The sequence below is a fragment of the Bos mutus genome, chromosome 15 (assembly GCF_027580195.1).
Source record: "Bos mutus isolate GX-2022 chromosome 15, NWIPB_WYAK_1.1, whole genome shotgun sequence".
Classification (NCBI taxonomy): domain Eukaryota; kingdom Metazoa; phylum Chordata; class Mammalia; order Artiodactyla; family Bovidae; genus Bos; species Bos mutus.
The window spans coordinates 28,337,063-28,395,113 of record NC_091631.1 but is presented as its reverse complement, the minus strand read 5'-3'; the positions used below and the strand labels follow the sequence as shown (position 1 = coordinate 28,395,113).

The 58,051-nt window shown below is 43.5% G+C and overlaps 2 protein-coding genes across 10 annotated transcripts; both read right to left on the bottom strand.

Moving 5' to 3' along the window:
- Window positions 1–430: 430 nt before the first annotated feature.
- On the bottom strand, window positions 431–14,011 carry KCNE3 (potassium voltage-gated channel subfamily E regulatory subunit 3). Of its 9 annotated transcripts, none has more exons than XM_070383726.1 (5): window positions 13,833–13,866; window positions 12,288–12,382; window positions 5,011–5,228; window positions 4,751–4,883; window positions 431–3,734 (listed from the first exon to the last, which is right to left on the bottom strand). In XM_070383726.1, the coding sequence occupies exon 5, from the start codon at window positions 3,695–3,697 to the stop codon at window positions 3,398–3,400; it is 300 nt and encodes a 99-aa protein (XP_070239827.1). In that variant the 5' UTR covers window positions 3,698–3,734; window positions 4,751–4,883; window positions 5,011–5,228; window positions 12,288–12,382; window positions 13,833–13,866; the 3' UTR covers window positions 431–3,397. The 9 variants fall into 9 exon arrangements, with proteins under 9 accessions (XP_070239827.1, XP_070239828.1, XP_070239831.1 ...); XM_070383727.1 differs by having other exon boundaries at window positions 12,288–12,379; window positions 13,833–13,849; XM_070383730.1 differs by lacking the exon at window positions 13,833–13,866 and adding an exon at window positions 8,533–8,588 and having other exon boundaries at window positions 12,288–12,372.
- An 18,111-nt stretch (window positions 14,012–32,122) lies between these two features.
- Window positions 32,123–34,063, bottom strand: LIPT2 (lipoyl(octanoyl) transferase 2). Its single transcript, XM_070383725.1, has 2 exons — window positions 33,600–34,063; window positions 32,123–33,073 (listed from the first exon to the last, which is right to left on the bottom strand). Exons 1-2 carry the CDS (start codon window positions 34,045–34,047, stop codon window positions 32,844–32,846), a joined length of 678 nt encoding a protein of 225 aa, XP_070239826.1. The 5' UTR covers window positions 34,048–34,063; the 3' UTR covers window positions 32,123–32,843.
- Window positions 34,064–58,051: the final 23,988 nt, after the last annotated feature.

Sequence of the window (58,051 nt, the reverse complement as noted above, 5' to 3'; positions counted from 1 at the left end):
TTCTTCACCACTGTGCCGCCTGGGAAGACCCACAAAGGGTTATTATAAAAGTTTTAACAGCTAAATGCGTTAACGTCCTTAAAATGTTTAGGCCACAGTCGGTATCCTAAGTTCTCTTAAGTATTAGGGCAGGGATTTCTTTGATCTTCGTTTCCTTATGTATTTCAAATGTGCCTAGATGAGTCGATGGCACATAGTAGCCACTATGTGATTATCAAAGTTTTGCTTTGAAGGCTCGAGGTGATGTGCTGGGATCTGGCCAGCAGGGGGCAGAACCAGTGCAGCCAAAAAGAGCACGTGGGCTGAAGGAGGTAGTGGGATAGCTAGTGAGCTAGAGCTGAGGGGAGGGCCGGGGAGTACCTACATCATAAAATATTAGAATGTTTAAATTATACCTCAAAATTCTAGATTTCTATTTAGTCCAACCGTGGGTGTGCACAATGAAGTTTATTGAGCCCTGACTTTGTAAATCCGTACAATTAAGTAGTTCTAGGCCCCAAGATCCCTGGAATTGCCCTAGTGTCTATAGCTCCTCTTTTGAACTGGTGACTACCTCATATTCCTCTCAGTAAATCCTCCATTGTGCGTATGCTAATGCACATTGGATTTCTGTAACTCGCATTCAATTTGTATTACTGTATTAAGCCCTGTGAGTTATAAGGACTGTGTGAAGGGGCATGTGTGTGTGCTCAGTTGTGTCCAACTCTTTGTGACCTGATGGACTCAGCCTGCCAAGCTCCTCTGTCCACAGGATTTTCCAGGCAAGAGTATCAGAGTGGGTTGCCATTTCCTTCTCCAGGGGTGTGAAGGGGAGTTTCCCCCATCGATGGGGACACTGAACTCCCAGTGCAGCCACTCTGGGCTGCTTCCTGCTCCATCCAACATCCATCTGACCGTGCTCTCTTCAGGGGGGGTGGTCTCACCACATTTCTGCCTCCAAGCTTCCTTGTTTCGTTCCCTTCATTCACTCTGTCTACTGAGATCTGTCCTGTTTCAAAGCCCAGTTCAAATCCTACCTTTCTGTGGCTCCTCTACATCTACTCAATCTCATCTCCCCAAATCCTGATAGCATCCATCACTTGACATTCATTCTCATACTTCATGGGATTCTGTATGTTATTTGGGTGTTTGGACTGGGTGGTCGCCAAAGTCCCATCCAGTTGTAGACTTCCAAGTCTGTTGTACACTCTTACATTACATCTTCTTAATCAGGTCTCCACCTTCTCCCTCAAGAAGATATGAGGAGAAGCTTGAGCACATGAATTTGCACGGAATCAACATAACTAACTGCTCAAGGGAGCGAAGGTGTACTGTGATCCTCCATTCAAGGAACACACAGGCATTTATTTTTTCAAAGTGGAAGTAGCTCCCTCCCCCACACCTGACCTTATCATATAAGAAACATACTTATGGTCAAATAAATCAAATATTACATAAAATTTTAAAGTAGAAGGGGAAAGTCACCCATAATCCTCCTCTTCAGTGTAAGTGCTATCAAAATATTCTTTCAAAGTGTTTGCTGTACGCAAATATGTGTTTTGACAGGGCTTTCTGGAGACCCCATGGAGATCCCTTAAAAACAGAAATGAAACAGAAGAGTGGAAGGTTCCAGTCTGGGATTTGTAGCTTGCCACATTTGATGTATTCAGCTGAACCACGTGAAACTACTGATATTCACTGTTTTTTAATCTACAAGCACAGCAGTTTTATATGATTCAAATCAATGTACATGAAACCTAGAATGTCAGATCTGATCAAGCACTTAGAGACTTTCAACTATTTCAATTTTCCTTCTATTTCACGGTTCTGAAGAAGGACAAGAGTCAGAAAAGTGTCTAGCCAGATCACACACCACACTGGTAGTAGAATCAGGGCTGGTTCTCTTTCCACTGAATCAAGTACCTGCTTCTTTTAATAGGATATCTTCTAGGTGTAATAATAATTTTCTGGAAGCAAGATTTCAACTTGGTATCAGAAAATTTCTCAGAGAATTCAATCAAAATGTTAGAAGCTGCCTTAGAGGTAGTGAAGTCCCCAGGACTGGCGATGGGACTGGGAAGGACAGAGGGACATGGCTGGAAGGGTACAGGAACCATGAGGCTTGACATTTAGGGTTCTGTACTCACATGGCTCCTTATTAAGGTCTTAGGAGGGGACCTAACAATGTATTAATATGCTGATATGTTTTTGGAATATTTGCAAAAATAAGATATTTGAAAATTACTCTTCCTAAGGAGGACTCCCTAGAATTATGTAAATTTCAGGCCTAGATCCACTCTTAGGTAGCACAGAGTTTTGCAAAGCACTAGGCAAAGAGACCAAAGATCCTGGGTTCCAGTCATGGCACCACTCTGGCCCAAATGGGCAGAAGAGCATTTGCTCTGCTTCCCTCACAGGGGAGTAACATCACAAATGTTGAATGGGCTGAAAAACATAAAATGTGAACAACTATGAAAAAGCAGCATAACTTAGATTTCCTATCTGTGATATGGTCATCACCATAACACATCAAAAAACTGTGTCCTCAGGGTATATTCAAAAGCAGAGACATTATCTTGCCAACAAAGGTCTGTCTAGTCAAGGCTATGGTTTTTCCAGTAGTCATGTATGGATTGGAGAGTTGGACTGTGAAGAAAGCTGATCGCCGAAGAATTGATGCTTCTGAACTGTGGTGTTGGAGAAGACTCTTGAGAGTCCCCTGGACTTCAAGGAGATCCAACCAGTCCATCCTAAAGGAGATCAGTCCTGGGTGTTCTTTGGAAGGAATGATGCTAAAGCTGAAACGCCAGTACTTTGGCCACCTCATGCAAAGAGTTGACTCATTGGAAAAGACTCTGATGGCTGGGAGGGATTGGGGGCAGGAGGAGAAGGGGACGACAGAGGATGAGATGGCTGGATGGCATCACTGACTCGATGGACCTGAGTTTGAGTGAACTCCGGGAGTTGGTGATGGACAGGGAGGCCTGGAGTGCTGCAATTCATGGGGTCACAAAGAGTCAGACACGACTGAGCGACTGAACTGAACTGAACAGGGTATTTTCCTATCTCATTTCTCCTTGCTATGACTTCCTGTTCTCCTTCCTTGAACCCCTAGACCCCAACACTCTGGCCACTAGGCCACTCATTTTTTATCATATGTTGCTGTGTGTATGTATTTGTTCATAGGGCTCCCACAGGCTAGAAAGTCTATCTTCGCTGGAAAAAAATCCTTATCCACAAGGCCCAGGTCCACCAGATCTTCTCTTCCCACCCTGACAATGACCTCCCTTAGCACTGTTTCTTGTTAATCTTACAGATGAGGACACACAGGCTGGATATGGCCCATAGCTGAGTTCTGGAGGCCCCAGAAGATAATCCTTGGGTATCTTGATCTTCTGCCATCCCCGGCCTCTTAGCATCAGAGCATAGACACACGGTTCTTGATGTACACATGATAGGGGTCACTGCGCTTGTCCACTTTGCGGGAGCGGGTGTATCCGAGGATGAGACTGCCCACAGTGGCAGCAAAGAGGAACATGACGAAGAGGATGTACATGTAGGAGTTATCATTGCGGCCAGGCAGGCTGGCCCGCTTCTCCTCAGTCAGGTTGTCTGGCCCTGGCCGGCAGAGCAAGTTGCTGTGAAGAGTGGCATTTAAAGCCTTTAGCACAGCGTGCAGGCTCTCATGCCAGGTCTCAGCCCCACTGGTGGTCTCCATAGCAACAGGGAAGGTGGGGGAAGAATTGGAGGATGTTCTGGCAGTGACAGAAAAGAGAGAAGATGGTTTCTGTTACTTAAAGCTTGAATGACCCTTCCATTTCTTCAGACCCCAGCTAAAATCCCAGCCTCACAGTTTATTCTAACTACTTGTTTACCTATCTTCTCCACTAGACCGCAAGCCCGAGGAAGTTAGGGACTATGTCTGTTTTGGTTTTTGTTGTTTTAAAAAATATTATTTATTTGATTCTGCTGGGCCTTCATTGTGGCGCGTGGGATCTTTAGTTGTGGCATGTGAACTCATGCTTGCAGCTTGTGGGATCTAGTTCCCTAGACTGAACCCACACCCCTTGCATTGGGAGCATGGACTCTTAGCCACTGGACCACCAGGGAGTCCCACTCTGTCTGTTTTATTCACTGCTATATATGAGCACTCATGACGGCACTCAGTAGGTGCTCAATAAATGCCTGTGGAAGGAAGTCTTCCTTGAGCACTATAACCATGCTGATCTATCCTTTTTTGGGACTCTATAAATCACTGAGCTTTAGGCTAGAAGGACCTTAGGAATTATTTAACACTATAATTCTTTCCATTTTACACACAGGGAATCTGAGGCCCAGAGAAACCAGGTGGCTCATCCGTGATCACAGAGAATATTGGAGGTAGACCCGAGACAGAGCCCTGCTCTTTGATGACTAGCGCAGAGCTCCTGCAGCCTCCATGCGAGCTCTGGGCAGGACCATGTAGCACAGTAAGAAGATACGCCTCAGAACTCTACCACAGCTCAGTTCTTTTTTATGCTTCACAGACACACACATGTAGAAGATGTTTGGGGATGGCTTAGATTTCCCTCTGCCTCGAGAAGCAGACACTGGGTCTTTTGACTGCTAAAGCATCCTAGGTCCCACTCTAGGTATTCATAGCTATTGAGGGGAAATTCTGTTGGAAAACAGGTGGCTGGGGAAGCAGGGAGGGGCTGAAACCATTGCAGGCACTGGGCCTGGGGGGAGTGGAGTGAAAGGAGCACTCAGTCTGGTTTGGGGTTTTACCTACCTCAGAGAAAAAAGACACTGGCCACTTCCACTACTCTGCCTTCCAAAACAACATCACTGTGTGTGTACGTGGCTCAGATATCCTTAGTCTACAGCTTAGAAAAACCGCCAAAGACAGCCTTGCATCCTAGTCTCTGAAAAAACACATGTCATTCCTTTTAAACAAAGCTCCACACTCACTTCCTTCAGGAAGCCTTTGTGCACTCCCACCATAATCCACAAGCTTTATCATCACAGTCTTCCCTTTGCCCCAGCACTTACATGTGAGGCAATGTGAGGCTGTCCTCTTGTTACTGATAAGGGTTATCAGCAGCCACATGCTCCTGGTCAGCAAGGCTATGCTCCTTCCCACGGTGAGAGGACTACCTTAGCTCTCCTTCCCTTGGTGGTCTTCAGTAAAAATGTCCACTTTGGATTTTTCACGGGCCAAGCCCTCAGTGTTCACTGAACTGGTTCCAACTCTTTTATCTAAGGTAGTGCTGTCAACCAATCAAAGTTAACACACTTGACTATTAACCATAAGGTCTTTTCCCCAGAAAAGTTGACAGTTAGTTATGTTCATAATAAATATTCATGAATAATGCTATGAATGTAGATGTTGGGGGGAAGAATCTAAGTAATACAGCAATAACCCAGGAGTGGCTCACATTTTGTGCAAGGCGTTTGGGGCCCTCTGCCATTTAGAACTTGGACAACCTTGTCTGGATGGAGGAGGGGAAGAGTTAAGATCCAGGAAGCATAGGTTCTCATGTACTATCCCACTTATCAGGCAAGAAATTTGTGCCTTTGCCTTTCCTCATATGAGCTAATGGAAAGCAGGAGCAGCACAATGAAACAAATGGCTCAATGAATCATCTGGCCAGTCATCACTAATGGGGCTCACTCTTGGGAGGCTCATCCTGGGAGTTCCAGGAGGCCAGTCCCTACACTTAGGGCACATCGCCAGTTCTTAATGCAGGAGACAACCTAGGAGGTACTGGGGCTTAAAGGAAGAAGGGATGAATTCTGATCGGTGCTCGGAAAGTGTTCACAGCAATGGAAGAATTTGACCTGGACCTTGAAGAATATTTTGGAAGTAGAGGAGGCAAGGGGAGGAAACAGATGGACAGAGGCATGATAACAAGAAAGCATGTTTTGAAGAATGGAAAGTAGCAAAAAGAGTGTAATATGCCTGGAAGGATAAGATGTGGGATGGAGATGCTGGTCCAAACCAGATCAGGGAGGGCCTTGAGTACCAGACTGCAGAGTTGGAACTTTATCATGTAGGTGGAGAAGAACCACAGAATGACATTTTAAAGGTGGGGTTAAATGATCAGATCTGTACTTGGAAAGGACTCTCTGGCTGCCATGCGGAGTACAGAGTGAAAGGGGCAAGAATGGAGGCAGGGAGCCACGTGACAAGTGAAATAGTCTAGGTTTAAGATGCTGAGACCTGAGCTGAGCTGGAGGGGATGACAAGGTCGGGGCAGGGACAGATGGAGGATGTGAGGGGCACTTGAGGGAGGGGATGGCTAGTGTAATGGTTGCAGGAAGAAGGGGCCTCAGTTAGTTTTATAGGCAGACAACAGACAGATAGCATAAATGCTAGAAGAACTCACTTTGAGTAAAATAAGTTTCTTGCCCTGTTTGTGCTTCAGTTTCCTCATCTATCAAAAAAGATTATCACCAGGAATTGTGGTTCAATGGGTAGAGTTTCCGTTTTGCAAGATGAAAAAGATGTAGAGGTCTGTTGTATAACAATGAACACTACTGAGATGTGCTATTAAAAATGGTTGAGATGATAACATTTACATTGCTTTTTTTTTAACCTCATTAAAAATTTCGTTAATTAGAAAGAAGAAGATTATTATCTCTGCTCTGCCCCCTCTTCAGGCTTGCTGGAGCATATACATTTATTATGGTGAAGAGGATTTTTAAAACACATTTTAATTAAAAAAAAGACCATGGCTTTCATTAAAATGAAAATCTACTTGTTGTTTTTGTGCAGTAAATACATATACACAATGAAAAAACGGAAGCAGTGTGCACAGTGAAAACGCAGTCTCTCTATTCCCAGTGGCCCAGGTTTCCTTCCCAGGGCAGATACTGTCACCACTTCTCTTGGATATCCTTGTGAGGGGGTTTGAACTGACAGGGCAGGTGGAGGGCCACCTCCCCCGGGAAGGCTCACGAACAGCAGGCAAATTCACTGGCTCCTCCTCAGCTCCAGGAATCTCCCCGTGGGTGCCCCAAGGCTCCTTAGCTCTGCAGCCTCTTCAGGATGTCCCTGGACACATCTGAGGTCTAAGCATGTGTTAGGGGAAACACACTGACTGGAACCACCCACCCTGGCCAGGCACCATAGTAACTATTTGCATGAGTTGTTTTAGGATAGGCGATCCTGGTAATGAACACGGAACTAATAAGCCTCCACCAAAAGGAAGAGTTCGGGAAAGATCAAAAGGAGACACCACATGTCCGACCACCTCCCAGAATCCTTCTCTCTGGTATCCACCTTGGCTGAACAAGGCATGCACCACCAGGAAGGACTCTGAGTCAGAATGATTGGCTAAAGACAACCCGGAAACTAATCCCATCACCATAAAACGTGAGACTGCAAGCCACGTGACAGAGCTGTTCCGGGTTCCTTTACCCTTCTGCTCTCCACCCGGTGCCCTTTCCCAATAAAATCTCTTGCTTTGTCAGCAGATGTATCTCCTCGGACAATTCATTTCCGAGTGTTAGACAAGAGTCCAGTTTCAGGCCCTGGAAGGGGTCTGCTTTCCTGCAACACATGGACTTTGGAAGCTGGGAAGGTCCAGATCTGGGGGGGTGGGGCTGGGGGACAGAAAAGGAAGGAACTAGACACACGGGAAAAAAACCCCCCAGAACCAGGGTGGATCGCCTAAGGCCAAGCCCCAAGAATTGTGCAATAACTTTACTGTGGGTAATCACTCCCTCCCACTTTCCCTCCCCTTCCTGCAGCAGCGGGATCAGGCCAGCCTAGGGTTGTAGTTAAGGGAACTGTGCCATGGCCAAGGGACCCTTGATTGCTGATCCCCAACACCAGGTTCACAATGTCTCAACTGGGTGACTGAGAAACCTCAGTTCAACACATGAGCTGCTGCTCAGGGATCAGCTAACAGTGCAGTCTAAAACATCCCCTTTTGGGACTTCCCTGGTCCAGTGTTTAAGAATCCACCCTGCAATGCAAGGGATGTGGGTTCAATCCCTGGTTGGGGAACTAAGATCCCACATGCCTCAGAGCAACTAAGCCCACTTGATGTGACAACTGAGCCTGTGTGCCACAACTAGAGAGTCCATGTGCCGCAATGAAAGAGCCTCCATGACACAAAAGAGATCCCTAGTGCCACAACGAAGACCTGATGCAGTCTAATAAATAAATGAAGTTAAAACATTCCCTTTCCCTGAGTACTGACATCTCATTAGGAGTCTCTAAAAGGCTGAAAGGATGTGAGACCCAAGGAAATGAGGTGAGTAGCAGAATGGCAGCCAAAATTGGGTTGCTGTTTTACACAGGAAAAAACCATGTTACCAATCCACCTATTTGGATAGACTGGGTATAAACACAGGCATGACATCAACACTGTAGCATAGCTTTGTTGCAAAAATTAAAGGAGAAAATGAGGGAGTGCATGGCTCTAGACACTCCACAGATGTGGTGGTGGTTTTATTTGTGCAGAGCAGAGGCTGGCAGGGCCCTCAGAGTCCATCTAGTCTAACCTCCCTCATTTTACAGTGAAAGAAATGAAAACCAAAGAGCTGTCTTGGTTCAGCTGTTACCTGTGTGACTTTGGGTATGTGACTTCCCTTTTCTGGGCCCCAGCTCCTGTGTGTATCTGTAAAATGAAGGGGTTTTACTGTGTGATCCTGTAAGGTCCTGATCAGCTCTAACATCCCATGAAGATACCATAAAACCACACTGTGATATTTGGGAGACTGGGTAGGCTGGTGGGAGAGGATGTGGGGGGCTGTCTAGAGTCCCACAGATGACAAGATAGAGAAGACTGCAGACTTTTTCCTCCAAGGTTAAGATTCTTCAGAGTCTCAGGACTGTTACACTTAATATTCCAGCCCAGATAAACTGAAAGCCAAACTTGTTTATTTTTCCTCTTTATAGCTCACCTGCCAGTGAGATCTAGCCTGGGAGAGACAGGCTCTGTGTTAGAAAGTGGGGTTAGGGGGAAAGGATGGAGGACAGGGTGGGCTCTGAGGTGGGGTTCAATGAGGAAAGTAAAGGTTCACAAAACCATTCATTCCTCAGACATTCTTCCAGCTCCTCTCTGGACAAATTGGTTGGATATTTGTGGTTCTGACGAAGGGCGCAAAAGAGACACAGATGCATGTCTTTAGAAGCTGGGTTGAGGTGGGAGGGAGGGCCTGTGTACAAGGGCATCCTGTGGCTTCAGGAGAGGCAGAGAGCTCTTAAAGGGACAGCTTGGTTCTCTATGACCTGCCTCCGGCTCCCAAGGCAGGGATTGGTGATTGGCAACATGGGGAATTTTGTTCCTCTTTCTGAGCTCCTTGACTTCCCTCTTCAAGATAATAACTGATTATGAAGCTGTTCGGGTTGGGGAGACAGAGCTCCTGCCCTGAAAGTCCTTGACTTGAAACAGGAGATAATCAAGAAGGAAGATGAACAGTGACTGAAAAGAGATTTTAAAGACCATTTAGAATCTAGATTCTCAGTCAGTCCTTCCATTTTGTAGCTGAGAAAACTAAAGGTCAGACAGGGGAAGTGGCTTGCCCAAATTGACATGGTTAGTAAATGGCAGAGCTCAGATGAGAACCCACGTCTTTGGGGTGCTGTTTAGGTGCTCTTTCCGCTACAAATGGCAATGTCTTCTGGCAGCTGAGCTGTTACTTCCCACCAAACACAGGCTCCTCGTGTCCTGGGGCGTCATCTCCTGTAGGCCCACCGCTACTGCTTTTTCCTGCACTCCGGACTCTCACAAACCTTTTCTTTTTGGCCATACCACCTGGCATGTGGGATCTTGGTGACCCTACCAGGGATAGAACCTGCACCCCCTGCTTTAAAGCATGGAGTCTTAACCACTGGACCACAAGAGAAGTCCCTCTCACCAGTCGTAACTGAGGATCCAATAAAGGCAGAAGTTGGTGACTTTGGGAGGAGTTAACCTTCCCTGGTGGCTCAGATGGTAAAGAATCTGTCTGCAATGGAAGAGACCAAGGTTCGATCCCTGGGTCGGAAAGATCCCCTGGAGAAGGGAATAACCATCCACTCCAGTATTCTTGCCTGGAGAATTCCATGGACAGAGGAGCCTGGCGGGCTACAGTCCATGGGGTCACAAAGAGTCAGGCACGACTGAGTGACTAACACTTAACCTTTCTTTACAGTCTTGTCTCCCATGGTCCTTTCTGCTCCAGATGTACTTCTGCTCCCCCATACAAACCAAGTGCACCCTCTTCCTCCACACCCTGGTGCTACTCTTTCCTGCACATTAACAGATTCACCCAAAGTGTTCTTGACTTCAGTTTGCCTGACCTGTTTCTTGGGAGTGGCGGCATAAAGCTGGGACCTGAAGGATAAACTGGGTATCTTAGCGAGGTTTTCTTTCAGGTTTCTCTGGGGAAAAGTAAACTCCACTTTTGGTTCTTTTGGTTTCCCTACTGCTCTGTTCCAGCTATTCTTCAGGAAAGAGTGTCTGAAGTGCTTGGAAGTGTGGTAGAAAGGCACGGGAAAGGGGACACATAAAGCAGGTAGGGAATCCAAAGATAACTCCTGGGACTGCAGATTTTGCCTCTGGCCCACCTGGTGGTCTTATCACCACCATGGGCTGGTGTGAAAGGAAGCGTAACATATAGTTAGAAGGAGACAAAGAAATAGAATCTGAGCTGGAAGAGATCTTAATAATCATGTCATTGGTGTACCCCCTCATTCAACCAGGGGGAAAAACCATACACTTCCTCCCCACCCGCTCCACCCCCCAACCCCCACCCCAACACTGAGAGGAAGTCACTTGCTCAAGGTCTCACAGCCTAGGAACTGGGACCAAAAACAGTTATCTCCGTATCTTTTCACTATAAGTTCTCTGTTCTCTATAAGATAGTCTAACCTCTGCTGATTATCATTCAAGCTCCTTTAGATATGACCCTGCCTCCAGCCTCATCTCACCACAGCTCTCACCATTGCCCATGCCCCATGATACTGAGCTACAGGCCATTCTCCAAACAGTCCTTGCATTTTGCCCCCTCTTGCTTTTGCTCACACTGTTTGCTAAGGCAGAAATGCCCATCCTCTTTTTATCTGCCTGGCAAACTCCCACACATCCTTCAAGACCCAGCTCCAATGTCACCTTGGTAGACCCTCTCCTGAGACATCTTCTCCACTCTAGCCAGTTAAGTCTCTTCCTCTTGTCTGTTCCTGAAGGGCTTTGCATAAAATCTTATTAGAGCACTATATTATACTGGTATTGGGTGTGTATATCTATATAAATATAAATAGATATAGATATATATACTAAACTGTGAGCTGGGAGGGGTGAGGGGAGGCACCTGTGCCTCATACGTTTCTTTATAGTAGGCACTCAAGAACAGATGGATAAATACCTCTTCTTACTAGACTAGTCCCTCCTGCACACACAAATACGCATTCATGAAAGCACTTACAAAGCAACTTCAAAGGCAGGCTGAAATAGATTCCTTTTGGTCGTGGGAAGGGGAAGCTCAAAAAAAAAGACACCATCTTGGTCAGGTGGGGAAGTGAGGTCAGGGAGGAGGCATTCTAAGCCGCCTTTGGAAGCACAGATTTCCCTGCACCTGAACCCCATTCAATCCAAAGGGCAAACATTCTTGGCCTGGAACACCAGCAGCGGCTTTGGAAGCCTCTTCCCTGTGTACCTACCCAGGGTGTGGCTACACACCCACCTGCTGCACACACACAGTCCAAGTCCCAGTCTCCCAGCCTCTAATCTTGCCTTTCAAGTGGCCTTTCATGGTTCCAATCTCGGCTGTCTGCTTGGCTGTGTGACCTTGAGCACTGCATTTATTTCCTCTGAATCTCATCTATGAGATGGGGATAATTACCCACCCCCCAACTTGCCTCACTTGGCAATTTGGAGAGAGACTATGGAGGGAAAGTGTTTTAGAAATTGCAGGGACTTCCCTGGTGGTCCAGTGGCTAAGACTTTCAATGCACTTTGTTCAATGCAAGTGTTTTTTCAAAACACTTTCAATGCAGATAGCCCCAGATGGATACCTGATAGGGGAACTAGATCCCACATGTCAAAACTAAGAGTTCCCACTTGCTGCGACTAAGACCTGGTACAGTCAAATAAATAAATATTTAAAAAACAAAGAAAAAAAGAAATTGCAACATATCATATAAACATTAGAGAGAATTACTGGGCAGCTGGTCACTTTGTTTCCTTTTCTGTTTCCCTATCTACCTCCCCCAACCCTGCCCCCCAGTTTTACCAATAACAGCCAACTCTGTCTCCTCTCCCCTCCCTTCCTTCTCTTACCCTCAGAGGAAGCCAGGAGGTTCTTTATTATTCTTGATTATCAGATACACTTACCTCTTTCAGAAATAAAGAGTATCTTTCTTGTTTCTCATCCTTTCTGATCAGCCCTGTAGTCTCTCTCCATTTAGGGGTACTATCCTGTAGTCCTGCTGGTGATAGAGAACACAGTGGAATTGGAGTCAAGAGACCTGTCCTGTTTTGTAGGTGTGTCTAGTCATGTGTCTTGGTTAAGTCATTTTTTCACTCTGGACCTCATTCTCCCCATCAGTAAGATGGGCTTTGTTGTCTCGCTACCCTCTTAGTAGGAATTTGGAGCATTCACCTATTCAGTTTATAAGTAGAAATGTGCTTTGCAAAGTGGGGAGTGAGAAAGGAATGAAGAAGGTTGTTTGCTATCATCTCAAGGAATCAAGAAAATCTGAAGGCAGTTTCCTTGCCTCCAGTATGGCTCTCCCCGACTTAGAGCCAACAACTGGTTGGATACCAGAAGATAAGGAGCAGTTAACACATCTACAATGCTCTCTTGTGGCTGAAGGGGCTTCCCTGGTGACTCAGTAGTAAAGAGTCTGCCTGGCACTGCAGGAGACACAGGTTCAATACCTGGTTAGGGAAGATTCCCCTGGAGAAGGATATGGGGTATTCTTCACTCCAGTATTCTTGCCTGGAAAATCCCACAGACAGAGGAGCCTGGCAGACTCCGGTCTATGAGGTTGCAAAAGAGTTGGACACGACTTAGTGACTGAACAACAACAACTTGTTGAAGTGGAGTCAGCCCTGAGCTAGGAGTGAGGAGACTTGAGTTCTACTTCTGTCTGTGACCCTGGGCAAGCCATCTCCTCTCTGGACCTCAGTTTCCCCATAGGCAAACTGTTGATAAGTGGGGAGAGGGGATAGGAGGAGATACTGCTCCATGAGCCCTCACAAAAGGGTCTGAACTCCTGTGCTTTCTACAGCAGAGACTCCCGGCTCCAGCCCCTCTTCCCCACAGGCCATGCGGAGTACATGGGCAGCACGACTGGGAGGCCAATCTTACAGGTGGTGACCCAAGAGGAGAAGGCACAGAGCCTAGAGCAGCAGGTAGGTGGGCGATTGGCACAGCTTTACACACCTGTAAACTAGAATGCAAGTCTCCTGACCCCAGCCTAGACCTATGTTACTAGAGCTAGAATATGGCTAAGGGGGCCCCAAAGCTTTTCCCGGGACTTGGGCGCCTAGGACGAGAGACACAACGAAGTGGCAAACTGGCAAGTCCACTCGCAGAGCAAGCGGCTCCCGCCCGGCGAGAAGACGCGCGTGTGCGGTCGCGGCAGAGCCGCAGGTGTTCCCTCGCACATCTGTGGATGTAGAAGGAGCTTTGGTGCCGCCCTCCCGGGGCCAGTGAGTGCCGATCCCAAATCCCAGATTTCCGGGCAAGGCGTGCCAGGGGCCCAGCCTCGCCACGTGCGCCCCGGGATCCCTGTGGCTGGGTTCCTGGAGAGGAGGGGTCTGTACCCGAGCCGCCCCCAAGGTCGGGTCGCCGGCCTCCAGGGAGGCGGTCGGATCGCTCATTTCAATCCACGGCTCCGGCTCGGCCTTCCGGACCCCGCGAGTGCGTCTTACCTGCCCATCTGTAAGGCCACAGGAGCGCAGTCTGTTTGTTGGACTCTTCGCCCTGGGCTCGCGGGTGCCCCTCACGGCGCCCCAAGGCTCTCCGCCAGCCCCACTGCTCGCAGTCCGCGCCCAGCACTGCCTGCGCCCCCTCTGCTTCGCGCTCCGACCAGCGCTCTGCTGTCCTTTCCCTTCCCCCGGGCGTCCCCACCCCCTGCCCCGCCCGGCCCCTAACCCACCCACTTCTCCTCCCCGAGCTGGCTTTGGGCACCTCCGCCCAGCTGCTTGGCCCCACAGCTCTATGGGTTCCGACCCTTCCGTCCCCTGCAGCGCCTGCTTCCTGGACCAGAGACCGACTGTTTTCTTGCTTCACGTCAGCTTGCCGGGTCTGAGGAGGCAGAGAGCCGGGTGCTGGTGGAATCCGACTCCGTGATTGTGTGGTGGTGGACAAGTCACTGCTCCTCACTGAGCCGCGGCTTCCTCGCAGTAAAATGGGTACAATTCTTGCATGCATTCTTCACAGGGCGATAGTTAGGATCAGAGATCTTAGAATGCAAAATACTAAACCCAGATGGTCACTGGAGAATCATCTGATTCTAACACAAACCCTGTTTTCCAGACAGGATACAGTTTAAGGGGCCCAGTTTGGGAAAGGGGACTGCCCCAGGCTCACCAAGGAAGTCGCTGGCGGAGCTCAGACTCAAAATCCACTAGGCCATTCTCTCCCCTTAACCAGTGTCTCCTCCAAGTCTCAGCAGTCCCTCACATACGCAGACAACTGGTGTCCAGACACATCTCACTGCTCCCTATCCCACAGACCGTGTGCTTTCCGGCCATCAGGCCCTCACTCAAGCTGTTGCTTCCTTACTGCAGACACTGCAGGTTCCAAAGAAAAGAAGCTGCCAGGGACAATTGGGAAATGAGGGCCAGGAGGCCACGGCAATGGAGTGGACGGTGGCAGGGAGTAGACTCTCAGGGACTCTGTGGAGAGTCTGTATCAGAGACCTCTTTGCCAGCCTATGGCCTTGGGATAGTTATAACAAACTGAGGTCAGCTCTGACTCCTGTGCAAAGAAAACTGTCCTAGGACATCTGAGGCATATACCCTCAATCACAGAACCTCAGATTCTATCTAAGAAGTGCTATCATTCAAAAAAGGCCTATCCCATGGAGGGAATGTTGTACAAAACTGTACAAAATCTTCATCAAAACACCGTACTTCTGTGTGACTTCTGTAGTTTCATATTTTGACCCAGCTACTTCTTTTTCTCAGTCTGTATATATCATCTCTCAGAGAAATCCCTTAGCAGGCAGTCTCAGATTTCAGTCTACTTAAGAATCACCTCAGCCCTTATTTTAAGTGAAGTAGACTTTTGGGTTCCACTTGAGAGTTTCTGATTCAGGAGTTCTGGAATAGAGCCCAGAAATTAGTTTTTTGTTTTTTTTTAAAGAAAGCTTCCGGAAAGATTGTGATGCAAGTGGTTCTTGAGACCAGCCTTGAGGAAACAAGCCCTGCCTCAGTAAGCCTTCCTTCCCACATCCTGCCAAGGCCTTGCATCTAATCTATAGGACTATTTGTTACAGTTATCAAAAGTAACTATTTGTCTACCTCATCTGCTAGGTTGTGAGTTCTTTGAAAATAGGGACTGTTTCTTGTCCTAATAAAATTTTGGAATCACAGCCTTAGAATCATACCATGTTAGAGTTCTAGAATCATTTAGTAATAGAACCTAAGTTGAAAGGACTCTCAGAGTTATCTAGTCAAATCTCTTACCCAAGAATTCCCCAAAAATATTCATTGGCAGGACTGATGCTGAAGCTGAATCTCTAATACTTTGGCCCCCTGATTGGAAAAGACCCTGACACTGGGAAAGATTGAAGGCAGGAGGAGGAGGAGGGGATGACAGAGGATGAGATGGTTGGATGGCATCACTGAATCAATGGACATGAGTTTGAGCAAGCTCTGGGAGTTGGTGATGGACAGGGAAGCCTGGCGTGCTGCAGTCGATGGGGTTGTAAAGAGTCGGACATGACTGAATGACTGAACTGAACTGAAGAATTCCCTACATTTCTTTGTATCTTTGTGTATGTGTTAAGTTGTGTTGTGTGTATATGTATGTATGTAATAGAGATTTTTATTGCTTGTTAATTATGTCACTTCATACAATTTTAAGTAAACAAACTTAGAAAATGTACTGGGAGTGTTAAATAGATGATGGCACTATTGATAAGAATGCTCAACTGTTTTACATAAGGTAGTAAAGAGGCACCACTGCCACCATCACCACCCTGCTGAAATTTGTACATTTCATGTAAAAAAAATGAGTAAAAATAGTAGATTTGCATTTCACTAGCATTATTCTTTGTAATCTATGACCCATGATAAGCCTGAACAGTTTCAGAATCTTCAAAGCCAAACAAACCATTTTCTTCCACTAGCAAATGTATTAGTTTCAATTTCTTTAAAAAGAAAAAAAAAACAAAAACAGCAAACAAATCAAAATATCCCAATGGTCCTGAATTTTAATGTTTCTATCATACTAATTCAAGAAATGTGACTCAGTTTTCAAACATGAGGCTGAACTTCTTTATTGTAATTATACTTCATAATTCAAACAATTTAACTGACGCCAACATTAGCCCAGTAAAATTCATGGACATAGCTCAACTGCTCTTTTGCTAAGGAAACTTTTTAATAAGTTAACTATTCTTTAAAAACTCAGACCCAAGCTGCACAGCTGTGACTTGATGAACCAACCAGCAACTCTCCCAGATGCCACCACAGTAGTCCTACGTGTTTTTTTTAGCTGGGGAGCACATACAGAATCCCTGTGAATCACACATACATATTAAAAACTTCCGGTGAAACTACACCAATAGTTTCCCCTATGAATGATTTTTTTTTTAAGTAAGTATATACTACAGTTCAGCATTTGAGAGACTTCTGTATCTACTATTACAAAGGTACTAAGAAATACATTTGTTTTTTTCTTTTGCTTCTTTAAAACTTTTAATGTATTTATTTTGGCTGAACTGGGTCTTGTTGATGTGCACAGGCTTTCTCTAGTTGTGGCGTGAGGGCTTCTCATTGTGGTGGCTACATTGGAAGGACTGATATTGAAGCTGAAACTCCAATATTTTAGCCACCTGATGCGAAGACTTGACTCATTTGAAAAGACCCTGATGCTGGGAAAGATTGAGGGCAGGAGGAGAAGGGGACGACAGAGGATGCGATGGTTGGATGGCATCACTGACTCAGTGGACGTGGGTTTGGGTGGACTCCGGGAGTTGGTGATGGACAGGGAGGCCTGGCGTGCTGTGGTTCATGAGGTCGCAAAGAGTCGGACACGACTGAGCAACTGAACTGAACTGAACTGTACTGAACTCTTGTTGCAGAGCATGGGCTCTAGGCATGTGGGCTTCAGTAGTTGCCTTGTGTGGGCCCTGTAGATATGTGAATGGGCTTTGTTGCTCTGAGGTATGTGGGAATCTTCCCAGACCAGGGATCAGACCCACTTCCCCTGCATTGGCAGGTGGATTCTTAACCACTGGACCACCAGAGAAGTCCCTGAGAAATACATTTGGATACTTGAAAAGAAGCAAGACTGGAAATGTGGTTTTGTGTTAAAAAATTTAGAAGACCTCAGTTACCAAACAACTAAAAATATACAACAGATAAATAGGAATTTCTTAAAACCATGGTCTCTAATAATACAAAAATTAGATATTAAGGCATCTTTTACTCCCATCTATCTGCAGCAAAGAGAAATATTTTAAATAGGAGCCAGCACTTCTATTCAAATACTTTCTGATGCATTTGGCAGATTTGTTTTTATATTCTCCTGTTCAACATTCCATTGAAAGCTCTCATAATTGAACACTGTGACCCAAACCAAGAGAAAAGTATCAATATAAACAGATACTCATTTATTATAAAGAAGCAGTTCGCCCTTGAAAAGAAAAAGGAACTACAAAGAATATTATGTATAAAGTACAAATACTAGTATTTAAGTTTCTCTGAAGCAATTTATGCTTCAGTAATTAAGAGAAAGAAGTGATGAAGACTTTATTAAGATGAGGAGCCTATGAATATGCATCACGCTGTGGGCTAATTGTTCACTCATTATTCTGTTCCACTGGGATGAGAGTTTGAAAACAGCTTTATATTTCTCTAGAAAAAATTACATCCACTAGACTAAGATCACATAAGTTAACACTGATTATTATCACCTATATTTGTCATTTAAAAAGCTCAAATGGCTTCATAAAGTATATGAATCAGTAACATTTTTACCTTTTATTAAGGCAAGTTTGTGAAAATAATTTAATACAACCAGATATCCTCATGACTTTCAGCTTAAAATATTTTTAATGTAAGAAATAGACCAACAAAATCTGTTTTATAAAAAGCCACTTCAGTCCTAGAAAAGAATAATAAAAGATTTTGAACGCAGTTAATTTTTTAAAGGATACTCTTCCCATGTCTCAAGTTCCAAGTTCCAATCATCATCCGTAGAGCCAGTTTTGTTTGACTCAGTTCAGTTCAGTTCAGTCGCTCAGTCGTGTTCAACTCTTTGTGACCCCATGAACTGCAGCATGCCTGGCCTCCCTGTCCATCACAAGCTCCCAGAGTTTACTCAAACTCATGTCCATTAAGTCAGTGATGCCATCCAACCATCTCATCCTCTATCGTCCCCTTCTCCTCCCACCTTCAATCTTTCCCAGCATCAGGGTCTTTTCCAAATAGTCAGTTCTTCGCCTCAGGTAGCCAAAGTATTGGAGTTTCAGCTTCAACATCAGTCCTTCCAATGAATATTCAGGACTGATTTCCCTTAGGATGGACTGGTTGGATCTCCTTGCTGTCCAAGGGTCTCTCAAGGGTCTTCTCTAGCACCACAGTTCAAAAACATCAATTTTTCAGCGCTCAGCTTTCTTTATAGTCCAACTCTCACATCAATACATGACTACTGGGAAAACCATAGCTTTGACTAGACGGACATTTGTTGACAAAGTAATGCCTCTGCTTTTTAATATGCTGTCTAGGTTGGTCATAACTTTTCTTCCTATATCAATCCAATTCCATCTTTGAGGAAGTTCTCCTTTATGGTTAACAGAAATTTATCTGTTAACTTATGTTTCTGGTCTTCTGTTTTTTATTCACTATTTTTTTTTAATTGAGATATACTTGATTTACAATGTTGTGCTAATTTCAGCTGTATAGCAAAGTGACTCAGTTAGGCACATATGTACATTCTTTTTTATATCCTTTTCCATTATAGTTTATCCCAAGAGATTGGATGTAGTTCCCTCTGGGCTTTTGAAAGTTGTTTTCCTTATCTTTTTTTTCTCACTTGATGGGCTGTGTTATTGCTTTTGGATGTGGTAGAATTAATGGGGATGGTGATTCTCCATCAACCGCTCTTTATTATCCTTGGTGTATTCTAGCAACATGGTGGTCCTGAGATTAACTTTCACTGCTTCCTGTAACTTGGCTGATACAAGTTCTGCTTTATACCTGATGATATGATGTTAAAAGATGCGTTCATAGACATGATTGGAGGTGTTTGAGGATTTGTTTTGTCCCGGAAACTTCTATGAAAAAGGCTTTGGGATCATCATTTTCTACTATCCTATACTGAAATGAAACTGGACTTAATTCCTGGAAACTTTTCATCTCCTTCGTATATAGCACATGGTGCCTCCAATTCTATTTCCTGGTCTTTCCTGGCACTCAGCATGCTGGTTGCAGGGTACCTCCCTTGGACTACATTCAAGACAACAACAGAAAACGAGGGCAGTGGCTCCAAGGCTCTTAGCTGCAGGAGGCACACACCCTTCACAGGGCAGAGGAGAGTCACGCACATGCCCCCAGCCCTTGGGGCGTGAGAAACTGGTGGCTGGGGGTTGGGCTAGACTCAATTTTTGGCAACAGATTGATCAGCTTCTCTTGCACACCTCTAGTGACTAGGAGCTCATTGCCTCCAAGGGATCTGAGGCTCTGATTGTTAGGATGTTCTCACATTTAAACAAACACTGCCTTCTAAGGACCCTTTGGTCCTTGTGCCCAATGCTTTGTTCCTTTTTTCAGTTCTTCAAAAACTTTAGGTCTATCTTCCACTTCCTTTGGAGTGAGGATGAGGCAGGAACCCTGTCAGGGAAGGCAGCTGGCCAAAGAGTCAATGGAAAGCAGGCTAGACTGCCTTATCTCCCATCTGTGACTTTCAGTCTTACTATGAGGCTTAGATGACCTGATGTGTAACATGGCAAGAGTATGATGCCCATGCTTAATAAGTGGCAGCTTCCATTACTATTAGATGAGAAAAGGAAGAACGAAACAGAACTCCTGGACAAACCTGAGAAGGACCTTCAGGGAACTCTCTAATCCAGAGAGGCTGGGGACAAGGCCAGGACCTTGAAACAGGGGGGGTGAGGGAGTGGAGTGGGCCAACTGAAGATTCATCTCGAGATACACCTCAAGACTTTGTTTAAATGCCACCTTCTTAGTGAGGCCTTCCCTGACCATCTATTTACAAATTCTAATCCCTCCCTTTTCCTGACCTCCCCAAAGCCCTTCCCTGCCTTGCTTTCCAATAACACCTAACATCAGCTAATCTATCAACACTTAACTTTAAAAAATAGGGATTTTCCTGATGGTCCAGTGATTACGATTCCATTCTTTCACTGCAGGGGGCGCAGGTTTGATCCTTGGTTGGGTAACAGATCCTGAATGTGGTCAAAAATAAAAATTTTTAAACAAAAAAAATTTATATATATATATACATACATACACATATGTATATTTACATACACACAGACACACATATATTTATATATATGTTGTTGTTCAGTCACTAAGTCATGTCCAGTGCTTTGCGATCCCATGGATTGCAGCACACCAGGCTCCCCTGTCCTTCATCATCTCCTGGAATCTGCTAAAACTCATGTCTATAGACTTGGTGATGTCATCCAACCATCACTTCCTCTGCCATCCTCAATCTTTCCCAGCGTCAGGGTCTTTTTCAGTGAGTCAGCTCTTTGTATCAGGTGGCCAAAATACTGGACCTTCAACTTTAGCATCAGTCCTTCCAATGAATATTCTGGGTTGATTTCCTTTAGGATTGACTGGTTTGATCTCCTGACAGTTCAAGAGACTCTCAAGAGTCTTGTCCAACACCACAATTTGAAAGCATCAATTCACTGGTACTCAGCCTTCTTTATCATCCAGCTCTCACATCCATACATGACTACTGGAAAAACTACAGCTTTGACTATACAGACCTCTATCGGCAAAGTTATGTCTCCTTTAATTTAACATGCTGTCTAGGTTTGTCACAGTTTTTCTTTCAAGGAGCAAGCGTCTTTTAATTTTATGGCTACAGTCACTGTCTGCAGTAACTTTGGGGCCTCAGAAAATAAAGTCTATCACTGTTTCCACTTTTTCCCTATCTATTTGCCACGAAGTGATGGGATATATATGGCTACTGTTGTTCTTGCTGCATCCCTCAAGTGAAGGTCACAGCTCCCGCCAGTCAGTCCTATCTCAGTACTCTTTTCTTCTCTGAATTTCTATTACCACCTCCTTCCTGCTCCCCTTCAGGCCTTGGGTGGTAGTGATGTCCAAATGTTTCAAGATCCAGGGTACTTCACAACACTTTGTGGTTTCCCTACTCCCTGCCCACCTATTTGAATAGGACCTCCTCAAATTACCGGCGTGAGAAGGCCATCTGCTTCCTGCTGGACCTGGCTGATGCAGAAGGTCATTCTCCTACAGCCCCCTGCACCTCCCTTGAACACAGTACTTTTAATTGCCTACTTTATTTGTTGACTCCACACCTAGAATATAAGCTCCTTAAGGGCACTAAGCTAACATGGAGTCTGCACAGAGTAGACCTTACTGAGAACTTTTTGAATAAATGAATGAATAAAAGTAATGAAGAGAAAGATCACTCAGAATTATGTTATCAGGGAAAGCTTCCAGGAAGGAATAGAACCTGAGAGAAGCTGATGCTCTTTCAACCTCTTGGCCAGAACTCTCTCCTCTGAATGCTAGACTCTTATATGTAACTACCTACTAAAGTCTCTGTTTGGATAACGTTTTGGGACTGGAACTGGTGACCTCTTCCCTGGCTTCCTTGAGTCGTCTATCTCTTGGTCAATGGAACCATCATCCATCCAGTCCCCTGTTTGTTTTCTTCATAGGACTCAACCCAGTTTTCTCTTTATCTATGTACTGATTTGACTTCCCTGGTGGCTTAGATAGTAAATAATCTGCCTGCAGTGCTGGAGACCTAGGTTCAATCCCTGGGTCGGGAAGATCCCCTGGAGAAGGAAATGGCAACCCACTCTAGTATTCTTGCCTGAGATTCCCATGGACAGAGGAGCCTGGGGGACTACAGTCCACGGGGTCGCAGAGTCAAACACAACTGAGCGACTTCACTTTTTTCACTTTCGTGTACTGATTTGGGGTCTGTCTTTCCTGCTGGACTGTAAGCACTATAAGAACACAGACCAGGTATGTCTTTTTCACCATGGAATACCCAGGATATAAGTCAGTGTCTATCTAGGAGGTGGGGGACAGCGTTTGGGAGGGAGGATGAGCATGGACGATATCCGTCGTCAACAGTCTCAGAAGCCTGGGTTACCAAGGAAAATACAGCATGAATCACAGAGGAAGTTTAACCGTCACATCAAGTTCTTTTATTCCATTACTCATCAGGAGCCTGTGTCTGTGCTTCCGCGATCTTGTCTCATTTTGGCCTGTCAGTTTAACCTGCAGAACACTTGTCTTCTCATTCTTTTCTTTTCTATATATACATATTTAGCTGCACCAGGTCTTAGATTCAGCAAGCGGGATCTTTAGTTGCAGTGTGTTGGATCTAGGTCCCTGACCAGGGATCAAACCTGGGCCCCCTGCCTTGGGACCGTGGAGTCTTAGCCCCTAGACCACCAGGGAAGTCCCTGTCTTCTCCTTCTGAGCTTAACCATTCTCCTGCCTCTGCAGGCAGCAAAAAGCAGTAAAAAGAGCTCTGGAGGAGGTGGAGCAAGGTGCAGTGTCAGGAGACTGAACATCTCAGTGGCCTCTTCTCTCCACTTCACCCTCACACAAGCCGGGTCCTGGCCGGCAAGGTAGAACAGTGGTGAAGAACACAGCTTCTGGGGTCTGGTGGAGCTGGGTTTGAATCCTAGCCCTGCCAATTATTAATATCAGCTGTAAGAGCTTAACCCCTCTGAGTCTTAGGGAACTATCTGTAGAATGGGTATAAAAACAACTGCATCTTATAGTTGTGTGGATTACGGTAAGATATTATATTTAAAGCGCTTCACCTGGTACCTGGCACATAGCAAGTGTTTCATAAAGAATAACTATTGGGAATTTCCTGGCAGTCCAGTGGTTAGGAATCCTTGCTCTCATTGCCAAGGGCATAGGTTCAATCCCTGGTCAAGGAACTAAGAATCTACAAGTCATGCAACATGGGCAAAAATGTTTTCAAAAATTAAAAGGGCACGTGCACTCATGGTTGTATAAATGTGGACTTTTGAATGGTTTAAACAATAAGGGCTATGTGAATGCAGAAGAATGTGGGTTCAGTCAGGACTAAAGTTTATAGAGGAGGTAGGTGTATCAATTAGGAATCTTGGCTATAACAGACAGAAAACCCAATGCAAATTGACTCAAGTAGGAAAGGGAATTTATCAGCTCGTAAGTGGTAAGAATTTGCCTGCCAGTGCAGGAGATGCAGGGGACATTGATTTAATCCCTGGGTCAGGAAGATCCACTGGTGGAGGAAATGGCAACCCACTCCAGCATTCTTGCCTGAAAATTCCCATACAGAGGAGACTGGCAGGCTGCAGTCCATGGGACTGCAAAGAGTCAGACATGGCTGAGCACGTGGCACCAGGCATAGCTGGATCCAGAAGCTCAGATGATATTTTCAGGAATCCGTCTTTTTGCATCTTTGGGCTCTGCTATTCTCACTGATGTTCCATGTTCAGGCAGGATCCCATTTTCTGGTAACAAGATGGTCTGCCTGCTGTTCCATGTATACACTATATTCTGTGAATAAAGCCAGTAGAAAGTGATTCTTTCCCCTACAATAGGAGTGCTGTTTATTGTACAGTCTTTGGAACCCAGACTTTAAGTGCAAATCATGGACCTGCCTCCAGCTAACTGTATGAACTTGGGCGAATCTTCATCTGAGCCAATTTCTTCTTCTCAGAACACAGTCAGCAAGCAATACAACTTTATGCGTTTGTTATTTGCTGTGATGATTAAGTAATGACTGTAAAGTTATGCTTAGCATAGCCCTGTGCCCATGTGGGTTGAGCTAGAGGGGTGAAATTGAGCTGAATAACAGGAACTCCTTGCTGGCATCGAACATCTCTCAGGGCATAGCATGCTCCCAGTCCAGCCTCTGACTGCAAATCAGGGCTGTGTTTAAGTCAGCATTCTGGCAGGAGTCAGATGGCACTCTGCAACTAGATACTCTGAAGAAAGCATGAAGGCGGATTTAGGAACTTGACAGGGAATGGAAGGAGGTCTGGTAGCAACAGTGAGGAGGGAAAGCATTGCTAGGTTTGGAGGGCCAGGGTGGGGTGGGTTTACTGGAACCCAAGGAGGGTAGCCAGGGTGGGACTGTGACGTCATGTAGGAACCCCCCTCCTTTCCCTCCATTCTGTCTCTTTCCACCCTATGGTGCCTCTTTATGCACCAACCCAGATGGAAGCTCAAGAGCAAGGAGGTGAGGCCCTTGATAGGTGAAGAAGTGTGTGAGCATTTGGGGGGCAAGTGGGAGGAGCAAGCAGAGGCAGTGGCAACAGTCAGATGGGTGGGATCTCCCGTTCCTTTTCAGTCTCCTCGGGCAATGGGTGAAAGAGAAGGTGAAGAAAGTGAAGAAAGGGGTGAAGAAAGCCTGACCGGCTCCCTCCTCCGTCCATGGGATTTCCCAGGCAAGATACTGGAGTGGGTTGCTATTTCCTACTCCAGGGATGAATCTGTGCTAATGTCTATCCCCAGACTTTTTAGTTACCAGATCTAAGATACTGTTTTTCATTGAGTTAGAGCTAGATTGTTCTCTTACTTACAACCTAGGAGTCACTCGAGCCTTTTCTTCCCCTGTTCCCTGTTAAGATTACTCTCTTCTGTGTTCCACAGTACACATGCAAACTTCTCTCATGGTCCTTATAACTAGTTGCTGTGAACATGCTTTACTGGTGTGTCTCCTCCACAAAGCTGTGAGCTCCTTGAAGACAGGAGCCAAGTGTGATGTGTCTCCAAGTCCGCAGTCCCCAGTGACACTGCTTGAAGACAGGAACCAAGTCTGATATATCTCCGTGTCCCCAGTAACACACCACGCACTGACCAGACCACACCAGGCGTGTTATCTTCAAGCAACACAGGTTAAGGGCATGTTAGCCAAGTGGAGCCTGTTGAGATGAGGGCAGTGGGGTAGAGTCTGGAGGCCACATTTTATGAAGAGCAGAAAAATCAGGAAAGTGTAATGAGAAGATGAGACTGCTCTTAGGATAGAGCTCATGTGCTGACTCAACAGGCATTACTGGGCATCTGCATGTGAGGCCTTGGGCTGGTCCTGAGGGGGTCATGGGTGATACAGCCATAGTCCCTGCCTGGGGAGCTCACAGTCTGGACAGGCTCAGACTTGGAACCAAGGATGGGGGTGCAGGGTGCAGCCAGGGAAGGGCTCTCAGAAGAGGACTTGCAGGAAGGCAGAATTATGACGCTTCGGGGCAGGTTTCAGTTTGGGATGAGGAAACTTTCTAACAATCGGAACTATAAAGAAAGCTCTACCTCTGGGGCTGTGTGAGTGGGGCTGGGATGACCACTTTATAGAATGGACACTGACGTCTGTCAACAGAAGGACTGAAGGGAGTCTACAGGGAATTCCTCATAATTACAAGTCACTGAACCACTGTTTCCTTTCACATGCTAGGATACAAAGACAAAACAAAACAAAGAGTCTCTGGCTTAAAAAAGCTCACAGTTTAGGTAAATTGAAAAAATGTAACACTGTAAATGTAGCCTTATGCTAGTGTCTCTTGAACTTGAATGATGTATGAACCCCCTTTTTTAAAGGAAGTACTCAGTGCTAATAATCTAAATATGATTCAAATTTAAACTCAGTTTAAACTTCAAGGCAGCTGTAAAAGCTACTCTTTTATACAGTGTTTAAGTACACATTTTAATGAAAATGGACAAAACAATAAGCTAATAAAATGCTAATATTGATAACACTAATGCTACAGGTCATATTGAGTTCTTTTGAAACTGCCAGTTCTATAGACATATTCCTACCAGTAAATGAAGATGGAATGATAGAATCAGGGGTTGGGAAGATCTGGAGGAGGGAAAGGCTACCCACTTCAGTATTCTGGCCTGGAGAATTCCATGGACTGTATAGTCCGTGGGGTCTCAAAATGTCAGACATAACTGAGTGACTTTCACTTTCACTAATATAATAGATCTAGGGTCTAGCTATCACAAGAAAGAGGGGAAAAAAAAAACAAAACCCAAAACAGATCCTGTGTGCCACTTGATGTAAAAACACACCATCACCTATGAAGCAGGCTTGCTAAAAAAAGAAAAAAAATCATATCTGAATCAGACCAAATATCAGGATCTACTTTTGAATCTTCGGGAAATACAGGAGGAAAAGATTTTCAAAAGAGGGAGGAGGAACCTATAGGTGAAAAGACACTTAAGAGACATTTATGAGCCTTATGAACCAAAGTCAGTGTGTAGACTTTGTTTCAATTCTGGTTTGAACAAATCACCTATTAGAAAGAGGGAGGGGTGAAGAGAGAGAGAGATCTGAGTATTAATTGAATATTTGTTGATATTGAAGATGTATTTTTTACATGTGTTAATATATTGTGGTTATTTTTTGAGTCCTTATCTTTTGAGAATACATACTGAAATATTTTATATTTTATATGGTATCTGTGATTTGCTTCACAATAATCCAGGGAGGAGGCAGGAAATGGGCCCAGGTTTAGATACGCTAAGACTGGTCATGAGTTGATTGTTTTACCCGAATGATGGGATTCACTGCTGTACATTAGAAAGATTTTATGATAAAAAACTTCAATGATGAAAAACTCTAAGATGCTAAAACGGTTAAAATTCAAATACAGCAGGCATTGTACATTGCTGATGGGAATATAAATTAGCAAGTTTTATGGAAGGCAGTATGACAATATGTAATAAAAATGCACATATCCTTTGACTCAGAAAATCACTTCTAGAAATGCAAACTCTGTGCTCACCACATGCGTTACAAAATGCAGATATACACACACACACACTTATTTTTATCTGGCTGCACCAGGTCTTAGTTGTGGCACATGGCATCTCTGATCTTCACTGTGGCATGCGGGATCTTTTCTGTGGCACGTGGGAGCTAGTTCCTTAACTAGGGATCAAACCCAGGCTCCCTGCATTGGGAGCTCGGAGTCTTAGCCACTGGACCCCAAGGAAGTCCTAGATTCTCACTGTAGCTTTAGTTGTAAAAGAAAGAATTAGTGATAATCTAAACATCGCTAATGGGGGATTAGATAAATAAGTCATGATAAATCCACTGAATAGAATACTCCATAGTCATTTTTGAAATGAGGATGTTCTTTATATACTGACCTGATGCAATCTCCAAAGTACAGGGATGTGTGTATAGTATGCTACCACATGAAAATGCATGTATGCCTAGAAATGTATAAAATACATATGAAGAGTATAAATGAGACATTTACCTTCATTTAAGCCCCTAGGAAAGGGCCTGGGTTTACAGGGAAAAGGGATAGGAGTAAGACTTACAATTTAGTAATAGAGTTTTGTACCTTTTATTTATCTGGCTGCCCATGCAGCATGTGGGAATCTCAGTTCCCTGACTAGGGATCAAATCCGTGCCCCCTGCATTGAGAGTTTGGAGCCTTAACCACTGAACCACCAGGAAAGCCTGCTTGTACCTTTTAAACTTTATTCCATGTGCATGTATTACCGATATATTTTTTAGAAGATTTGTTTTAAAAGAAATAAAAATAAGATTACAACATTAAAAATATAAAGATTATCTGGTAATGTGGGAAAATGTTTATAATACTATTTTTGGTTTAAAAGAGTATACAAAATTTTTTCCATGTAATACTTTATAATAATAGAATTATAAGACAGAATAATGGGCTAGAATAATAAAAGATGTCGGCTCATGATCAAGTGCTGGAAACACACACAAATGGAGAGGATGCTTTTTAGGTGGGAGTGAAATTTTTATTGTTTTTTAAAACTGTATAGTTAGTATAATATGGTGTGATAATATGTAAATTACAATTTAGTGAAAAAAATCACATTTTGATTGCAAATATCTGATTTCCATAAAGGTTTTAGAAAGAGGCTCTCTTCATGAAGCCAGGTGCACCTGGTCACCTGCCAGAGCAGGTCCCGTTTGGTTTCCTGCCAGCCTCGCTGAGGAACAAGATGCTGGAAAAGTCACTACAGTTGGTCACGTCCTCGCACTTAGCACTCATTTACCAGACTCTGGAAAGTTTGTTTATTTATGAGGAAAAGACTCTGCATAAACAAGGAGAGACTTTTTGGAGGTGGGAAAGCCAGGGTGTTAACTACCCTCCTTCGTATGCCTCGCTTCCTTCCTTGAGGAAAGGCCCCGGTGGGAAACCGGAGGTGGGCTCTGACCAGGAAGGAAGGAGAGTCGGGAACCCGCAGCAGTGGGCTGACCCCATTCCACAGGCCCAGCGACCTCCTTGGCTCTCCCTGCTCACCCTTCAGAAACAGCTGTGCAAGAGCGGAAAGACCCAGCTTAGGAGCCAGGGACTGACTCTGCCCCTAAGTGCATGACCTCATAGAAGTCACTCAGCCTCCCAAGCCAGTTTTTTCATCTGTAAAATAAACCTCCCTATTTTGCTATGCAGCCAGAAGAGTGAATGAGATCGGCGTATTGCCTCATTCTGGGTCCCGTGCTACGTCTCTGCCTAGACTGCTTCTCGGTCTCCTTGGCCTGCACCTCACACTTATCAGCCCTCTGCCCTCCCCTACTCTCTTTGGGCTTCCAGACATAAACTGTCACTCATGACAGCTGTGCTCTGGATCCACAGACCCAACTGGGCCTCTCCACATGCATCTTCCACAAGTATCTCAACCTTGATTCATCAAAAACTAAACTCATTATCATCCTCTCCAAACTTTGTCATCATCCAGTGTTCTCTGTTCCAGCAATACCTCTAGCATCCAGAAACCTGGGGATTTTCCTTGACTTTACTCCAACATACATGGGTAACAGCAGCAGAAGCCATCTTCTACCACATGGTCTGGGAAACAGAGAAAGCTGAACTGGAGTAAGACAGAATGAAGCAAACACACCAGGAAGCACAGCGGAGAACAGAAGAGATCATGTGGGTTCCTAAGGACTACAAGTTCTGGTTTTGTTCAGGAGCCAGCTGCAGCTCCACTCTTGAATTTTTAATTTACCATCTTAACTATTTATTCATTTATTTATGATCGCTCTGGGTCTTCACTTCTGTGCGAGAGCTTTCTCTAGTTGCAGCGAGCAGGATTCTCATGGTGGTGGCTCCTCTTGTTGTGGAGTATGGGCTCTAAAGCGTGAGGGCTTCACTAGTTGTGGCACAAATGAACACTTGGTGGCTTACCTCCAGTACACGACAATCAACAGCAGGGAGCTCTGTTCCCTGCAGTCCGCAGGAAGCAGCTGCCATCTTGAATGTTGTTGGTTACTGTTTTACACAGCCAGGACTGGAACTGAGGTTGCCTGACTTCTTATTCAAGGCTCCTTCTACCCTAACTGCCTGTGGTAGCCAGTCTCCAAGATGGCCCTTAATGATCTACACCTCCTATCACCCTTGTGTAGTCCCTGCCATACTGAATAAATAGGGCTCACATATTAGGAGACTGCAGGAATGACTGTGTGACTTCCAATGCTGGGTCAAAAAAGACACTGTGGCTTCTACCTTGTCTCTTTCTGGCATCACTCGCTCTGGGGAAAGCCAGTTGCCAGGCAATGAGAATATTCAAGCAGTCCTATAAAGTGAAACCATCCCCGTGAAAAAGAAATGCGAAAGGCAAAGTGGTTGTCTGAGGAGGGCTTAGAAATAGCTGAGAAAAGAAGAGAAAGGCAAAGGAGAAAAGGAAAGATATACCCATCTAAATGCAGAGTTTCAAAGATTATCAAGGAGAGATAAGAAAGCCTTCCTCAGTGACCAATGCGAAGAAATATAGGAAAACAATAGAATGGGAAAGACTAGAGATCTCTTCAATAAAATTAGATACCAAGGGAACATTTCATGCAAAGATGTGCATAATAAAGGATAGAAATGCTATGGACCTAACAGAAGCAGAAGCTATTAAGAAGAGGTGGCAAAAATACGCAGAAAAACTATACAAAAGAGATCTTAATGACCCAGTTAAAGACGATGGTGTGATCACTCACCTACAGCCAGACATCTTGGACTGCAAAGTCAAGTGGGCCTTAGGAAGCATCACTATGAACAAAGATAGTGGAGGTGATGGAATTCCAGCTGGGCTGTTTCAAATCCTAAAAGATGATGCTGTGAAAGTGCTTCACTCAATATGCCAGCAAATTTGGAAAACTCAGCAGTGGCCATAGGACTGGAAAAAGTCAGTTTTCATTCTAATCCCAAAGAAAGCGAATGCCAAAGAATATTCAAACTATTGCACAATTGCATTCATCTCACACACTAGCAAAGTAATGCTCAAAATTCTCCAAGCCAGGCTTTAACAGTATGTGAACCATGAACTTCCAGATATTCAAGCTGGATTTAGAAAAGGCAGAGGAACTAGATTTCAAATTGCCAACATTCGTTGGATCACAGAAAAAGCAAGAGAGTTCCAGAAAAACATCTACATCTGCTTCATCGACTATGCTAAAGCCTTTGACTGTGTGGATCACCACAAACTGTGGAAAATTCTTAAAGAGATGGGAATACCAGACCACCTTACCTGCCTCCTAAGAAACCTGTATGTAGGTCAAGAAGCAACAGAACCAGACATGGAACAACAAACTGGTTCCATGTTCCAAATTCGGAAAGGAGTACAACAAAGCTGTATATAGTCACCTTGCTTATTTAACTTCTATGGCAGAGGACATTATGCGAAATGTCAGGCTGGATGAAGCACAAAATGAAATCAAGATAGCCAGGAGAAATATAAAAAACCTCAGATATGCATATGACACCCCCCCCTTATGGCAGAAAGTGAAAAGGAACTAAAGAGTCTTAAAGCTCAACATTCAAAAAATGAAGATTATGGCATCCGGTTTCATCACTTCAAGGCAAACAGATGGAGAAACAAAGGAAACAGTGACAGACTTTATTTTGGGGGGCTCCAAAATCACTGCAGATGGACTGCAGCCATGAAATTAAAAGACGCTTGCTCCTTGGAAGAAAAGCTATGACCAACCTAGACAGCTTATTAAAAAAGCAGAGACATTGCCAACAAAGGTCTGTCTGGTCAAAGCTATGGTTTTCCCAGTAGCATGTATGGATGTGAGAGCTGGACCATGAAGAAAGCTGAGTGTCAAAGAATTGATGTTTTTGAACTGTGGTATTAGAGGAGAATCTTGAAAGTCCCTTGGACTGCAAAGAGATGAAACCAATCAATCCTAAAGGAAATCAATCCTAAATATTTATTGGAAGGACTGATGCTGAAACTAAAGCTCCAATACTTTGGCCATGTGATGCAAAGAGCTGACTCCTTGGAAAAGATCCTGATCCTGGGAAAGACTGAGGGCAGGAGAAGGGGACAATAGAGGACAAGATGGTTGGATGGCATCATCGACTCGATGGACGTGAGTTTGAGCAAGCTCTGGTAGTTGGTGATGGACAGGGAAGCCTGGTGTGCTGCAGTCCATGGGGGGTCGAAAAGAGTCAGATACTACTGAGCGACTGAACAACATAGAGTGAAGAGGAATTAAGGCCTCCTGTTAATAACCAGTACCAACCAAGCATGTGAGTCACTCATCCTGGAAGCTGATTCCATAGCCTTAGTCAAGCCTTCAGATGAGAGCTGCCCCGGCTAACATCTTTTTTTTTTTTAATTAATTTTTTGGCTGCGCAGTGCAGCATGTGGGATCTTAGGTCCCCAGCCAGGGGTAGAACCTGTGGCCCCTGCATTGGCAGCACAGAGTCTTAACCACTGGAGAACCAGAGAAGTCCCCCGACAGCTGACATCTTGATTGCGTCTCAGAAGAGACCTTAACCCAGAACCACTCAGCTAAGCTTCTCCCAAATTTCCAAACCACAGTATATGAGATAATAAATGTTTATTCTTTTAAGTCATTAAGCTTTGGGATGGCTTGTTATAATTAACATACAACCTTTACAGAGATCTCATATTAAAAAAAAAAACAACCTTCTATTTTTGGCATTTGTACAGGGTCAGAAATTATTATTCTCTTTCCCCTAGCCTTTGGCCTAACTCAGGTTACTTAACTAAAAAAGCCATCAGGCTTGAGGAATCCAACCCAGGAAGACAGAATCCCATATTACTCTTTAAAGAAGCCTTTCCTTTTCTCTGTTATTGCAGAAAGCTCCCAGGTCTAAGAATGAAAAAAAAAATCCACATCACATCACCTTCACCTGGATGATGCTGAAAAATGATTCTTACAACAATCAAAGGAACTGGAGCCCAGACTTCCCAATTTAATACAGTGCCAAGGAAATATTTGAGAAATGACACTCTATGATACCTGAATTTTTCTTAGCTGAGAAATGGGTGTCGACAGAAGTACTAATGCCTTATATTTATGCTTTTCACAATGTTTTCATATCTATATCTGAGGTAGGTTGGGAAGATATAAATAAACCGTATACACATGGAACCAAGGGCCCAGAGCTCATGATCTGCCCACAGTCTCATGATGTGTGAATGATAGGGCCAGTTCTAGAATCTGGGTTTCAGTGACTCCAAGTCTGGTGCGGTGCTTTCCAAGGCAAGACCTCCAGGGTGAGATAATATAAACGCCCTTCAGCTGGGGCTGTCCTCTGAGGTCAACGTGCACTTGTAGGTCTCTTTAAAGGCCTCAAGGAAACGTGGTATTACTTCATCCACAGTGACATGTCTCTGGAGCTCCTCACTCAGGGAAGTGACGCCTGTCCCAACCAGCCCACAGGGCACAATGTGCTCAAACCACGTGAGGTCCGTAGAACAGTTCAGCGCCAGGCCGTGGGACGTAACGTGCCTTCCACAGCGGACACCTGCAAGGCAAACCAACGGCTCTTAGAATCGACACCCTCCCTCCCCAGGCTTCATGATGGCCCTCAGTGAGATGAAGAAACTGGACTAGACCACTGATTTTCCAACTCTGTTTCTAGAGCACCCAAGAGGTTGTACACAGATCAGGGGAGCGGGACAAAATGAGAGGAGACGCCTGTGGCTCCACAGTGGCTGCACTTACTATGAACATTACAGAAATGTCCTTACAAAGATTCCACTGTTTTAAAAAAAAGTATAAAAAAAATTTTCACCCTTATAGTCCAGATATTGTGAAGTAACCTGGCAACTCACTTCTCATTGTCTCTCCATTTCTAAAAATGAGTGTGTTGAACTACGTGACCTCCGAAGTGACCTGGTTCTGAAGATATCAGTAAGGAGAGCCTTAGAAACTTAGAAACTCTTAAAGGCAGTGGGCAGATGATTCAAAGCCCGCGCCAGTGACTCCCGCCCGCTCTGCCCTCACCACCATTGGCCCGGCCCCTCCAGGCCCCGCCCCGAAGCGCTCACCGATGGCGCAGATCTTGCGCTCGCCCAGCCAAACTCCGGTGTAGGGTGGGGGCCGCGCACGGGCGCCGGGTAGGCCCAGGAGCTCGCACAGGCGCACCGCGCACGCCTCCAGCGCGGCCACGTGGGCGCGCAGGCGCAGGCCGAGGGGTCGTAAGTCGAGTACCGGGTGGCACAGCAGCTGGCCCGGGCCGTGGAAGGTGGCTAGGCCGCCCCGGCCAAGGGGGCGCACCTCGGCACCCAAGGCCCGCAGTCGCGCCGTCTCCTCGGATGTCAGGCCGCCGCGCAACCCGGTGGTATACACGGGCCCCGCGGGCTCGCAAAGCAGAAGCGCACCCGCCTCGGGCCCTGGCTCGGCCTGCAGCCGCAGCAGCCACCGCTGCTGCAACGCCAGCAGCTCGGCGTAGGGAACCTGACTCAGCCACACCAGGCGTACCGCCGGTTGCAACATTTCGCCCGCCGCAGCCTCTGCGGGGCTCCGCCTCCTTTCTGGGCCTAGGGCGGGCCGGGAGGGGCGGGGACTCGGAGCCTCCGCCCCTAGATGCTTGTTACTGGCTGTTGAGAGAGTGTTTTGATACCTAATTGTAAGGTCAGTTCAATTCAGTCGCTCAGTCGTGTCCGACCCTTTGCGACCCCATGGGCAGCAGCAAGCCAGGCTTCTCTGTCCATCACCAACTCCAGAAAACGGCTCAAACTCATGTCCATCGAGTCCGTGATGCCATCCAACCATCTCATCCTCTGTTGTCCCCTTCTCCTCCTGCCTTCAGTCTTTCCCAGCATCAGGGTCTTTTCCAATGACTCAATTCTTCGCATCAGGTGGCCAAAGTATTGGAGTTTCAGCTTCAACATCAGTCCTTCCAATGAATATTTAGGACGATTTCCTTTAGGATGGACTGGTTGGCTCTCCTTGCAGTCCAAGGGACTCTCAAGAGTCTTCTCCAACACCACAGTTCAAAAGCATCAATTTTTCAGCACTCAGCTTTCTTTATAGTCCAACTCTCACATCCATACATGACTACTGGAAAAACCATAGCTTAGACTATATGGACCTTTGTTGGCAAAGTAATGTCTCTGCTTTTTAATATGCTGTCTAGGTTGGTCATAGCTTTTCTTCCAAGGAGCAAGCTTCTTCTAATTTCATGGCTGCAGTCACCATCTGCAGTGATTTTGGAGCCCCGAAAAACAAAGTCTGTCACTGTTTCCATTGTTTCCCCATCTATTTGCCATGAAGTGATGGGACTGGATGCCTTGATCTTAGTTTTCTGAATGTTGAGCTTTAAGCCAACCTTTTCACTCTCCTCTTTCACTTTCATCAAGAGGCTTTTGAGTTCCTCTTCACTTTCTGCCGTAAGAGTGGTGTCATCTGCATATCTGAGATGCATATATTGATATTTCTCCCAGCAATCTTGATTCCAGCTTGTGCTTCATCCAGCCCGGCATTTCCCATTATGTCCTCTGCATAGAAGTTAAATAAGCAGGGTGACTATATACAGCTTTGACTACTACTTTCCCAATTTGGAACCAATCTGTTGTTCCATGTCTGGTTCTAACTGTTGCTTCTTGACCTGCATACAGATTTCTCAGGAGGCGGGTAAGGTGGTCTGGTATTCCTATCTCTTTAAAAATTTTCCACCTTTGTTGTGATACACACAGTCAAAGGCTTTAGCATAGTGAATGAAGCAGATGTAGATGTTTTTCTGAAACTCTCTCGCTTTTTCGATGATCCAGCAGATGTTGGCACTTTGAAATCTGGTTCCTCTGCCTTTTCTAAATCCAGCTTGAACATCTGGAAGTTCATGGTTCACGTACTGTTGAAGCCTGGCTTGGAGAATTTTGAGCATTACTTTGCTAGTGTGTGAGATGAATGCAATTGTGCGGTAGTTTGAACTTTCTTTGGCATTGCATTTCTTTGGGATTGGAATGAAAACTGACCTTTTCCAGTCCTGTGGCCACTGCTGAATTTCTGAATTTGCTGGCATGTTGAGTGCAGCACTTTAATAGTGTCATCTTTTAGGATTTGAAATATCTCAGCTGGAATTCCATCACCTCCACTATCTTTGTTCATAGTGATGCTTCCTAAGGCCCCCTTGACTTCACATTCCAGGATGTCTGGCTCTAGGTGAATGATCACACCATTGTGATTATCTGAGTCATGAAGATCTTTTTTGTACAGTTCTTCTGTGTATTCTTGCCACCTCTTCTTAATATCTTCTGCTTCTGTTAGGTCCGTACAATTTCTGTCCTTTATTGTGCCCATCTTTGCATGAAATGTTCCCTTAGTATCTCTAATTTTCTTTAAGACATCTCTAGTCTTTCCCATTCTATTGTATTCCTCTATTTCTTTGCATTGATTGCTGAAGAAGGCTTTTTTATCTCCTTGCTTTTCTTTTGAAGTCTGCTTTCAAATGGGTATATCTTTCCTTTTCTCCTTTGCCTTTCTCTTCTCTTCTTTTCTCAGCTATTTGTAAGGCCTCCTCAGACAACCATTTTGCCTTTTTGCATTTCTTTTTCTTGGGGATGGTCTTAATCACTGCCTCCTGTACAATGTCTGAACCTCTGTCCATTGTTCGTGGAAAACCTCCAGTGTTCTTCAGACACTCTATCAGGTCTAATCCCTTGAATCTATTTCTCACTTCCACTGTATTATCGTAAGGGATTTGATTTTGGTCATACCTGGATGTTCTAGTGCTTTTCCCTACTTTTTTCAATTTAAGTCTGAATTTGGCAATAAGGAGTTCATGATCTGAGCCACAGTCAGCTCCTGGTCTTGTTTTTGCTGACTGTATAGAGCTTCTCCATCTTTGGCTGCAAAGAATATAATCGATCTGATTTTGGTATTGACAATCTGGTGATGTCCATGTGTAGAGTTGTCTCTTGTGTTGTTGGAAGAGGGTGTTTGCTATGACCAGTGCATTCTCTTGGCAAAATTCTATTAGCCTTTGCCCTGTTTCATTCTGTACTCCAAGGCCAAATTTGCCTGTTACTCCAGGTATTTCTTGACTTCCTACTTTTGCATATAGTCCCCTATAATGAAAAGGACATCTTTTTTGGGTGTTAGTTTTAGAAGGTCTTGTAGGTCTCCATGGAACCATTCAGCTTCTTCAGTATTACTGGTTGGGGCATAGACTTGGATTACTGTGATAGTGAATGCAATGCAAGGTGTGTCTCATTTAATTCAGTCCAACAACCAGTGTTTAGGGCCTAGTGGTGTTCTGCAGGCCCTGCCCTAGGTGCTTGATATAGCAGTGCACCCTGTATGGAAAACAAAAAATCTGCCCTGTAACTCTTACATTCTTACAGCAAGCAATAAGCAAATATTAAAGTATTAAATAAAGTTATTGCACATATTGATAACTGCTATGAAAAGAAAAGTAAAATAGGATAATGTGTATCCTGAGTGGAGTTCCCTGTGGAAGAGTGAGATTAACATTCAAGAGGTTAACTGGGGTGGGCTGGGGAGAAGTTACTGTCAAGACCAAGCTTGTAATGGAGTGATGGAAGCAGGATTGGTCAGTAAGAGAGGTTGAGTTGTGAAATTATCTCATCAGAAGCCTCTGCCAATCCTGAAGAATGCTCTGAGCCTGGGATGACCTTTCAGAATTATTCCAAATTGAGGAAGGGAGTGAGAAATTTATATCCTTGCATTGATAAGTGATTGAGGCTGTATCTGGAGAGGTACTGTGACTTTTGGCAAGACTCTTTCCTTTCAAAGAGGGCAATTCCCTGGGAGGAATTTGGATTTATGAGCAACTACCCCCAGAAACTGGGGGGATGACTGACTAGATCCTGAGGGTGGATCTGGCTCACAGTATCCATTATGTTGTATTGAAGTGTGATTTAAACAAATCTAAATTCATTCAATAAACCTGTGTGTGTGTGTGTGTGTGTGTATGTGTGTTAAGTTGCTTCAGTCATGTCCAACTCTTTGTGACCCTATGGTCTGTAGCTCACCACACTCCTCTGTCCATGGGATTCTCTAGGCAAGAATACTGGAATGGGTTCCCATGCCCTTGTCTAGGGGATCTTCCCAATCCAGGGATCGAACCTGAGTCTCTTATGTCTCCTACATTGGCAGTCGGGTTTTTACCATTCAGGCCACCTGGGAAGCCCCTCAATAAATTTTTACTGAGTACCCAGGTGGCGTTAGTGGTAAAGAGCCTGCTTACCAAAGCAGGAGACTTTAGAGATGCAGGTTTGATCCCTGGGTCAGGAAGATCCCCTGGAGAAGGGAATGGCAACCCACTCCGGTACTCTTGCCTGGAGAATCTGATGGACAGAGAAGCCTGGTGGGCTAGGGTCTGTAGGGTTGCAAAGAGTTGGAAGTTGGAAACAACTGAAGCCACTTAGCACAGCATAGCACAACTATGTGTTAGGCTATGTGAAGAGGTTACAGAAAGCTATCCTACCTCTGTGATCCTAATAGCATACAGAACCCAGCTTTTACGTCCTCAATCTGTCCTCTGAATCTGTTTTCTAAACTGCAACCAAGGATTGTTTAATTGAAAGAATGAAAAGAAAGCAGAAAAGTATAGAGAATAAATAACAAATTACTATTTACCCACCATCCAGGCTTATCAAATTTTAATATTTTATTACTTTTGCTCAAGTCTCTTTTAATTTTTAAAGCTAATAACACTGATCACTTTCATAGGTGTCTGAAAGACATTTCATAAATGTAGACAAAATTCCTAAGCAAGTATTAGCAAATTTTTTCAGCAGTGTGTTAAAGAATTAATATATCATCATGAAGTAGTATTTATCTCATGAATGAAACATTGGCTTAATGTTCTAAAATCAAATAATGTAATTCACCAAAAAAGAAGAAAAACCATATGATTGCTTTCAATAAATGCAAAAAAAAAAAAGCAGTTGGCAAAATCAACACCTATTCTAACTAAAATTCTCATAAAACTAGGAAGAAAAGAGAAATTCCCCAATTTGATGAAGTGTGTTGCATCAATCAGGATTTAGATGAGAGAAAAACCACACAGGTAATATTTTAATTAAATGTTTCATTTTCAGAAAATGGTAGACTCACATGCAATTGTAAGGAATAATACAGAGAGGTCCTGTGTACCGTTTACCCAGATTCCCTCAAAGGTAATGTGTTGCCAGTGTCACAACTGGAATATTGGTAGCGATACAGTCAAGATACAGAACATTTTCACCACCATAAGGATCTCTCATATTTCTCTTTTATAGCCACACCACTACTTGACTCCCAGCAAACAATAATCTGTGTTGTGTAAATGGAATCATACAGTGCGTGGGAACTGGCTTTTATTTCCACTCAACATGATTTTTAGAGACTCATCCAGATTGTTGTATGTATCAATAATTCATTTCTTTTTATTGATAAGCAGTATTTCATGATATGGATATACTGTATCTAGCCATTCACCCACTGAAGAAGAGCTAGGTTATTTCCAGTTGTCAGATGAATAAAGCTGCTACCAATAGTTGTATACAAATTTTTAATGTGAATGTAAGTTTTCATTTCTCTAGAATAAATGCCCAAGAGTATAATTGCTGGGTCATATAGTAGCTGTCTGTTTAGTTTTTCAATAAACTGCCAGACTGCTCTCCAGAGTAACTGTACCATTTTACATTTCCACTGGCAATATATATATGAATGATGTAATTTTTATGCATCCTTGCCAGTGTTTGGCCTTACCACTACTTTTTATTTTAGACATTCTGATAGGTGTATAGTGGTATGTCACTGTGATTTTTAATTTGTGTTTCTCTAATGGCTAGTGGTGTTGAACATCTTTTCATGTGTTTGTTTTCCATCTGTATATCCTCTTCAATGAAATATCTGTTCATGTATTTTGCCCATTTTCTAATTGATTGTGTTTTTTCACTGTTGAGTTTTAAGAGTTCTTTATGTGTTCTAAGTACTGACGTCTGGTTTATAAATACTTTCTATCCCTCTATGGCCTGTACTTTCATCCTCTTAACAGGGTCTTTTGCAGAGCAAAAGTTTATAGTTGTGATAAAGTCAAGTTTATCCACTTTTCCTTTTATGGATCATGCTTTAGGTCCAAGAAGTTTTTGCGTGGCCCTAAGACTTTTTCCTGCTTCCCCCTAAGTTTTGAAACTTTGGTCCTGGTTTTTTTTTGTTTGGTTTTGGCTTAGTTGTTTTTGTAGTATGTGTACGTGTGTGTTTACCTACGAATGTCCCATTGCTCCAGCACCATCTGTTCAAAAAGCTATGTTTCCTGTATTTAATTGCTTTTACACTTTTGTCAAAAATCAGTTGAGCATCCTTGGGTGGACCGATTTCTGGGTTCTTTTCCGTTAATCTGTGTGTCATTCCCTCCACATGTATTCTTGGCTATTGTAACTATACAATGTCTTGAAATCAGGTAGTCTGATTCCTCTTACTTTATTCTTCCTCCTTCCAAAGTTGTTTTAGTTATTTCAAAATGTATTCATTATTTGCTTTTTCATATAAATTTAAGAATAGTCTATATATGAAAAAATATTGATGGAATTTTGAGAAAAATTGCATTAAACCTATATATCAATTTGGGAAAACTTGACATATTTGCTACACTGGGTCTTCCAGTCCATAAACATGGTACATCTTACCATTTAGATATTCTTTGAATTCCTTTATCAGCATTTTGTAGTTTCCAGCATATAAATCTACATGTACTTTCTTAGATTTATTTCTAAGTTTTCTCTTTCCTGAGTGAATATAAATAGTATTGTATTTTTAATTTCTGTGTCCATATGTTCATTGAAAATATATAGAAATGCCACTGATTTTTGTACATTTATGTTACATCCTGCAAGATACCTTGCTGAATGCACTTATTAATGCTAAGAGTTTGGGTTTGTTTTTTTTTGTAGATTGCTTAGACAATTTTATCATCTGCAAATAGGGACAGTTCTATTTTCTTCCTTTCTGATGAATATGCATAAGAATTAAATTCCCTTGTTTTGCCTTTTTTGCACTGAATAACACTTCCGATGCTATGTTGAACAAGAGTAGCAGGAGCAGACATCTTTCCCTTTTTTCTGATCTTAGGGGGAAACATTCAGTCTTTCACTGCTAAGTGTGCTGTCAGTTCTAGGGTTTTTTGTAGATGGTCTTTATCAAGTTGAAGGAGTTTTTCTTTATTCCTGTTTTCTGAGAGTTTTTAATATGAAGGGTGTTGACTCTTGTCAAAGCTTTTTTTTTTTTTTGCAATGATTTATATAATCATGTGATTTTTCTTCTTTTTAGCCTGTTAATGTGGTAGATTGCATTGATTGATTTTTTGGGATTGATTGTTGAATGTTGACTAACCTTGCACAACTGAAATAAATACCATTTGGTTGTGCTGTATAATTCTTTTTATACATTGTTGTATTTGGTTTGCTAGTATTTTGTGGACAATTTTTGCATCGAAGTTTATGAGATATATTGGTCTATAGTTTTCTTTTTTGTCCTTCTTTGGATTTTCGGGTATTGCTAGCTTCTAACAGAGAAGGCAATGGCACCCCACTCCAGTACTCCTGCCTGGAAAATCCCATGGACAGAGGAGCCTGGTAGGCTGCAGTCCATGGGGTCGCTGAGGGTCGGACACGACTGAGTGACTTCACTTTCACTTTTCACTTTCATGCATTGGAGAAGGAAATGGCAACCCACTCCAGTGTTCTTGCCTGGAGAATCCCAGGGACAGGGGAGCCTGGTGGGCTGCCGTCTATGGGGTCACACAGAATCGGACATGACTGAAGTGACTTAGCAGCAGCAGCAGCAGCTAGCTTCTAAAATGAGTTGGATAGTTTGTCCTTTTCTGTTTTCTGGAAGGTATTATGTAGATAGTCTTCATTCTTCTTTAAATGTGTGGTAGAATTCTCTGTGAAACCATCTTGAAATTTCTTTGGGGGAGTTTTAAAACTACAACTTCAATTATCTCCATAGTTATAATGCTATTCAAATTATCTATTTCATATTGGGTGAGTTGCAGTAGTTTGTGTTTTTCAAGGAATTAGTTCCCTTTTATCTAAATTGTCAAATTTGTGCGTGTAGAGTTGTTTGTGATATTCACTCAGTCATTCTTTTTATGTTTACATGATCTATAGTGAGGTCCTTTTTGTCATTCCCGATGTTGGTAATTTTTATCTTATCTCTCATTTGTCAGTCTTGCTAGGAGGTTGTTAATTTTATTACTTTTTCCAAAGAATCAGCTCTTTGTTTCATTGTTTAAATTGTTTTTATGTTTTCAATTTCATTTATTTCTGCTCTTATCTTTATTATTTCCTTCCTTCTGCTTGCTTTATTTGGTTCTTTTCCTGTGTGTTCTCAGTGGGAGCTTAAATAATTGATTTGAGATTGTTTTCCTCTTTTTTACTGTATGAATTTAGTGCTAAACTTAGTGCTAAACTTTTCCCTCTCAGTGTGACTTTAGCTGTAGCCTCCAAAGTTGACCTATGTTCATAGATCTGTGTTCATACGTTCATAGTGAACATATGATCTGTGTTCACTTTCATTCAGTTCAACATATTTTTTAAAATTTCTCTTGAGACTTCTTCAACCCATGGATTACTTTGAACTATGTTGTATTCCTGTTATCTTTCTGATTTCTAATTTGATTCCATTGTGGATGGAGAACACACTCTGTATGATCCCAGTTCTTAAAAAAATTTTTTTTAAGGCCCGGCATGCGGTCTGTCTTGGTATATGTTCTGTGGGCACTTTAAAAGAATGTGTATTCTGCTGTTGTTGGGTGCAGTGGTTTATAAATGTTAATTAGAACCTGTTAGTCAGTGGTGCTGGTGTGTTCTTCTATATCTTTGCTGATTTTCTGTCTAGTTATTCTATCAAATGTTGAGAGAAAGGTACTGTAGTCTCCAACTTACCTAATTGTAGACTTACCTATTTCTTCCTTAAGTTTAATCAGTTTTTGCTTCATGGTTTTCAGCTCTATTGTTTATTGCATATCCATTTATGATTTCTATATATTCTTGATGAACTGACCCTTTTTATCACTTTATAATGTAATTGTTTCTGATAATGTTTTTTTGCTCTGAAGTTTACTTTATATATTGCTCTAGCCACTCCCACTTTCCTTTGATTAACTTTGCATGATTTATCTTTCCATCCTTTTACTTTTAACCTGCCTTTATTGTTATATTTAAAGTGAGTTTAAGGACTCCCGTAGTGGGCCAGTGGCTAAAACTCTGTGCTCTCATGGCAGGGGGACTGGGTTCAATCCCTGGTCAAGGAATTAGATCTCACATACCACAACTAAGGGTTTGCATGCCGCAACTAAAGACCCTACAGGCTACAACAAAGATGAAAGATATTGTGTGCTGCAACTAAGACTCAGTGCAGCAAAATAAATATTTTAAAAAATAGTAAAGTGAGTTTGTTATAGACAGCATATAGTTGGGTTATCGGAGAAGGCAGTGGCACCCCACTCCAGTACTCTTGCCTGGAAAATCCCATGGACAGAGGAGCCTGGTGGGCTACAGTCTATAGGATCACAAAGAGTTGAACACGACTGAGCACACAGCACACAATTACTGACATATTAAGGCTTAAGTTTAACCCTTTATTTTATTTGTGTTTGTTCTCTCTGTTTATTATTTGTCTGTTTCCTTTTTCTTGTCTTTCTGTGCTCAACATCTTTAGTCATCAGGGAAATGTAAATTAAAACCACCATCAAATATTGTTATACCGTCACCAGAATGGCTAAAATTAAGAAGACTAAAGACAGTAAGTGTTGGCAAGGTTGTAACCAGAACTCTCACATGTTGCTTGTGATAGTGTAAAATAGCATAAACACTTGTGATAAAGGTCTGGCATTTTTCGTGAAATAAATATACACCCATCCTATGACCCAGTTATATTCCTAAGAATTTACCCATGATAAATGAAAACATTTATACCACAAAAAGATTTGTACAGCAAAGCCCATGGCAACTTTATTTATAATATTCCCAAATTGGGAACAGCCCAGGTATCTACTAGTAACAGAACTGATACAGTGTGATATATTCATACAATGAAATACTGCTCAGCAGTAACAATGGACAAGATGTCCAAGGATGATGGGGCCACTAACCAAGAGAGGGAACCATGGTGGTATGATCTCTCTTGGCTCCAGCCCCACTCCTAGACAAGAAAGTAGCCCCTCAAAGAGTGTGTGGCCAGATTCTATATGCAATTTGTGAAGCTAAGGGAGTACAGGCACTTAAACATTAACTATCAACTAATCCTTATGTAGCTGATTTGTTGTTGTTCAGTCACTAAGTCATGTCCAACTCTTTGAGACTCCATGAACTGCAGCATGCCTGGCTCCCCTGTCCTCCACTATCTCCTGGAGTTTGCTCAGATTCATGTCCATTGAGTCAGTGATGGTATCTAACCATCTTATCCTCTGCCACCTCCTCCTGCTGCCTTCACTCTTTCCCAGCATCAGGGTCTTTTCCAGTGAATCGGCTCTTTGCATCAGGTGGCCAAAATGCTGAACCTTCAGCTTTAACATTGGCCTTTGCAATGAATATTCAGGGTTGATTTTCTTTAGGATTGACTGGTTTGCTCTCCTGGCAATCCAAGGGACTCTCAATAGTCCAGCACCACAATTCAAAAGCATCAGTTCTTTGTTGCTCAGTCTTCTTTATGGTCCAACTCTCATAACTGTACATGACTACTGGAAAAACCATAACTTTGACTATATGGACCTAATCTAAAATTAATTTTTGTGTATAGGACTAGTCCACAGAGGTTGGAAAGGAGGAAGTGGAAATTGGAGCTGGGACAGGGAATAACAACCAAAATCAGGCTCTGGGCCAAGAAATTAAGAAAGAGACCAGATAGCAGGGACAGACGTATACAATGGTAGGTTTCAGAACAGATTACAAAAGTCATTGTGAGTCATCAATGGAAGTGCTGTTGTTTAAAAGCAAACAAAACATTTAGATAGCTCCAGGCTATCAGAAGTTGGATTACTTAAGGCCCTGTCCAGAGAAGCTGTAGTCAATAAACAAATATGTGATGGGGAAAGTAACTCAAATGACCTGGTTCCTATAAAAGATGAACTCAGTGCTTTAGCCTGAGAAAGGTCCTGGTATGAATTGGAAGGATCTAGGCTGGGAAGTTGGGGATCTGAGTTCATGTCCTGTGTTTATCACTGTTGATTTGAGAATATGAGCTCCTTTGTGGTAGGTAATGTATAGTTTGATCCCTGGATCCCACCTAGCCTAGTACCTGGTGCCAAGTAAGTTCTTAGGCTGTCAGTATTTGTAGAATGAATGAATGACTCATTAATTGAATGAATAACTAACTGTATGTCCTTTAACAGTGACCTTTACTAGCAGTCTTGACCATAAAGGGAAACACTGGGTCTCAGTTCAGTTCAATCGCTCATTTGTGTCCAACTTATTGAGACCCCATGGACTGCAGCATGTAAAGCTTCCCTGTCCATCACAAACTCCCATAGTTTGCTCAAACTCATGTCCATCAGTCAGTGATGCCATTCAACCATCTCATCCTCTGTCGTCCCCTTCTCCTGCCTTCAATCTTTCCCAGCATCAGGGTCCTTTCCAATGAGTTATTCTTCCAATCAAGTGGCCAAATATTGGAGTTTCAGCTTCAGCATCAGTCCTTCCAATGAATAGTCAGGACTGATTTCCTTTAGGATTGACTGGTTTAATCTCCTTGCAGTCCAAGGGGCTCTCAAGAGTCTTCTCCAACACCATAGTTCAAAAGCATCAATTCTTTGGCACACAGCCTTCTTTATGGTTCAACTCTCACATCCATACATGACTACTGAAAAAACCATAGCTTTGAGTAGATGGACATTTGTTGGCAAAGTAATGGCTCTGCTTTTTAACATACTGTCTAGATGGGTCATAGCTTTTCTTCCAAGGAGCTGCTGCTGCTGCTAAGTTGCTTCAGTCGTGTCCGACTCTGTATGACCCCATAGACAGCAGCCCAGCAGGCTCCCCCGTCCCTGGGATTCTCCAGGCAAGAACACTGGAGTGGGTTGCCATTTCCTTCTCCAATGCATGAAAGTGAAGAGTTAAAGTGAAGTTGCTCAGTCGTGTCCAACTCTTAGCGACCCCAGGGACTGCAGCCTAGCAGCCTCCTCCGTCCATGGGATTTTCCAGGCAAGAGTACTGGAGTGGGGTGTCATTGCCTTCTCCCTTCCAAGGAGCAAGCATCTTTTAATTTCATGGCTGCAGTCACCATCTGCAGTGATATGATTTCCATTGTTTCCCCATCTATTTGCCTTGAAGTTATGGGACCGGATGCCATGATCTTAGTTTTCTGAATGTTGAGTTTTAAGCCAACTTTTTCACCCTCCTCTTTCACTTTATCAAGAGGCTCTTTAGTTTCTCTTCACTTTCTGCCATAAAGGTTGTGTCATCTGCATATCTGAGGCTACTGACATTTCTCCCAGCAATCTTGACTCCAGTTTGGGCTTCATCCAGCCCAGTATTTTGCATGATGTCCTCTGCATAGAAGTTAAAGAAGCAGGGTGACAATATACATCCTCGACGTACTCCTTTCCCAATTTGGAACCAGTCCATTGTCCATGTCCAGTTCTAACTGGTGCTTCTTGACCTGCATACAGATTTCTAAAGAGGCAGGTCAGGTGGTCTGATATTCCCTTCTCTTGAAGAATTTTCCACATTTGTCATGATCCACAGAGTCAAAAGCCTTGGTGTAGTCAATAAAGCAGAAGTAGATGTTTTTCTGGAACTCTCTTGCTTTTTCGATGATCTAACAGATGCTGGCAATTTGATCTCTTGTTCCTCTGTCTTTGCTAAATTCAGCTTGAATATCTGGAAGGTCACAGTTCACATACTGTTAAAGCCTGGCTTCAACAGAATTTTGAGCATTACTTTGCTAGTGTGTGAGATGAGTGCAAATGTGCAGTAGTTTGAACATTCTTTGGCATTGCCTTTCTCTGGGAATGGAATGAAAACTGACATTTTCCAGTCCTGTGGCTACTCCTGAGTTTTCCAACTTTGCTGGCATATTGAGTGCAGCAATTTAACAGCATCATCATTGAGGATTTGAAATAGCTCAACTGGAATTCCATCACCTCCACTAGCTTTATTCGTAGTGATGCTTCCTAAGGCCCACTTGACTTCACACTCCAGGTTATCTGGCTCTAGTAAGTGATCACACCATCATGGTTGTCTGGGTCATTAAGATCTTTTTTGTATAGTTCTTCTGTGCATTCTTGCCACCTTTTCTTAATATCTTCTGCTTCTGTTAAGTCCATACCGTTTCTGTCCTTTAGTGTCTAGGAATCTCCAGCGGAGGCTTGGGTCAACACTGGCGTGCTGCGGGATGAGGGGCACTGAATAAAACAGTGCAGAAGCACAAGTCCTTTTGAAGGAGGTCAGGATTATCTTCATTACCCCTACCATAATTTGGCCTCAGGACAAACAATAGGAAGGGGACACAACCCCGCCCATCAGCAAATTGGATTAAAGATTTACTGAGCATGGCCCTTTTCGTTATAGGGGACTGGAATGAAAAAGTAGGAAGTCAAGAAATACCTGGAGTAACAGGCAAATTTGGCCTTGGAGTACAGAATGAAACAGGGCAAAGGCTAATAGAATTTTGCCAAGAGAATGCACTGGTCATAGCAAACACCCTCCACCAACAACACAAGAGAAGACTCTACACCAGATGGTCAATACCGATATCAGATCGATTATATTCTTTGCAGCCAAAGATGGAGAAGCTCTATACAGTCAGCAAAAACAAGACCAGGAGCTGACTGTGGCTCAGATCATGAACTCCTTATTGCCAAATACAGACTTAAATTGAAGAAAGTAGGGAAAAGCACTAGACCATTCAGGTATGACCTAAATCAAATCCCTTACGATAATACAGTGGAAGTGAGAAATAGATTCAAGGGATTAGACCTTATAGACAGAGTGCCTGAAGAACTATCCAATGGAGGTTCATGACATTGTACAGAAGACAGGGATCAAGAGCATCCCCAAGAAAAAGAAATGCAAAAAAGCAAAATGGCTGTCTGGGGAGGCCTTACAAATAGCTGAGAAAAGAAGAGAGGCAAAGGAGAAAAGGAAAGATATACCCATTTGAATGCAGAGTTTCAAAGAATAGCAAGGAGAGGTAAGAAAGCCTTTGTCAGTGATGAGTGCAAAGAAATAGAAGAAAACAATAGAATGGGAAAGACTAGAGATCTCTTCAAGAAAATTAGAGATACCAAGGGAACATCTCATGCAAAGATGAGCACAATAAAGGACAGTAATTATATGGATCTAACAGAAGCTGAAGAAAGTAAGAAGAGGTGGCAAGAATACACAGAAGAATTATACAAAAAAGATCTTCACAACCCAGATAACCATGATGGCATGATCACTCACCTGGAGCCAGACATCCTGTCATACAAGGTCAAGTGGGCCTTAGGAAGCATCATTACCCACAAAGCTAGTGGAGGTGATGGAATTCCAGTTGAGCTATTTCAAATCCTAAAAGATGATGCTGTGAAAGTTCTTCACTCAATATGCCAGCAAATTTGGAAAACTCAGCAGTGGCCACAGGACTGGAAAAGGTCAGTTTTCATTCCATTCCCAAAGAAAGGCAATGCCAAATAATGCTCATACCACTGGACAATTGCACTCATCTGACACACTAATAAATAATGCTCAAAATTCTCCAAGCCAGACTTCAACAGTATGTGAATCGTGAACTTCCAGATGTTCAAGCTGTATTTAGAAAAGGCAAAGGAACCAGAGATCAAATTGCCAACATCTGCTGGATCATCGAAAGAGTTCCAGAAAAACATCTGTTTCTGTTTTATTGACTATGCCAAGTCCTTGACTATGTGGATTACAATAAACTGTAGAAAATTATGAAAGAGATGGGAATACCAGACCACCTGACCTGCCTTCCTAGAAATCTGTAAGCAGGTCAGGAAGCAACAGTTAGAAAGGAACATGGAACAAGAGACTGGTTCCAAATTGGGAAAGGAGTACATCAAGGCTGTAAATTGTCATCCTGCTTATTTAACTTATATGCAGAGTACATCATGTGAAATGCTGGGCTAGATGAAGCACAAGCTGGAATCAAGATTGTCGGGAGAAATATCAATAGTCTCAAATATGCAGATGACACAACCCTTATGGCAGAAAGTGAAGAAGAACTAAAGAGCTTCTTGATCAAAGTGAAAGAGGAGAGTGAAAAGGTTGGCTTAAAGCTCAACATTCAGAAAACTAAGATCATGGCATCCAGTCCCATCACTTCATGGCAAATAGATGGGGAAACAATGGAAACAGTGACAGACTTTATTTTCTTGGGCTCCAAAACCACTGCAGATGGTGATTGTAGCCATGAAATTAAGAGACGCTTACTCCTTGAAAGAAAAGTTATGGCCAACCTAGACAGTATATTAAAAAGCAGAGACATTGCTTTGCCGACAAAGGTCCATCTAGTCAAAGCTATGGTTTTCTGAGTAGTGATGTACAGATGTGAGAGTTGGACTGTAAAGAAGGCTGAGTGCCGAAGAATTGATGGTTTTGAACTGTGGTATTGGAGAATACTCTTGAGAGTCCCTTGGACTGCAAGGAGACCCAACCAGTCCATCCTAAAGGAAATCAGTCTTGAATATTCATTGGAAGGACTGATGCTGAAGCTGAAACTCCAATGGCCACCTGATGCGAACAGCTGCCTCATTTGTAAAGACCCTGATGCTAGGAAAGATTGAAGGTGGGAGGAGAAGGGGACGACAGAGGATGAGATGGTTGGATGGCATCACAGACTCAATGGACACAAGTTTGAGTAAAGTCCAGGAATTGGTGATGGACAGGGAGGCCTGACATGCTGCAGTCCAAGGGGTCACAAAGAGTCAGACACAATGGAGTGACTGAAATGAACTGAACTGATGTAACTTATTATGGATTCCCATAATATTTGACCATAATACATAAAATTCACAATGTGTATTTTTTAATCTAAAATATTGTTCCAAGAATTTTGTTGACAATTTCAGTTGCTACGGAAAAGTTTCTCTAAATGGATATTAATAAGGTAAAAAAAAAAATGTTTAAACATGTGACTCAGCAAAGTTTATCTAATTTTAGGCCTTATTTTCAATTAAACAAAATTATTTGAAAACGTTGATGACAATGCATAATTACTGATTCTTTGAAGTGAATGGAAGAAAAATTTTATGAATTATGTTATCATCCATGAGCTGTATATTTCTTTTTATTGAATATTACTGTCCACCAAAAGGACACCATTAAATTCAGTCATCTTTGACTTTTTTATCAACATTCAAACATTGCTCAAAAACCCATAAGTTTTGAGCAAAAGAATCCTGACATTTCTATTGATATTCTGGAATAAGCTTACAATGATGATAGAAATTAGATGGGTGATTGCCTGGAGTGGAATGGAGAGAAAATTGACTGTAAATGGGCATATGGCAACTTTCTGGGGTAATGGGTATATTCTCTATTCATGAGTAATTGGGGTGGTTGCATAATATATTTGTCAAAGCTCCTCAAACCATACCCTTAAAATGTGTGCATTTTATTTTATGTAAAAAAAAATGCCTTGATATAGTTAAGAAGACTTTGTATCTGAATAAGTAACTGATTTAGTGTGATCTATAACTTTGAAATATTTAGACTTACAGTATGTGAGTCCCACTGTGTTTTTGGCCTGGACTCCAGGGATATTGCCTTGGTTTCCAGTGAGAGTACCTGGGCAGATGGTGGTGCTGTTACTGAGATGAGGAAAACACAGGAGGGTTAGGTTTGGTGGGGGCAGGGTTGCATACAACTGGTACTAGCCACGCCCATCACGAAAAGCACTGCTGCTCTGAGCCCCTTTGCTGTCCTAGCTGGCTGGACTTTCCTCTGGGACCCTCAGACCCTTCCACTCTCCAGCATCTAAAGAGTTAATACCTGGCACATGATGGCCTTCAAGATACTGATCCCAAACCTTGGGGACCTGTGGGGGCTTGTGCCCTAAACATTTCAGTATCACTGCTCTTGGGATTGGGCAAGGAAGCATGTAAATCAGAGTTCATTTTGGGAATATAAAGTTAGAGATGACTATAAGATATCCAGTGTAAAAGAGTTCACTGGTGGCCTGGTGGTTAATAATATGCCTTCCAGTGTAGAGGACTTGGACTTGATCCCTGGTTGAAGAACTGGGATCCCACATGCCGCAGGGAACTAAGCCCTTGTGCCAGAACTAGAGAGACCGTGGGCCACAACTAGGGGGAAGCCTGAGTGCTACAGCTAAGATCTGACGCAGCCAAAACTAAATTAAAAAAAATGTCCAAGTGGAAATATCAGCACAATATTATGTAAATGGATAGAAGTTGAGAACAGAGTTCCGGGCTGGAGATGGAAATTGTTGGCTCCCTGTTGCCAACCGACTTGAGTCCAAACTCCCTTGTGTTTATCATCCAGCTCTCACTTATCTTTCCAGGTCCACCTCCCAGCCAGGACCCCTGTCACCGTACTGCTTCCTGATCCCTCTGTGTTCTAGGACATTCTATTCCTGGACCCCTGCCTGGAATACTCTAGCTCGTCTTCTCCACTGGCCACCCTCCTCCTCATCCCTCAGGGCTCAGCTGACATGTCTCCTCCTCCAGAGGCCTTCTGCTCCTTGTCTACCCTCCATGGCCCTCCACGTAGAGGAGAGCACACTGACTTTTATACTTCTGTTTAGATCCCTGCCTTCTGTACTAGGAAGTCAGCTCCTCCAGGTCAGGATGGGATCTGGTGGCTCTCTGGGCCCAGGAGATGTGATGAAATCTTCCAGTAAATATTGAAGGAATGGATAGTAACACAGAGTCCCAGTTGTTGGCACCACAGCCGTACTCTCACTGTGAAACCTCTGCACATGTTGAACCACACATTTAGACAAACAGAACTTGCTCTTCTTTAAAGAACAGGCTCTTTAAAGGCAAAGACCACTTTTTCCACGTCACACCTCACTCTCTCAAAGACTGAGAGTGAAGTCGCTCAGTCGTGTCTGACTCTTCGCAACCCCATGGACTGCAGCCTACCAGGCTCTTCCGCCCATGGGATTTTCCAGGCAAGAGTACTGGAGTTGCCATTTCCTTCTCCAGGGGATCTTCTCAACCCAGGGATCGAACCCAGGTCTCTGGCATAGTAGGCAGATGCTTTACCGTCTGAGCCACCAGGGAAGTCCCACAGACTGAGAAGGGGCCCACAAGTGAAAAGAATGGAAGAGCCTGGTCAGATGAAATTGACGCTCAGCCTGGACTCTCGTGAACTGAGTGACCTTGGGGTAAGTTACCTAACCTCTCTGAGTCTCAGGTTTCTCACTTGTTAAGAATGGAAATATCAATACCTACCTCATAAAGTGGATGTGAGGACTGAATGAAATAGTTTATATAAAAGCATTTGGTGGTTACCAGCGGCTGGGAGCAGGGGCCTGGTAATTATTATTAGTGGGTACAGAGGTTTAGTTTGGGATGATGGAAGTGTTTTGGAAATGGATCATGGTGATGGTTGTGCCACTGTGTAAATATAATAATGCCACTGAACTGTATACTTTTAAAAATGGTTAAAATGGTACATTTTATATTATATATATATATATAATAAAAATAAACAAATAAATGATATCCTGAGTAAAAGAGGTCAGACACACACACAAAGCAGGTCCCTCGTATCTAGTAGATGACCTGTGTGTCTGAGTTTCTTTCTTCCCTGCTTCTGTATTTCTCTGCACCTGGGTTCCGGGCCTTGGCCAAGAGGCAGGATGAAGGAGTCCAAAACCGGTGTCAAGGGAGGAAGTGATTAAATGTTGAACAAGGATCTGGTGGTTGTGGGGTCAAAGCCAGGATGGCTCACTGGGAAGGCCAGGCATGAGGAGGCGGGCTGCCTCCCTGCCTGGAAGGAAGAGGATGTCCGGAGGTCAGGGATGACACTAGTGTTTGTGGCCATGGGAGAGAAGTGAGATGGCTAAATTAAGGAGGAAAGCTGGGTGGGAATTTCAGGATGTCCATACTGGCCTATGTGGCAAAAATAAATGCTTTTCTAAGTAAATACATACATGAACAAAAGAGTACAGATTTTTTTTTTTAAGCTCCAAATCCACCTTCTTGCTCCACTCTACCAAGGACAAGGGCAGCATAATAAGCTGAGAAAGGAACAAAGAGATTTCTAGATTCTGGCTGCTATGGGGAAATTACAAATGAGGTCTGACGCTATCTTTGTTTCTTTTTCATTATGAAAAATACCTTGCTTGACATGGGCACCTTGCCACCATTGGGAGAACCGTGAGAATCCAGTTTGTTCCCAAAACACTGTCACAGGGAGGTGAGGTCACAAGGGATCAGTTTTTCCCCAGGGCAGCCCAAACCAAAAATAAGTAAATGAAAAAATGGTAAAGAAATAATGTCCCCAGAAACACTAAAATAGGAATCAGAGCACATGGTTTCTGGCCCGATGCTTTCACATCCTAGCTGGCTACCTGGGCAAGTCATTTCCCCTTTCTGTACTTCAGCTGTAGTGCCCTTCTACCTTTAATATTCTATGAGTCTAGGATATACTTAAAATTTTTTTTTAATTTATTTGATTGTGCTGGGTTTTTTAGTTGTAGCATGTAGGATCTAGTTTCCTGTGCAGGGAAGTATGGACCAGAAATGGATCAGACTGCTCTGAGCTTGCAGTCTAAAAGATAGAAAGGATGATGTGGCGGCAAAGCAAAAGGGTAAATAAACGATCATACCAGCGGGGGCTATGAGCCTGGGGGCTGAGTGTAGGCAGTGCGGTAGAGATGCAGAGTGGGCAAGTCTCACATAGCTTGCAGAGGCCAGGTAGCGCTTCCAGATGAAGAATCCACTTAAGGGACAAGTAGAAGGTCACCAGGCAGATAAAGGGGGAAACAGCAGAATAGCAAATGCACAAGTGTATGATCCATCATTTCAATCCCAGGAGACAAGTGTTCTGCCTTATAGTTCTTCATGAAAAGACATCCCAGAGTTTTGGAAGTGATTAGATCAGAGAGTCTCAAATCTGAGTCTGTGGACCCCCTTGAGCCCAATAGATGTATTTTTAGTAGCCTGAGATGTTCTCTGAGATCTTCTAAATGTTATATTTCATTTTGGCAATGATCCAGACAAATTAAAACCCATGTGTTCTGAATTGGCTGAAAGACGCCCACCTGCCTTGCCATTGTGGCATTCACTTTACGTTTGTGATCGCTCTAGTACCCAGTCATGCTGCGTGAATTGTAGCCTGACCAGGAAAATAGGGAGGTGGACTTACTGTAAATGATGTTTCTGTGCAAAGTGAAAGTCACATGGGCTCTTGGTGTGCTGTCAAGATGAAGATTTTCCAGGAGTTTGACCAGGGAAGCATGGTGGTAGATGACATAGTAACACAGTGCAATGGGTACCAGGCTCCAAAGAACTGTGCCACAGTCAGGTTTCAAATAGCAGTTTAATTTCAGCCAAACAACATCTTCAGTCACATTAAATTGAAGTGTATATTTGAATTTTGTAGGTTTTATAGTTTTATTTTCTACATGTCTTTGTTTAGAGTTGTAGAAGAGCCATAAGCATAGGCATATATATGGTGTTGGGCTTATAAATATGTAAGTGGTATTAAAATTAAAATAATTTAAGTTAACTTTGGGGTGAGTCTGTGAGAATTTTAAACAGAGGCCCACCTATTCATTACTTGAATTTGAGAAACATTCTGGTAGCTCCTTAGTGTACATTCTCATCCACCTAAGTCAGAATGACCTCCAAGAAGATGAACCAACAACCTATTATCGTGTAGTTCCAAGAAAAGGTGCGCAGGGCCTCTAGGAGGCAACTGCATCTTCCAGGGTTAGGCACATTTGACATTTCCTTTACCATTTTCTGCTGCCTTTGATACGTATACCTTCTGCTGCAGCCATGCTTCTGAGGTTGATACCTTGATGGTGACCAAATTACCTGAGTAATTTGGTAAAGTCTTTAACTTCTCCAAGCTTCAGATCAGTACAGTTCAGTTCAGTTGCTCAGTCGTGTCCGACTCTTTGCGACCCCATGAATCGCAGCACGCCAGGCCTCCCTGTCCATCACCAACTCCCGGAGTTCACTGAGACTCACGTCCATCAAGTCAGTGATGCCATCCAGCCATCTCATCTTCTGTCATCCCCTTCTCCTCCTGCCCCCAATCCCTCCCAGCATCAGGGTCTTTTCCAATGAGTCAACTCTTCGCATGAGGTGGCCAAAGTACTGGAGTTTCAGCTTTAGCATCATTCCTTCCAACGAAATCCCAGGGCTGATCTCCTTCAGAATGGACCGGTTGGATCTCCTTGCAGTCCAAGGGACTCTCAGGAGTCTTCTCCAACACCACAGTGGTCATGTATGGATGTGAGAGTTGTACTGTGAAGAAAGCTGAGCTCCAAGCTTCAGGTCAGGCTAATAAAACTTTATCCCTCAGGGCTGTTGTGAGGATTAATTGGGCAGGTGCTTGGAATACAGTAACAGTTATTCTAATAGCTATCATTAATGCTAAACACATTTCCTACTTTATCCCATCTAATCTTGCCAACCAGTCTACATGGAGATTTTTTTTTTTTTAATATATTTATTTGGCTGCCCTGGGTCTTAGTTGTGGCTTCTGAGATCTTCAATTTTCATTGCAACATGTGGGAAATTTAGTTGCAACACGTAGGATCTAGTTCCCTGACCAGAGATTGAACCCAGGCACTCTGCATTGGGAACATGGAGTCTTAGCCACTGGACCACCAGGGAAGTCCTTGCATAGACATAGTTTATCTCAATCTTGTAGGTCAAGAAACAGGCTCACGGAGGTGAAGGGAATTTGCTCAAACAGCAGAACTGGGGTTCAAATTTAACTCTCAGACATGCAGATTGCCTTAGTTTATGACCATTGCCCCAAGCATGCACACCCTGCCAACTCCACCTATGTTAATCCTACCTGCTGGTTGAAAAATTCTTACTGGAGTTAAATTCTCCTCCTGTGTGCTCATACCTTTAGCTTGGCCTCATGAATTGTAGGAATTTAATCTAGTTTTGTATTATACAAGGTCAGTTTACCCAGGACACACCCGTTGAGGGTGGGAGATGGGGACAGATTATCCAGAGTCTGGGAACAATCAAACATTCTCTGGCTCCGAGCCCTGACCTAGTGAAGTCACCTAGACCCAGAGCCCCTTCCCAGAAAACCCTCACCACTCCTTTCCCTTGGCTGGGTTCCCAGGGGCTCACTTGGCATTTGTTATACTGAATGGAACTGAGTGGAGCCAGGAGACTTGGGCTCCAGTCCCTGACCTGTGAATCTGGGCAAATCATTTAAACTCTCACATTTTGTGTAATGAGGGTAGGGGTATGGGTGTGGGAAATGAGTGCTTGGGGAAGTCCTACCTAGCTTCAACATTCTATGATTTCTGAAGTTGTTTAGTTGCAGTATCAGCATAAGACCTGTGGCCAGGTTAAGTTTTTTGGTGTAGGGCATTTGCTACGATAACATTTATTGTAGTATGTCTTCGTGAATCATTGAAAGAAGGGGAAAAAATGGATACTGAAAACAAAACTTAGCATAGTCTTATTTGCCTTCCAGGGAATGCCATATTCATCGGTAGAGAAAAGATTGTATATGTCTAGAAAAATACCATAACAGCCTTTGGGGATATAAAAGGTGAGTCTTTCTCCCTGGTCAGGGAGTTAAGATCACACTTGCCTCCCTGCTAAAACACCAAAGAAGAACAGAGAGAGGGGAAATATATGAAGTTTAAAGAGAGAAAAAGAGCCTACAGAGAGATGTAGCCAGTAGAAAAGAATCTTCTGATACAGATGGCTAATAAACCTTTGTTCTCAGTCACTCAGTCATGTCCAACTCTTTGCCACCCCATGGACTGTAACCCACCAGGGTCTTCTGTCCATGAAATTTTCCAGGCAAGAATACTGCAGTAGGTTGCCATTTCCTACTCCAAGTAAACATTTGGGGAAGTGATATTTGACATTCAATTTCTTTCTTGTCTGTGATGTAATTGCTCCCCATCACCTGTAATTCTTTAGTAATAGCCATGTGTTAATACCACTTTGGGAGGAAAAAGGACAGGAAGAGGGGTGTTGGTGTCCAGCATGGGGCAAAGGGCATCAGGTATAGCACAGCAAGGACCAAAGGCAATGGTCAGAAGCAGGACACAGTAGAGCTGCTAAAACAGTCCAGAGCAACCTGGATTGATGGAGAAGAAGGTAAGACACCTTCCCAAACCCATGAAGATGTGGAAAAGGGATCTTCCACAGTATATGGCATGAAGAATTTCTGTAGTATATGGCATGAAGAATTGATTCATTTCACTTTTTATTCTTTAACATTTTATCAAGATATAATTGACATACAATAAACTACACATGGGCTTCCCAGGTGGTGTTAGTGGTAAAGAACTTGCCTGCCAATGCAGGAAATGTAAGACAGGCAGATTCCATCCCTGGGTAGGGAAGATCCTCTGGAGGAGGGCACAGCAACCCACTCCAGTCTTCTCACCTGGAGAATCCCATGGACAGAGGAGCCTTGTGGGCTATGGTCCATAGGGTCGCATAGAGTCGAACACAACTGAAGAAACTTAGCATGCCTTCAGACAGACTGCACATACTTTAAGTTTATAATTTGATAAGTTTGACATATGACATATGTGTTTTGAGATCATCATCACAATAATGAACATTTCCATCGCCTTCCCGAATTTCCTCATGCCACTTGGCAATCCCTTCCTCTGACTCCTTTATCCTTTCCCGGGCAACTCTTAGTCTGCTCTCTGAAACTATAGATTAGTTTGCATTTTCAATGTCTATTTATTCTTGACTGAACCTTGGCAGTTTGTGCCTTCAAGGAAATTGTCCATTTCATTCAAGTTGTCAAATATATTGCTGCTGCTGCTAAGTCGCTTCAGTCATGTCCGACTCTGTGAGACCCCACAGACGGCAGCCCACCAGGCTCCGCCTTACCTGGGATTCTCCAGGCAGGAACACTGGAGTGGGTTGCCATTTCCTTCTCCAATGCATGAAGTGAAAAGTGAAATGGAAGTCGTTCAGTTGTGTCCGACTCTTAGCGACCCCATGGACTGCAGCCTACCAGGCTCCTCCGTCCATGGGATTTTCCAGGCAGGAGTACTGGAGTGGGGTGCCATTGCCTTCTCCGTCAAATATATTGATACAAAGTTATTCATAGCATTCTTTTATTGTCCTTTCAAAAACTGTAGAATCTATAAGGATGTCACAGGTCTCATTCTTGATACTGATAATTTTGTCATCTTTCTTTTTTCCTCATCAGTGTGTCTAGAGGTTTATTGATTTTATTGATCTCAAAGAACTTTCTTTTGATTTTGTTCACCTCTATTTTTCTCTTTTTGACATCATTGATTTCTGCTCTTAATTTTTTTCACTTTCTTTGGGTTTAATTTGCCTTTCCTTTTCTTGGTTTTAGGTGGAAAAGGACATAATTCTTTTGAGACC

Bases quoted from the DNA above. Each gene is read 5' to 3' on its own strand.
- LIPT2 (XM_070383725.1), bottom strand. From the start codon at position 34,047: ATGTTGCAACCGGCGGTACGCCTGGTGTGGCTGAGTCAGGTTCCCTAC. The intron at 33,074-33,599 runs GTGAGCGCTTCG...TTTGCCTTGCAG, and splicing joins GCGCAAGATCTGCGCCATCG to GTGTCCGCTGTGGAAGGCAC.
- KCNE3 (XM_070383733.1), bottom strand. From the start codon at position 3,697: ATGGAGACCACCAGTGGGGCTGAGACCTGGCATGAGAGCCTGCACGCT.